At 33.4% G+C, this 71,642-nt stretch overlaps 7 protein-coding genes across 7 annotated transcripts in view; 3 read left to right on the top strand and 4 right to left on the bottom strand.

The window, feature by feature from the left end:
• LOC105346772 (uncharacterized) overlaps window positions 1–5,960 on the bottom strand; it is a 31,245-nt gene extending 25,285 nt beyond the window's left edge. Inside the window, exons 1-3 of the mRNA XM_011455481.4 lie at window positions 5,823–5,960; window positions 1,137–1,839; window positions 166–373 (exon numbers count right to left, since the gene is read on the bottom strand). Of these exons, the coding sequence (XP_011453783.3) occupies window positions 166–373; window positions 1,137–1,806 (878 nt within the window). The 5' untranslated portion in view covers window positions 1,807–1,839; window positions 5,823–5,960. The remainder of the gene's footprint in view (window positions 1–165; window positions 374–1,136; window positions 1,840–5,822) is intronic.
• Window positions 5,961–6,047: 87 nt separating this feature from the next.
• LOC105346771 (zinc finger protein 830) lies at window positions 6,048–11,490 on the top strand. Its single transcript, XM_011455479.4, has 9 exons — window positions 6,048–6,205; window positions 7,749–7,848; window positions 8,088–8,193; window positions 8,538–8,568; window positions 8,742–8,932; window positions 9,516–9,625; window positions 10,257–10,334; window positions 10,569–10,645; window positions 10,779–11,490. The coding sequence occupies exons 1-9, from the start codon at window positions 6,087–6,089 to the stop codon at window positions 10,936–10,938; spliced, it is 972 nt and encodes a 323-aa protein (XP_011453781.3). The 5' UTR covers window positions 6,048–6,086; the 3' UTR covers window positions 10,939–11,490.
• Window positions 11,491–20,454: 8,964 nt separating this feature from the next.
• LOC105346770 (sugar transporter SWEET1) lies at window positions 20,455–30,243 on the top strand. The gene is made up of 6 exons (XM_066088512.1): window positions 20,455–20,656; window positions 26,803–26,880; window positions 27,034–27,157; window positions 28,527–28,688; window positions 29,608–29,727; window positions 30,093–30,243. Exons 1-6 carry the CDS (start codon window positions 20,589–20,591, stop codon window positions 30,174–30,176), a joined length of 636 nt encoding a protein of 211 aa, XP_065944584.1. The 5' UTR covers window positions 20,455–20,588; the 3' UTR covers window positions 30,177–30,243.
• Window positions 30,244–32,981: 2,738 nt separating this feature from the next.
• On the bottom strand, window positions 32,982–38,101 carry LOC105346769 (survival motor neuron protein 1). The gene is made up of 8 exons (XM_011455476.4): window positions 37,958–38,101; window positions 37,565–37,645; window positions 37,306–37,413; window positions 36,746–36,946; window positions 35,625–35,771; window positions 35,427–35,492; window positions 34,332–34,454; window positions 32,982–33,991 (listed from the first exon to the last, which is right to left on the bottom strand). Exons 1-8 carry the CDS (start codon window positions 38,018–38,020, stop codon window positions 33,932–33,934), a joined length of 849 nt encoding a protein of 282 aa, XP_011453778.3. The 5' UTR covers window positions 38,021–38,101; the 3' UTR covers window positions 32,982–33,931.
• Window positions 38,102–38,105: 4 nt separating this feature from the next.
• LOC105346768 (bromodomain-containing protein 4) lies at window positions 38,106–51,932 on the top strand. Its single transcript, XM_011455475.4, has 14 exons — window positions 38,106–38,476; window positions 39,620–39,759; window positions 41,516–43,021; window positions 46,211–46,259; window positions 46,409–46,500; window positions 46,899–47,022; window positions 47,892–48,001; window positions 48,288–48,392; window positions 48,866–48,975; window positions 49,184–49,376; window positions 49,625–49,722; window positions 50,019–50,173; window positions 50,649–50,778; window positions 51,187–51,932. The coding sequence occupies exons 1-14, from the start codon at window positions 38,304–38,306 to the stop codon at window positions 51,211–51,213; spliced, it is 3,012 nt and encodes a 1,003-aa protein (XP_011453777.3). The 5' UTR covers window positions 38,106–38,303; the 3' UTR covers window positions 51,214–51,932.
• A 312-nt stretch (window positions 51,933–52,244) lies between these two features.
• On the bottom strand, window positions 52,245–55,152 carry LOC105346766 (proline-rich transmembrane protein 1). The gene is made up of 4 exons (XM_011455474.4): window positions 55,046–55,152; window positions 52,993–53,087; window positions 52,694–52,825; window positions 52,245–52,559 (listed from the first exon to the last, which is right to left on the bottom strand). The coding sequence occupies exons 1-4, from the start codon at window positions 55,059–55,061 to the stop codon at window positions 52,392–52,394; spliced, it is 411 nt and encodes a 136-aa protein (XP_011453776.1). The 5' UTR covers window positions 55,062–55,152; the 3' UTR covers window positions 52,245–52,391.
• A 13,054-nt stretch (window positions 55,153–68,206) lies between these two features.
• Window positions 68,207–70,154, bottom strand: LOC136276451 (uncharacterized). Its single transcript, XM_066088442.1, has 2 exons — window positions 69,539–70,154; window positions 68,207–69,399 (listed from the first exon to the last, which is right to left on the bottom strand). Exons 1-2 carry the CDS (start codon window positions 69,744–69,746, stop codon window positions 68,207–68,209), a joined length of 1,401 nt encoding a protein of 466 aa, XP_065944514.1. The 5' UTR covers window positions 69,747–70,154.
• Window positions 70,155–71,642: the final 1,488 nt, after the last annotated feature.

The following is a 71,642-nucleotide window of genomic DNA, read 5'->3' as shown; positions in this document are numbered from 1 at the left end:
GTAAAAAAAGTATCCTTTTAATTTTCAGATATAATTTCATATGCCGTATTAAAAGAAGAATAAACACTATCTAATAATCTTTAGTATGATGATAATCAATGGGATAAAGATTAAAGAACTTGAATACCACAAGACCAAAAGAGTTATTCTTCTTTAGATTCATACCTGTAAATGGCAAGGCAATCAAATATGCCCCTGTAATGTAGATATGGGTGAACCACATTATCCTCCAGGGAGTACACATGTTCTAGGGCTGGTAGGACAAGCTGAAGACTCTTCCAGTATCCCTCGATGTTTGGGGTAACCTCTAAAGGTTCCTCCAAGAGTTTCTGTTGTATGGCATAGTGCAGCTTGTGTCCTTTTTCAAAGTTTTCTGCAAAAAGAAGAATTTGTTATCTCAATACTATATACAGTGTACTAATACTAATATAGCATTTTGAACTTCAAAACATATTTTCAACTAAAGTACTGGTATATCATCTAACTATAGATTTTATGATATTTTAAACCAAGTTTTCCAGAGATATAACCTCTGGAATAAATTTAAAGAGATCTGCTATGACCTTCACCATTGACCTCAAAATGTGGTTCAAACTTAATGCACATCCTTTAGCCACAAGCAGTATGTAATATATATTACAGGTACCGGTATATGAAGTATGAGCCAGATAGGACAAAGGAAAGAGAATATTTTTAAAATGAAATGAATTATATTTTTTACAATGATTGGCAAACAAGTTCTACAACTTTTATCAATATCTCTCGTTGGCAAGGAGAGAATATTTGGTCCAGACACAGATTTTCAGAGGTCTGATAGGACCTTGGCTTTTTACCAAGAAACTTTGTTCAAGGCAACTACACATCTTTTACCAAAAGGCACCCTAGAGGTGAAGCATGAGCTAGATTGGACCAAGGGTAGATAAAATATGCAAGTCTTGGATGGACAAAGGAGTAAAGGGCACTAGCTGCTTCACCCTGAAACTTATGGGGGCCTCCTAGTGGCCTCCACACCCCCACCCCCTGCCTCTAAAAAAATCATTCTGCCTTATCAACAAGGTGATTTAGAGAACTTTAAAAGTATTAACACTTTTCTTTTCATATTAATTAACTTCAACAGACTGCATGGTATAATTAACCTTTCTGGTATTCTTCGAACCCTTGGACTCCCAATTCTTCCACCATCCTTAACTTCCACTGCTCAAGAATGAACTTCTGGTAGTCTGTCTGAGTTGCACTGATAATGCGAGTGACTGCCGGCAAGTTTCTTAAATTCATTTCCTGCACAAAGCTTGTGAACCTCTCTAGATACTCCTCCTGCTCTGGAACCAGAGGTTGTGAAAGTTTCACATTCTTTATAAAAGCAAGAGTTTCAGCTTCATCATCTGTTAAACTTCGCAAAGCCTGCATGACCTTTCTGGTCAAAAGTGGTTGATTTGCAACAGGTGCCTTCTTCCTTTGAATCACAACTGGTTCTGCGGTTTCAATTTCTAGTTCACTAGCAATATCAGAAGATGGAGCAGATTTTTTTTGTTCATTTCTATTCCTTTCACTCTCGTATTTTTTATCAGCAATGATTCCCGAGGATCCCTGTTGGGTCCTCTTTGTTGGACTAGACTTCGAACTCTTGGGGAGACTGTCATTAAGTTGGGAGTCATTATCTTTGGCATTTCTGATGATAGATGCTATAACATCTTGAACACTTTCTTGCTGACTGGAATAGTCATAATTCTGTATGAACAACAATTTGGATGAACTGCATTTAGAAAGACAACATAGCCTTCTCAATCCTAGGCCAAGGGTTAACATCTTTGAATTCTAGCTGCTAAACATCTTCAGTCTCTAGAAAAATAAAAATGTTATTAACATATACAAGAGGCCCATGGGCCACATCGCTCACCTGAGGAACAATAGGTATGATAAAATCAGCTCAATGGAGTCATAATACAAACTATCTGGACAATGTACAATAATTCATGTAAATCCTGTATAAATAAAATCCATTTTCCCCTGGATATTCTTATGTTTATAATCATTAGTCCCTTTTCTAACAGGATGATTTTATAGCCATATCATATGTTGAGTATTGCAGTTCTAAAAAAGATCCGTAACAATAGTTTATATATGGGATATAAACGTACATCAAACTCTGAACCTTCTCGTGAGGCCAAAGAATTGTCCTGGGGCCAAAGTCTTAACAATTATAAAGAATCATCTGGCTGATTAGTTTTTAAAGATTTGCCCTATATATTCCTTTGTTAAACTTTGACACCCCCCCCATTGTGGCCCCACCCTATCCCTGGGGATCATTATTTTCACAACTTTGAATCTACACTACCTGAGGATGCTTTCACACAAGTTTCAGCTTTCCTGGCTGATTAGTTTCTGAGAAGAAGATTTTTAAAGAATAACTCTGTTTATTCCTATGTAAAACATCGACCTCCCATTGTGGCCCAAACTTACCCCCAGGGGTCATGATTTTCACAAATTTGAATCAACACTACCTGAGGATGCTTCCACACAAGTGTCAGCTTTCCTGGCTGAATAGTTTCTGAGAAGAAGATTTTTAAAGATTTACTGTGGATTCCTATGTGAAACGTCGATCCCCCATTGTGGCCCCACCCTACCCCTGGGGGTCATGATTTTCACAAATTTGAATCTTCACTACCTAAGGATGCATCCACACAAGTGTCAGCTTTCCTGGCCGATTAGTTTCTGAGAAGAAGATTTTTAAAGATTTACTTTTTATATTCATATGTTAAACTTCGACCCTCCATTGTGGCCCCACCCTACCCCCAGGGGTCATGTTTTTCACATCTTTGAATCTACACTACCTGAGGATGCTTCCACACAAGTTTCAGCTTTCCTGGCCGATTAGTTTCTGAGAAGAAGATTTCTAAAGATTTAATCTATATATTCACTTGTTAAACTTCGACCCCCCCATTGTGGCCCCATCCTCAGGTGAGCTAAAAAGGTTAAGTTTACAATTCAATAAGTTGGTTTCTGGAAGAACAGATTTTGAAAATTTTCGTAATAAATATTGACAATTTTTTTTTACTTTTTTAATCTTTAGCTTTTAAGATCTGTGTACAAACATAGAATTGTGAGCTAATCTCTGTATCTTGCTTATAATTCGAAGCTTAACACTCAAATATGGTTAGTAAATAGAAATTGTAAACAATTAAATACAAGAAACATGCACTACATGTATAATGAATTATATATATACATGTATATACCTACATATTTCCGTAAGCGATATCAAACTCTATTTAAACTGAATAAACTAGAGAAAATGTCGAGCATCTCAACAAAACCTATTGCATTAATCTACCATTACGCAAACGATAATGCCGAATTACCGATAGAATGAATTGTATTTCAGTACCCCTACATCCGATTTTGCTTAATTTGTGCAGGTAAACAGTTAACGTAACTGTTTGATTTACCGAAGTCTCTGTTTGATTTGATACGTAAAAATCACGAAATACAGACGATAGTTTCCAGGTTACAAAGCATAAATAATGAAAACGAAACGAAAATCAGAACAAGCTAACACCAACGTCATGTGTGAAAACTGTCAACGCATTGAAATATTTAGCCTCAATTTACTTCACAAAATCGGCACCAATATATTTTTCATGTTTCAAAATTTCCCTTCATACGCGAACTGTTGCACAACAAGCAAATTCATCATAGTCAGATCGACCCTTTTTCGTATAATGTCATGGCTGCATTAAACAAAGAACCTCGTTTTAGAAGTATGGAATACGAGTCTTGGTAAAATGGGTATGCAAACCCGTGCCGTGGCAAAATAAATGCCGGGGCAGATCGGCAATCGTCAATTCCAAATACGCATTATTTTGCAGCAATATCTACAGTGAATACAAATATACTAGTCCATCAAATATCCTGAAATTTTAATGAGATTGGCAGATTAATAACTGCCAATCTTTTGTTTTGCCCAGGCCAAGTCTTGCCTACCCATTTTATCGGATGCCGAGCCCGATGCTATTAAACTGATTGAAACACGCCTTTCCTTTATTATTATTTTCGTAATAACTTAGATTTGAAACAAAATTACCCCTTAATTTTTGCAATTTATATTTTCCTTCCCATAAGGATAATTTATGCTAAACTACGTTGAATTTGCCTCGGTAGTTCTTGAGAAGAAGATTTTTAAAAATGCACCCCCCTTTTTCTACAGTTTCAAGGTTTTCTCCGCTTTGAATACAGATCGGACTTTTATTTTTGCAATTTATATTTGCCCTCCCATAAGGATGCTTTGTGCCAAATTTGGTTGAAATTGGATAAGCAGTTTTAGAGAAGAAGTTCAAAATGTTTACAGACGGACAGACAGACAGACGGACAGACGGACGGACAGACGGACGACGGACAAAATGTGATCAGAATAGCTCACTTGAGCTTTCAGCTCAGGTGAGCTAAAAATGTAATGTACTAACTTATACATAAAAGAGCAATTTTGTTTTTATTCTCAACATTCCGTTAATCTTCAATCATTTTTCAATTTTTTTTTCGTTTTTTTTTTTCGTTCAAATTCAGTGTCTAAGATTCATGACTATAGAAATAGCAAACCAGGATTTTTCAAACAGCATTACATTTCCCGATTTTATTATGTACTCCAATTTCTCATTATTCTATTCTGAAAATGAGTTGTTATATGGTATCTGTTTGGCTTTCTGAGACACAGTGAGTTAGCAGATAAATAGATCCTGTCTGATTATTGATATATTAATATTCTTTTCTTTTTCTACAATACTTCTGTCATCACTTAAATTGATACAAATATTTTTTCTAGTACTATTATATGCTTTAATTTTCAATGCCAAACTGAAAATTTTTCATTTAATTGCATGCACAATCAATTACTAATATCAATATACATGTAATTAATCTGTCTGTGAAATTAATGTTACTATCCATATTTAATAATAATATTGCTATATGGTTTAAATTCACTTGCACTTATTTTTGGGCATACTTCAAATTTGATCAAGATTTTAATCCACTTAAAGTGGATTAAAATAATTTAACAAAGCAAGGTTAGAAAGACCTTTAAAAAATTGGGTTACTTCAATCTAAATAAAAATCATCGAACATATTTTATCAAGCAAATAAAAGAATTAATTTATTTTTGTTGATATATATATTGCCATAAATGCAACAAAATAAAAGTATAGAATGAATCTTATCAAAACCCTGAACCTTTCATAAATGTTTGATGCATTATCGACTCCAATAACTTACATGATAGAAAGAATAAAAAAAACCTTATCATAAACATTGCAAATGAATCAATCGATCAAACCATTCAGGACTTTAAATCTCTCATGAATGTATTGCAAGCAGATAACATTCAAAAATTAAATATAAGTGATTGTTTCAACAGAAAAACTGTGTTGATTTGTTTTTAATGCATTTTTACGCTGTTCTTTATCTTTTTTTTTACATTTATAATTTAATAACAACATTTCCTCTATTTACAATGAATGCATGGTAAATGTATACTGGTGTATAAGTTATCACCGTTGTGACAAAAAACAGTGATATATTTTATCATAGATTAGTTTGACATATGAATGCATATTATTGATTGCATATTTAAAGCTATGTCATAAAATATTGTTTGAATAGGAACAAAACATGAAATGTAAACATATTATAACTTTTAAGTTTTTATGTAATTAGTGCGTGTTGAACACGTGACAATCTGTACACATGGATTGACATTGAAAAGGCATACGTATAAAAGGCAAAGTATATGAAAGTAATTTGTATATAAAGCTAACTGTAAGTAAACATACTTTATTTGTTCGGGCTTTGCTGCTGTCATCCAGTTGACATTTTCCCACCAAATTTTTCCATCTCAAGTAGAACCAACAAATGTTTAGTTCCGTATATCATTCAAAACCTCAAAAACATCTTCATTTTCAATAAAATACCTGAAATATCATCAAATAAATAATCATAAATCAAAATATTTTGTTAAATTTATCTATAAGATTTCATGTGTAGAATACCAACAAAAGTCATTTGTACGAAAATAAGCTTTCTCTAAAAATTTCAAAATGGCGTCCAAAAGTAAGACCATGAAAAAAGCAGTATCAAAAGAAGATTTGAAGCGTCTCATGAAAGAAAAACAGGCGTCTAAAGACAACAAAACTAAAGTGACACACCCCCTTGCTAAGTATGTGCAATGCTTTATAATAATTACAATGATAATTGCAACTATTGGTAAAATAGTTACACCGGTGCATGGATTGTGCTTGTTGATGTTTACAACACGTGTTATATGATATATATATATATATATGCTTTGGTTCTGAGCTCTTTTAACTTAAATGAGTTGAATATTTGCATGTTTTTTATTCAGACCAAAGGCGTGCTATAAATGATTTTAATAAATACAGACACTTGAAATGCTTACGTCACTCCAAATAAATATTTAGATTAATAGTACTGTAGTAGGAAAATAGGAATGAGCATATAAATACATTGAAAACATATGGCTGGACCGGGAAATCGAAACTCTGCCACTCTAGTCGGTAGCTCTCCTACTGAGCTATCCAGGACAATGTACCCACAGTCCATGTAGCCCCAACCACTTCATTCCTCCCCCCTCAAAAAATCTTCGACCCCATGGGTGCTCCCCAGCTAATTTTGTGTATGACAATCGATATCTATTTATATAGGTCTACCCTCTATACTATAAAATCAACATTTATAGTATAGAGGGCAGACATATAAATAGACATTGTTTGTCATTTACAAAATTAGCTGGGAAGCGCCTATGGACCAGACTTTTTTATCTAGATTGCCTGACCTAAGAAGGCCATGGCATCATCTGTGGTAGGAAAGGAATGAGCATATAAATACAGCAAAACTCGAATATAACGAATTCGGATATAGCGAATTTACGGCTATAACGAATTATTATTCATGTCCCGGCAAATTTCTTATATAAACCTTTAGAAAATTGATGTATATAACGAACACGGCTATAACGAATTTACGGCTATAACGAAGTAATTCTAAGACCCCCGCTGGCAAAATTTTAACGTATTTTATCATTTTAATAACAAATTTTTTCCATTTCAAATTTCATTTGAAGAAACATGCAATTTTAAGATGCATATATAAAATACTCAAATTCAAGTAGTATACGGAATTTTTTTAAAAATTGAAATGAAATGGTAATATTGACATTTTTTGTATATGACGGTAATACTAATTTTATAACTTACGATAGTTTAGAAAAATGTTAGCCGGATAAACCCTTAATTATTTTATAACGAATTCGCTATAATATTTTTTACGAATTCGTTATAAACGTTTAGCGATATGGCTATAACGAAGTTTTTTCTATGGTCCCTTGAAATTCGTTATAAACGAGTTTTGCTGTTTATTGAAAACATATGGCTGCTGCTGGACTGGGAATCAGTTCAGGAGATCTACTACTGAGCTATCCAGGCCAATATCCATGGTCCAACTAGTAGAATAGAAACAGAATGTTTTGAAAACTTCAGGGTTTTTACTTCATTGCTTATGCAAGAAACTTTAAAGCCCCAAAAGACAATGTATTTCTTTTATGACACTCTATTTATGATTTGAACTCTTCCCTGGTTTTTTTTTATAGATCAGCTTGCAGCTTAAACCTGATATAGAAATATAGATAAATATTGAAGTACAATTCATATCGCCTATTCTAACATTTAACACTTTTTCAATAGATACAACACCCTTGATCAATTAGTATGCGTTCTTTGCAACACAGTCATCAAATCGAACATTCTTTGGAATGCTCATATACAGGGGAGACAACACAAAGAAGTAGGTCTCTTCATATCTTTTATTTCTATAATCATCTCGAATTTATTTCCAATCGTAATGCTTCATTGAACAGATTTCCCAGTCATTCTGTCAGTAAAACAAGCAAAAGACACTAGTGTATATTTCATCATTAAAAATAAAAACCCTTTAATTTTGTGATTGCAGTCTTTGTCTCTCAGATAGGCTCTAACATTTGATATCTTTCAAACTGACTCATTCATTGATTTTTTTAAAATAAGAAATTAGCAATAAAATCACAACCTGGACCTGCTAAACCACCTGATCCTGGCATCAAAAGAAAATCTGAATTTCTTGAACCCGCAATTCCACAGAAAAAGCAAAAAGGTGACTTTTATACTGTTACAAAAGTGCATGTACACAAAGAGGTGTAGTCAAGATTTTAGTTATATATCTCTAAGTACTTTATTTTAAAGCACTTTTCACCAAAACTGAATGGTCCAAAGACCAAGGTTGAGGCAGGTCAGTTAAAATAAAAAGTCATGAAGTTATGGCTTGTATAATTTTTTTTCAATCAAACACCTCAAATGAATTTGTATTTTAATTTGTTTTAAATTATGCATATAACCATTTATTGAAACTTTAATATTCAAGTCCAACCATCTTTTAAAATTAGTTACTGTATTTTACTACCATAATAAGTTAATATATATTTTCCTTGCATTTTATAGAAAATGGAAATTCCTCAAAGAAATCAAATAGGTAAGACGAAGGATAATTTCACCAAAAGATATCACAAAATATTCAATTTTAATTAGATTTTACTGTTTAATCTCAAAAGCAGATGACAGAGTAATATATTCTGAGGCATCTCTTTAAAAATCATCAGATTTACCTCACATTATTAACCTGTTGAATATGTACCATGTTTACAGCCTTCCTTCTGACTTCTTTGACAATAAACCCAAGTCGTCTGGTGGACAACAGAACAGTCTAGGTCTGAGTTCATATTCCTCAGATGAGGAGGAGGAGGATGAAGATGAGGGGAAGGGAAGGGAGGTAACTCCAACATCTGCAGCCTCATCACTGAAGTCAGTCCAGTTGTCACATCCAGCTTTACCAGCAGGTCTGTATCTCAGTCAAATAAGTTAAAACTGTAATACATTCTACAGTTGAACTTCGATATCTCAAACACTGATATGTTGAATACATTTGATATGTCGAAGTGATTTGTAAGTCCCAACCACTTAATTTTACCCTTGATATGTTGAATACTCAGATATCTTGAAGTTTTTAAACAGTCCCATCTGGATTGAGATAACAGAGCTCAACTGTACATCGTTCATTGTATACATTCATATTTACACTACATGGCCGACCTACATTAAAATTCTTTATAAAATCCCACACACACCAAAAAAACAACAACTCTGAATTTTGGTATCATTCGCTTCCTGTCCTCTAGAAAAACATTTGCAACTTCTCAGGCCTTTCCTACAGAGTTCAGAAAAAACCCATTATCTTCTGAGCTCTGCTGAAATGCATAATAAGTTGCGATTGAATAAGAATATAATGTAAAGTTATCTCCCTTTTCCAGATATATTTGTAGGTATTAAACACATTTCAATGCTTAGCAATAAAATATATAGTTTTTAACTATTTGTAATATTATGATCATGTATGTTGTAAAACATGATTTAATCTTGTAGATTTCTTTGACCCTGGAGTGAAAAAAGAAGAAATTAAAGAAGAGAAACCTAAAACCATGGCTGACATTTTACCGGAAGGATTCTTTGACAATCCTAAGGCTGATGCTAAGGTTTGAATGTGTTTAAGTATAAGTTTACTAATATAATGATAACAATATCATGGGTGAGTAATTTTTGGAGGGTTGTTGAATCAAAGATGCTATATTACTCTAAAATATGAAAATTCATAAATAAATATAGTTATTTTAAGTGAATATTATTTATGTATTTTTATTTAATAAATTTGCTTGGGGTCTAGTTAGTTTTAAATAGTCAGCAGTTCAATTGGATACTGTTTGCAACTATTTTCTTCACACATTAATCAATCTGTAAAAAAAAATTACATTGTATGTGACTTCTGAAAATTGAATGCTGTTGATTTCTTATTTTTTGTGAGTACTTAATCCGCGATGTAACCATTTTGCATCTAATGGCAAGAATATGAAATCGCAAACACCAGATTTTTATCATAGTTTTTGCCATCTGCCAGAAAAGTTAAAACGAGATTTTAAAATCCGTGAGATGTCTCTTGCAATTTTAAGCGGATATTAATTCCTCGCGTTTAATTAGGAATTTACAGTACTTTTTCTGAATAAGTAATGATTTGAATTCAAAGTCACAGAATAAGAAATAAACAAGCATTCTATTCTAGTGTGCAATAGTTACATACACATATTTATTTTCACTGATTTCTTCTTACAGGTGCGACAAGTAGAATACAAGGATAAGTTGGATGAAGAATGGGAAATGTTTCAGAGAGCAATTAAAGAGGAGAATCATGTGAGTTACCGTAGTCACATTTAGCTTCCATTTAAATGCAGTGAACAGCCATACAGCAGAATTTAAATTGCTCTAATCTCTACATTTCAAACTTTAGGAAATCAAGATGTTGAAATATATGCATGCATGTCAATAGTTAGACTTCATTTTCTCATGTATTGGTACCTACTTGCCCATGTGATGTTTCAAAGTTTGATTTCATAAGTAAATTATAACAACCTTTACGTTCATCAGGTTTCTGAAGCCATTATGGAGGAAGAAGATGAAATTGTTAATGTGGAGAGAAATATTGATGAAATTGATGACCAAATGTAAGTTGATGTTTACCTGTTTAGCTAATACCAATACTTTTATTATAAATATTAGTAATATTTGTGGAGAACAGTTATGAAAAAGGTGAGAGCTTTTCATTTGAACTTTCTGTTTTTCTTTCAAACTTTTTAGAAATCGTTGGAAGGAAATCAATGATCTAGAAATAAAAAAGGAAGAAATAATGCAGAAGAAAACCTCTGAGGACATTGTTAAAGAACAGAGTGATGATGAAGATGTGGAAGATGAAGATTTAGAGGATTTCATGGACTGGCGATCAAAAACTCTAAAATGAATATCTTATTGCTTATGGAAGAGTTTTGAAAAATCATAGGAAAAATACTTAATAAACATGCTAGGGTTTTTTTTACCAGAAAGGGAAAATTTGAATTTTCCTTTAAAATTCAAAGAGAAATGCTCGAGTTTTGGTGTACTCAGCAAGTTTTACATATCCGGCTATTCTGTTCAAGCGCTGTTCTTGTGCATCTTTGTACCTGAAAAAGAAAATAGAAAGCCACTTTATGACTTTCTCTAAACTAGTACACATGGTAGTAATTGTCTCTGCCATTTAGTGCCAAGGGAGGCAACTTGTTGACATTCGGATTCAGTGTGCTTGTAAAGAAAGTGCTGCATTGAATGTGTATGAATGAATTATAATAGAGAACTTTGTTGACATAATGATTCATTGTGCTAGTAAACAAAGACTTTAGTGCTGAATTGAATGTGTATGAATGATTTACATCTGTATGTGTAGAATGTATATGAAAGGGTCTGAGAGGGTGAGAAATAATTGTTATCATTGTTCACTTTTGGATATAATATTAACAAATAAACTATGGAAAACTCAGCTGGTTTTCAGCTTATTCAAATGAAGAGATATTGCCCAAGGCAGAAAATGTCTATGTAATTAAGGTGGCTCACTACACCGTGAAATATTTTCTCAAATCAGCAGAAAATTACTTGATTATGATAGATATCATAATTAGGGCCCCGCAAGGATTTGCGGGTGCCCTATAGTAATCACTCTGTCCGTCCGTCCTTCTGTCCGTCCGTCTGTCTGTCACTCTTCCGTCCACAAATTTCCTGTTTTTTTCTAATAACTTTTTTTATGGTTGCCCAATCAAGTTCAAATTTGGTATGGTAGTTCAGTAGGCAGAAATACATATTTTGATGCTAAGTTTGGTTCTCTATGTCTTCTGGTTTGGAGCTGGGGTGGTGGGGTAGATTCCTAACTATGCATAAGAATGAATGGGCAAAGAGAGATAACTACTGAGAGTGAATTGGGAAAGAGAGATAACTGCTGAGAATGTTACCATTGTATACATGGAAGGCTGTGCAATATTTGTCCTTTGGGATTAATTAACCTTCCACAGGAAGAAAATCCTAAGCTTTATCTTTATCTGTCACATTGAGATTAATTACTGCACTGCCTGTGTCTGCAAATGAACTTTGTTTTGAAGTTAAGGTCAATTTTGAATGATGTGTAGTATTGTGTACATTCTTTCAAATATGGATTAAAATATAATATTCATATTTTATTTTTGTTAAAATACTGACACAATGATTTATGATAATTTTATTGAATTCTAAAATCAAGATATATATTAAAATATCCTTTTTCACTATCTTATTTTTTAATTATTTATTTCATTTTTTTTGCCTTAATGCTGTTAATTTTAACAGGTAATCAGATAATAACCCCATTCTGTCATTTCTGGAAAAAAAAATCTTTTATCTTTTATCCAACTTGTGTGATTTATCCCCTCACTAAGGCTCAAGAAAAAAGCACTTTAATTGTTGGATGAAAATCATATCCAACTACAAATCACAAGATCCTATATATTCCAGTTCTTTACATCTTCTGCCAGGCATTTATTTTTCATCATAGTGAATATAAAGATGATGGAATTCAAAGTTTTTTTCACTTCTCTATATTAATTGTCATAGCGGGGCCCTTCCTGACTGGTCAGTTTTCTAGTGGATAGGAAGTATTCAAGTCTAATAGGCAAAAAAATGTGCAATTTTGGATAAAATTTTTTACATTTTCAAAAATATGATTCAGTTAACATGAACAAAAGCTCCAAGCGGATTCGAACTCATGATCTGCGGTTCAGAAACCCAATACTTTAAACACTGAGCTACGACGATATACAAATGAATCAAACGATATAAACAGTTTAACAAAACATTTAAATCGCCATCTTGTGATGTAGTCTTTAAAAGTATAATTCTAGGTGTAGTGAGGTGCCTTAATTGTAAAGAAAGTGAATTAACAATGGAAAACAGTATATGTAGCTAAATATATTTTAAAAACAGGATGCTTTCTTTGGTATTCGAGACTAGTACCTGTATAGAGGTAGCAAACATTGCAGGAAAAATACAATATCTGTGTTGGTAGGTGATGTAAACTCATTCTGCAATGAATCATTTTAAAGCAGGTTTTCCAAAGGAAATTGATATTTCATATAGGGTACCCCTATTATACATGCAGATAACTTCTACAGTTTTCATGACAGGAAGTTTTTCTTTCGCATATCAATTGTACATATATCAGAAGTGTGCATATTGCTAGGATTTTGATTTCTGATAATTTATGGAAAAAATTTTGACAAAAAGTATTGTATATAGAGTAACATATTTCTCTGGATAGGTAGTGCACATCATTTCAGGGTTGACAAATAGATTATGGATACTAGTCACACAAAAGAAAACTCGGTTTGCTGTCACATTGACCGCTTTTCTCTTGTTCAGTTATTCTTATAAAGGGAGTTGAAAAACAGAAATTGTCATTACTGTTCATCTGTTCATCTGCACCTTGCATCAAATGAACTTTCAGTTATTCCTTTAAGTGTTAAATTTACAACTACTCTTTTAAAGTCTGATATCAACCAGTGCCGTCTATGGAGTTTGTGCCCTCTTCAGTGTATCCCCACACAATATCTTCACAAATTTTACCTCAAAAGTAAATGAAAAGACATCATTAATTGATGTAAACATTTTTATTACATGTATATTTTTAAAAATAGATTAAAGTTGTTTTTTTTTTAATTTAAATATTTTATTGTCCCGGACAACTTAAACATTTATTTGATGTCAGGGTTGGGAGGCCCTGAAGTCATCAAATTTACAATATCATTGTGAAAAAAGCTGGACATAGGACATTTTTTGCATATACACACACATTCATCCAGTGTTTATGGTTGTGTACACAGAGTAACTATATATACTAAGATTGTTCAAATTTAAAAATAAGAAAAAAAGAAAGCGGAAGTTGGAAAAAATAGAGTATCCCAAGTGTAAATTAAAACAGAGGACACTTATTGAAGGGAAGAGAAAATATCCCATCGTTTATAAAAATTGTCTTCATTGTTATTTTTTTTATACATATAAAGTTCTAAATTTCTATAATACAGTATTTCTCTTTTTAAGCCTTCGAAAGACGGTAACATTTTGTTATTTCTTTTCTTATAAATATGGCGTTTTACTAAGATGCATGATCAAAAGATTGATTATATTTTTGTGCTTTGACAGTTTACCAAACAAAATATCAACAATATTGGCATCAATCATCATATTAGTTTGATCATTAATCCACTCAAAAAAAGAATTCCATAGTTCTTCAACATAAGTACACTCCCAGAATATATGGGACAAGTTTTCAGGATAAAGGTCACAAAAAGAGCATAAATCAGATTGCACAATTCCAATTCTTTTCAAAAATACATTTGTAGTTAAAATTCTGTGAACAATTCTGTATTGAAACCATTGAATTTGTACATCTGTGGATATCTTAAAAATTGCACGGTTATGTAATTTCCACCAAAATCTGTCTACATCAAGGTTAAGTTCATTTTCCCATTTAGTTTCATATTTTGGTTTTTCCCAGGATGTAGCTGTGATTATATCATATATCTCTTTTGAACCCTTTATGTTTTTGAGAATTGGCTTTAAGAAAACTGGATAATATGGATTGTTGAACATAATTGTATTTACATCGTAGGGCAGTTTTAACATTTTAATATTGTTGACAATACCATAATAGGTTGTAAATGGAATCAGTACATCAAATTTATCACAAAAATCTTCATATTGCAGTATTTGACCATTAGTACTAAAAAAATCATATACATACAGAACACCTTTTTGAGCCAAGCATTCATAAAAAAAAAAATTGTTGTTAATTTTAAAATTTTCATTATACCAGATTGGCTGAACAACAGATTCAGACACTTCGGTTTCAACAATTTTCCTAAATTTAAATAGAGCATCAAATACATCTCTCCAAAACAAGTTTGTACAGCAACTTGACAAAACTTTTGTAAACATATTTCCATACAAAAAAATGTTTTCAATTTTTGGCAACGTACTGAGTAATAGTGATTTCCAAGAGGAAGTATAATTTAGAAATCTACGAATCCATGTGATCTTTAAGCTTGTACATAAATTGTTTAGATCTATCATTCTAAGTCCACCATCTTCATAGTTTTGTGTGATACATTTTTTTGCCACTCTTGGAGGTTTATTATTCCATATAAAATTGAAAAAAAGTTGTTCTAACTCCTTCATATAACAAGACGGAGGATTTGGAAGAGCAATAATTAAGTGGATAATTTTTGGCAAAATAATAGATTTTATTACAGTTATTTTTCCAGCTGGGCTTAACAGACGTTTCGACCAAGAAGCAACAAGTTTTTTCATTTCACATAGTTTAGGTAAAAAATTCAATTCATGCATGGCTATAGGGTTTAGGTCTATGCAGTAGGTTATACCAAGAACTGTAAACGGCTCCTGGGACCATCTTATATTAACCTCTGGGAGTATATTTTGCTTGCAATTTGATAGTGAACCTATTTTAACACATAATGTTTTATCATAATTGGGTTTTAAACCTGAGTATTTTGCAAACTGATCAATAAGAGATAAGGCATTTTTTAATGATTTTTTTGAACCATCTAATAGTAAAACAGTATCATCTGCGTATTGTAGTAGTTTATATTCCTTCCCTGTTATAACTATACCTTTAATATTGAGATTATTTCGGATCAATATACCCATTATTTCGGCACATAGAATAAACAAGTATGGTGAAATTGGATCACCCTGCCTACATCCCCTTCCAATCTCAAAAAAGTCAGAAAAAAACCCATTTTGAATAACACAAAGACTTGCTTTTGAAAATAATATTTTGACCCATTTTATAAAGATTTCCCCAAAATGAAAAAAATGAAGTACTTTAAACATAAAACTCCATGAAACTGAATCAAAAGCTTTTTCAAAATCTATAAGAAGGACAAGTCCTGGGACCTTATTCTCGTTGCAATAATGAATAACATCATATAGGAGTCTTGAGTTTTCACCAATGTATCTCCCTTTCAAAAAACCTTTTTGATTTTCATGTATAAGAGAAGAAAGGAGAGGTTTCATTCTATTAGCTAGAACAGCAGATAAAATTTTATATGTTGTATTTAGTAGTGAAATTGGTCGCCAATTTGTTAATTGTTCTCTTGGTTTATTTCCTTTTGGAATAATAGAAATAATTCCTCGGGTTTGACTTATTGATAAATATCCTTTCTTAAAACTACATTGATAGGATTTTAATATATATTTATTCAGGTCTATCCAGAAGAATTTAAAAAATTCCGTCGTGAAACCATCAGTTCCAGGGGTTTTATCATTTTTCATGTTCTTAAGAGAACACAATATTTCAGATAAGGTAATGTTATTATCAAGGAGTTGTTGTTCCATTTCATTAACTTTTGGTATATGTATTTTATATTGTGTGAAAAGGTCATTAAGATCTATGTCTTCTATTTGATCATCATAGTTTTTGTATAGAACTTGATAGAACTTTTTAATTTCAGTCAAGATTTCATTTTGCTCAACAATACATTTTCCTTTACTATTGATTAATTTTGTAACATTTTTATTTACATAATTTCTTTTTTCAAGGGCACAAAAGTATTTTGTTGGCTTTTCACCATTCTCAATCCATTTACAATGAGTACGTAGTAAAAGTCCATCCAATTCATATTTTCTAATCTTTTCTAATTCATCTTGAAAATCAGAAAGGGCTTGGGCGTAGGAAATTAGGTGATATGTATTAAATAGATCCTGTGTAAATTTAATTTGTCTTTCAAGGAGCTCCTTTTGTTTTTTCCGTTCCTTAGACTTTTTACTAGCATAATAAATAGTTATTTGTCTTATCTTCATTAATAAAATCTCTAAAAATAGGTCATCATCAATACATGTAGATATCTCGGTTTCCACTGGTTTACCTTGTTCCCTATATTCTAATTCAGTTTCTGCTATTGTATCTTTAACTTTCTGGACATAGGTGGGGTCTCTTAATAAAGAATTATTGAATCTCCAAAAACCTTTACCTTTTGTAAAATTGTTAAATTTTAATTGTAATTCAATAATAGAGTGATCTGTCCTATAACCGGGTAATATTGATACGCTATGTAAAAGTGACATTAACTCTTCAGATATTAAAAAGAAATCTAGTCTAGCTTGTTTGATAGGTGTTTTTTTACTCCAGGTATATATTCTTGCATCAGGATTATTTATTCTCCATGGGTCCACCAAGTTAAATTTTTCTTGTAGCTTAATGACTTCTAATTTATTTTTTAAATTATTTTCTTTAACATAATTATGACAGTCTAGGTTGAAGTTTTGAACCAGGTTCCAATCTCCACACATAATTATAAAATTGTCACTGAATTCTTCAATAATGTTAGAGAGTTCTCTAAAAAAATCTGGAGAAAAATAGATTAAAGTTGATATATTCAGTAAGCTTTAAAATGCATTCAGAAGTTTCTTAAATGTTGACGAAATGCATAAGTTCAGCAGTCACATACTTGATAACAAACATGTGTACATGGTGTTCATAAGGGCTAAGAAGGTAGCAGTCATTGTGGAAAAAATATGGATTGTGTTTTTATTTACCTTCAAAACCAAATAACATGCATACCAACATGAATCATTATACTTTCATGTTAAATACTGAAATCTGATTGGTTTAGATACAGTTTGTAATACGTTCTATTACCCTCAGCGTTAGCAACACACTTGACAACGGGTAACACAACGAATTGTTAAATGCGCGTAAATTATGCGCGTACGGTTCGTCGTAGAATTCACTTCATTTTTATATAAAAGCAGTAAAATTTTCTTTAAAAATAAGACATTCAGTATAATAAAATAAATAGTGCCTGTTTGGGAGGGTAACTGTTGAAATTGACAGCCCTCGAAAACCATTGTCAACCTCCGCTTCGCGTCGGTTGACAATAGTTTTCTCGGTGTGTCAATTTCAACAGTTACCCTCCCAAACAGGCACTATTTATATAATACCACAAAGCATTTTAATGTTTGATTAAAGAAAAAATTCCGCCAGCTATACCCTTTTACTTAAGTTAGTATTAAGTACTATAATACACATGCATAATGAATGACAGCGTACGCATTAAATACGCAAACTTATTTAATAATAAAAAAGGGGGTATCAAATCAAAACTTTCAGTAAATATGTACATCAATACTTTTGTCTTCAACAACGCCATAAGTCTAAGTGGAAAGAGGCGAAAATCACAGGGAGTTAGTGAACTGGAATTTCCTGGTAACGAGCACCTGTACACACGGTCCGGTAGCCAGAAGGTTCATTAAAGGGACTTGGAAACGATTTTAGACGAAACTTGTATTTTTATATATAAAATGGTGTACTTGCACATTTTGAAAGATTGACCAAAATTTGAATGTTAGAATTCAATTTATAAAAGAGATACAGAGGTACATGTAAGAGTTCATTGTTACGTAAACAAAGCTCCGGTCTTATATTTGTTTACAAATAATGTAAAGTATGGAATTACCATATCCTTGACAAAATGACCCGTGGAAAATAAGGTCAACCTATTCAATGTGTTATAAATAATATTATCAACAGAAGAAAGCAACATAAGATTGAAACTTATTCAAATAAAACAATAAAACACATATGTAAACGATATAACAAGCCTCGAGCTTTGTTTACAAAACAAAGAATTTCACAGTCTGTATCTTGCTTCTAACTCACTATTTGACTTTCAAATTTTGACAAAGCATTACAAATACCCATATTAATCATTCTAAACATTAAAAATGGAAAAATAAAATTAGAAATTTTGAGCTTAAATCGTGTCTTAGTCCCTTTAATCCGAAAGCCAACTAATCCGAAGATTCATTAGTCCAAAGGCCCTCTATTCCGAAGGGATAAAGGTCCGAAGTCAAAGTTTGATGTAGGTTTATATTCATATGGACATTTATATGAACAGTTGTTTTAGACCTTTTTTAAGAATGGCAATGCTCAATATGTGATATAACTATGAAATCATCTATATAGTTACAAAAGGGGTTCAACATAAGGACAACACAGGATTTATTCTACACATTCAATGTCCTGATATTTTGGATACGACTTCATAAAGCTGATTTTATTATTTCTAGTGTTGCTCTAGTAAGCGATGTGTCCCATGGGCCTCTTGTTATTTTTAGAATGATATAGTATACAATCTCCTATCCCTTCTTTTGCGGGAGATGATTAAACCTTCAAGCCTTGTAAACTTGTTTGTTCTTATTTTTTTCATAATAAATTTATAAAGGGTTGTTAATCTTGGTTTTCATTTACTTTGAGTTTGGTTTATTATATCTGGTTTATCTATAGTGAGAGTAAAGTCGTTTTCATACCTTATTTATAATTTCGTAAAGTTTAATTCCTAATGTAGAGGTCAAATTCAGTCTCAAAACAAAAATAAACACAACGCGAAGTACTGATAAAAACCTATACGGCACTGACCTGCTACATTATTTGTTTGTTTGTTTTTGTTTTTTGTTTTCAAAACGATCATACTCGATAAAATATCATTATAATCCCAAAGGATGTCATTTAAAAAAAATTATTGTAACTTTTCAACACATCTGTGTATCTATCATAAAATAATCGACGTGCTTACAAATAGATCATACTCAATAAAATGTCGTTCTAATTCTGAAAGATTTTATTTTGAAACATTTTTATTGCAACTTTTCAACACAGCTGTATCTATCATAAAAATTGACGTGCTTACAAAAAAGATCATACTCAGTAAAATATCGTTCTATTTCCGAAAGATATTATTTTTAAACATTTTTATTGTATATAACTTTCCAACACATCTGTATATATCATAAAAAAATTACCTGCTTTCAAATAGATCATAAAAGAAACCTAGAAGAGTTTCTAATTTTCTGTTATATTTTTTATATTATCTCTCTCTCTCTCTTTTTTTTTTTTTTTTTTTTTTTTAATTTTTTTTTTTTTTTTTGAGAGAGAGAGAGAGAGAGATAGAGAGAGAACTTGTTATTCCCATTCGAAAAACTGTAGTTCGAAAACATATTATTCCTATTTTGGAGAGTAACGTTCATGGGCAACAAAAATCAAATTCTTGTATTTGTGTTTCCCGAAATAAATTTGATGGGGGTATAAATGTACATATTTATGTATATTATGTTTATGTCAATTTAGATTAAAATTTGTTTTTGTTTTTGTTTTTGTGGTTTATGTAGACTTACCAAATATTCACATCCAATTCCAGTCCAAAATCTATCTCTCTCTTTCCACTTCAATGTGTGTAATGGTTTGGAAAAATCGATAAGAGTAAAATACAGATCTCTGCGAGCTTTGATCTGTGATAGATTGTGGAATCATAAGACCCCCCCCCCCCCCCCCCCCGTTTTGTTTAACTAAGACCCGCCCACTATGCACAGATCCACGCCTCGGCGAGTTAAAAGAACGACAACTCGCTCTGTGGGTAAGTTGTTTATTTTGACGGAAGACACGTGCGGGCAACTTCTAATCATGTTTGACAAGTAGGTCAGAGAAAGTCCATTCAGACCAGGGACAGGTGAGATCGGACAGGTATAAAGTGTACCACGATGGAGGTGTTTCAGATGGTGGAACTGGGGACCCAGGTCGTCACCTATCTAATGATGATTAGTGCAATGTAAGTCAATCATGATAATTTAAGGTCGAATGCACTACACAATCTGAAGTTACTGATGACGCGGCATGCTTTTAATTTAAGTTAAATTCAGTGTAGATAGTGTCCTTGTGAATGCAGTTGGTAATTGCATCACAGTCATGGTCTTATCAGTGTTGAAGTACGATGAGATATATAGCGACTGTCTGATAAACACTGTCCACTCTAAAGGGGGGGGGGGGGGGGGGGGTGACTGCCTTATCAGTGAGACTGAGATAAAATAAGGAAGTTAGAGTAAGAATTTCTATGGAGGAAAAGATAATGTTGGAAAGATTGTCTCATAATTGATCTACTAATGTTGATTTTAGGCACTTAATAAAAGAACAATTAAGTTTGTAAATTTGTTATAAAAAGTTGATTCATCAGCTACAGTATAGATAGAAAAAATACAATGTGCTGAATATTAGACAATATATATTATTATACTTTCATGTTAAATACTGAAATCTGATTGGTTTAGACACAGTCGATAATCCGTTCTATTACCCTCAGCATTAGCAACACACTTGGCAATGGGTAACATAACGAATTGTTACATGCGCGTAAATTATGCGCGTACGGTTCGCAGTAGAATTCCCATCATTTCTATATAAAAGCATTGTCGGTTGACAATGGTTTCCTCGGGGTGTCAATTTCAACTGTTACCCTCCCAAACAGGCACTATTTATGTAATATTATGTTTTAATTGTAAATTAAAATATGGCACAAAATGAAACGTAATGTCATACAGATTTATGCATTTATGACAAGTATTGAAGTTTCTGATTTAGGATAAAATTGAAGAGGTAAATAATAACAATTATAATACTGTAATAATAATAATATTAAATAGCTATTTTTGTGTAAAAGGACTATGTGCGGTATGGTCAAATATCTGCCCCCGATTTCAACCAATTTATAAATAGTATCGTATAAAAATGAAATCTTTACAAATCATTGTAAAGAGGATGCCTATAACTTTAATCTTGATTTTAGTCATTATGGCTCACTCACTGTTTATCTATGACGTCACTTAAATGACCTAATTCCCGCAAATTTGCAAACAAATGAAGATATTCTCATTTTTGCTTTATATTTTGCATTTGGAAGTATAGAGCGCAGGTCTGCTCAAGTGCAATTTTAACATATGTTTTTCTTCAGATAGTTATACATATTATACTAAAAAATGGTACTTGAGCAAGCCTGCGCTCGATGTTTCCCAGTCGAAAAACCATCGGAAAACACCCATATTTTGCTACAAAACATCAATTTATCAAAATAATGCAATATTCATGACGTCATTTCTACATTATGACGTCACTATGGTGATAACCTTTTACACCTTTATTTTCAATATGATTTTAACTATCTTTCACCTTATTTTAAAGCTCTTTCTGAAACTTTGATTTTGGGGGGCAAAAATTGCATAAAACCGCACTTAGTCCTTTGATAAAATGCAAAATCAATATAGATTAGAGTTTAATGGTTAAAAATGTGTGCTGATGGTTTGAAAAAGTAGTAAATTAGACAATACGTGTATGTTAATGTTTGATCTATATATATGACATAAAAATGACACAAAACATAAGAAAAACATTTTGCAGATTTCAGTTTATAAGTTAATGTTTATATGAACTGTTGTTTAAGAACTTTTTGAGAATGGCAGTACTCAATATGTGATATAACTATGAAATCAACTAGTTACAAAAGGGGCTTAGCATAAGAACATCTGTAAAAAAAAAAAAATTATTACAGGATCTATTCTACTCATTCATTGTCCTGATATTTTGGATATGACTTCATAAAGCTGGTTTTATTTTTAAGGCGTCGAGCTACTGCTCAGCAGCCTTCTAACGATCTTCTGGATTGGCAATCGTCCAAAAATTCATGCTCTGCACCGCCTTTTAAATGTGCACAAGAAATAATTTAGTTAATATATTAAACGTATTACAAGATTATTATTCCATTTATTCAACTGCATTGTGTACAAAAAATCCAATTTTGCCTCCCTGGTTATTGACAACTCATTGCATAAGTATAAATTTGCCTAATCAGGAATGGTGGATTAATATAATAAGGTGTAAACATTCACTAAATTATTGCTTATAATTGAATTGGAGACCGTGCCCGATATAAATAAAATTTGATATGTAAATTTATTTGTTATCGGGCACGGCCTCCAAAATGAATGTAAGCGATAAACGTTTATAGTGATTTTGTAGCAATGATGTACGACTATTAGTACTAAAATTCAAATTATTGATATCAATTTATAAATCTTTATAAAAGAAAATGTCAGCTCGACGCCTTTGTGGCCGTTCCGGCCTTTGATTTCTATTGGTGATCAGGTGAGCAATGTGACCATGGGCCTCTTGTTATTCTCCTATCCCTTCTTTTGGGGGAGATAAATAAACGTTCAAACCACAAACTAATGAATAAGTCCATTAGGTTTTGTTTCAATATGATTTCATTTTGCACTTAATAGGTATTTTAAATATGGCATTTAAAACTTCCATCAGTTAACTATTTTTGATATTTCTATTCCAAATTTTTCATTCGATTAAACATTAATTTTATTTTACAAGTTGATGTTTTTTGTTTTTTTTTGGCAAAAAGATTATACTTGATAAAATATCACTCTTATCCCAAAAGATGTTATTTTTAAACAGTTTGATTGTAACTTTTCAACACAGCTGTATATACCAAAAAAAATTGACGTGCTTACAAATAGATCATGCTCAATAAAATATCATTCTAATTCTGAAAGATTTTATTTTTCAACATTTTTATTGTATTTTTCCAACACATCTGTATATATCATTAAAGAAATATGTGCTTACAAATAGTTCATAAAATAAACGTAGAAAAGTTTCTAGTTTGAGAGAGAGAGAGAGAGAGAGAGAGAGAGAGAGAGAGAGAATTTGTTAAATCCTATTTTAAAACAGGAGGTGCTTTTTTCGAAGACTACATCTTTGTTGTCTGAGAATTGGATGACTCTCCTTCTTTAATCAAATGAATTATATGCAATTAACTTGTTATATTCCCATTGAACGTAGTTTTGTTCATAAATGTACATAATTCCTTTGTACAGAGGACTTGGGTTTTTTTTCTGATACACCTGAGATATGGCCTATCCTTCACCCAAAAAGAGAGATCAAGGATTATTAAAGGGTGAACAGCAATTTTGAGTTAAGATTCTAGATCTTAGGTCAAGGATGTGCAATAAATATTAGTTAAATTTTTTTTTTCTGTAGTATATTTTTTCTCCTGTTCATGCAGTCCTGTCCTGTTCAGCCCATACATCACCCAGGGGTGCTCATAATAAATGAAAAAGGATATGCAGTGACCTTGAACCAAGTTTATTGCTCGAAGGTCAAGGTTTGCCAAAGATCTCTGTGTGAAATCATTGTTTGGAGTATATTTTCTTCTCTTATAAGTCCTATTTATAGTTAGATCATCATACTTCATCCAGCAAATCAATGGTTTTTATTACAGGGTTTGAATGTTTCTGAATTAATTTCAAAGTTAAGGTCAAAGCATTAATTTTCTTTACAAGTCCCTTTCATCCTCGTTGTTTCTTGCTTATAAAACTTAGGCCCTTTGAAATGGCCACCCTTTTCAATGATCCAGCAGTATTAAATAAGTGGTAAATAATTAGAAATGGCAACTTTTGCAATGAATCTAACTTATCAAGATTTCCATCTAAACCATTATTAACCATAGCATTGTGTGAAAAAGAATACATAATTGTTCAAACCATATTTTTCCTCATTCAGGCTTTACATCCCCTGATGACACAGTTGAATGGTGATGAATACAATTAAGCTATGAGATAGGCAGTCGAACTCTGTTTATTTTGATTCGGCCTGGCATTGTATTGATCTGCATCAAGGGAATGTCTGTAATTGGAGATGGAATCATATGTACGTTGATTAATAGATTGCTCATTTCACAGGATTCTCTAATTTGTTGGTCGTTGATCATTTCCTATGGCTTCTCATAACCTTCTCACAACCCCAAGATTTAATGTAAACTCAGACCATTTCATTATCAATAGCCATAGCAGAGATGCAAGGAATGGCCTGTCTTGGTAGAAAATAAAAACTGATGGACATGATTAAATGGTATCAAACCAGAGAAATATTTACCAAGTCTTATACATGTTTGGAATTCTTGTTTTCATACATAACGTAATACAGTGAAAAGTTTTGGTTAATAAAGATGATATCAGGTAATATATTAAATAAATTTGATGAATATGTTGATTTAAATATATTACAGCTGATGTTAGATATATGAAGTAATGGTTAAAACAAGCAAAGGCTAGAAGCAGACAAGCTGCAGTTAAAAAATTCATTCCATTTCATTGGATGCTATTTGCTTTCTTCGGACATACATTTAAATTCATAATTATCGCATACCCTTAACTCATACCATAATTGAGTAAACAGCAGAAACAGTAAAATTTAAAAAAAGCAACTCGTAATATGTTTTAGTGCTCTGTTATTTTTATGGTAGGAGTTACATGTAGAGTTTCAAGCACCTCATTTGTAATTTGTAATGGATGTGCAGCTATTTCTCTAGTATGACTTCCGTTGACTATAATATAATTCAGAACTGCACTTAATTAAAACTACCGGTAAAAAAACAACAACTTAGTATTATATAAAAGCCATATTGGGATCAATGTGGCCATCCATCATTAAGATACCACTTAGTTATTAAAATTGTACTTTTCTCTCCCACTTGGCCCAATTTGGCTCTAAATTCATTCATAGAGTCCTTGTAGTTCATAAAGCATGTGCTAGTAACCTTTAATCCAAGTTTCCTAAAAGTTATGGTTAAAAAATGGTTTTAAATCGTTAAGTCCATAGCTAATGTTTTCTTACTCATTGTCACAATCTGAGGAGCATACCAACCGTTAAACCAAATTATTCTTATGGGTAAAAGGGTAAAATCAGCAGCAGAGTTAGAAAAAATTCTTGAATATTTTCCCTCTATGTCCTATTGGTTTATAAGTGTAACCAAAAATGGTCTAGCTGCAAGTAAAGTGTATTGTAATGACCTTGAAAGATGGGTTAAAGGTTAGAGGTAAAAGGCAAAACACATTCCGTTTCATGTCCTTTCTTATTAATGTTTCATATTAAAAGTGGAGACTTTGATGTTAAATTTTTCAAGCTAAGCTAGGGTTAATAAATCCAATCATCTTTTACATGTACATATATAAATAAAGAGAAGAGGAGTTGACATCACTTCTGCATGGCCAACAAATTGTTTGTTTTGGCCATTATCTGAACAGTGGTTTCTTAAATTAGAGTTTGTTATGCAGACATAAAGTTTAAAGCATATTGCAACAAAGAATGATGTCACTGCCCAGGGACCTAAAAATATTCTGTGTATCCATGAATCCCCAAGAGCCAATTTTAAGATCCAATTATTCATATAGAACTGTTAATATAATCAACTCAGACTTTTGTTCACTTACATAATTTGCTTTTATTCAGTGAGAGAATATTATGTTGTGTTTGGTTGCATGCAGTTGTTGTCAAAGAAGGACCGTTTTACATCATTTTTATAGGCTGTAAAACCTTGGAATTGAATAAAGAATGAATGAAATGTACTCGCTAATGGCTTTCTTTCTCTGCATTATGATTCACCACTTGAGGCAAGAGAGAGCAATTTTGGAATTGCAACAGATCAATGCAACTGGTGATGAATAATAAATGAAGGGCTCAGGAGGGTTCAATTTGTTTACACCTATATATTTGTGTGTGCTTTTAGCTGGAAATCAGTCTCAAAAATTGTTAGAAATGGGCAATAGTACAGTTCCCCCTAAAAATCAGTACGTGCTACATTATTATTGTCAATTATTGTGCAGTCTACAGAGACTGGGGATTGAGAAACTTTTCTCAGTCCTCTCCATTTTTGGACATAGCAATCATTGAATATTATGTATTCTTGTATATATATATTTCCTCACATGTTAAGCAAATGACACAAAATGATTGATGTAACATAGCATATGTATATAGACTTAATTGGTCAATTGGTATCTGTATCATCAATTAATGCATGTAGATTTTTGTAATGAATTAAGTGCATGTATTAATTTCAATACTTGTTTTTTGTAGCCCAGCATGTATAGCTGTGTACAAATCCAGGGACCCTAATAAGATGAACTATATATTCTGTTTATTAGGTCTCTTAAAGTAAGTACTAATTAGCCTTCTCTGCGGTACGTTTTTTTTCTGTCCATAGACCATGCATCTGCAGCACTAGCTGTGAACGGTCTAGTCTCTTACTACATTTTCTGGGGTTGCATTAATAAAAAGAGGTAATTGATGTTTGTTTTTAATTTTAAGCGCCTTTGCTGGAATAGTTTATGGACAGATCCTGAACAACGATGCTCTGATCACCATTAACTGGGTGTGTGCAGTCTTCCAGGCTGTGTTTGTGATGACAATTATACTCGTCAGTCAACCTAAGGTGCGTAGGACTAATTATCAAACACAGTAGACAATCTTTTTGCGGAGGGGAAGGAAAACAGATTTAATGAAGCTTTTGCATGAGCAGGGAGTGTTATCAACATCATTGATATTACAGCATTAATTGTAGATCTTGGGCTAGCTTTAAAATGTAAAAGAAAAATTGACAATCTTTCAAGTTTTTCTGGTACCTCCACCAGATCATCATCCTTTCTCTGTCAAGATTTTTTGTCAACCCCTCTCAACTTTGAAACTTAGCTTTATCTTTGAACCATACTAGTTGGATAGTTATTATTTGGTCATGTACCATTAAAAAATTAGATTTTGGTGAAGGGACAAGGTCATTCTGCTTGCCTCCAAAGGATTTTGATTTTATAAAATTTTACCCCTTAAAAAATCAGAAAGACCATTTTAATTTATAATTTTAACAACAGAAATAATGCTGGAAATCATTTATTAGGGCCCCACTTATTTACTGCAGGCACCCTATAATGATCAGTCTGTTCATCCGGGTTCCCTTGCCTCTCCCCTTGGCCCAATCTGGCTCATACTTCACCCACAGAGTGCCTTTTAGTAAAGGTGTGCAGTGATCTAGAACTTTGTTTATGTTAAGTCCGTGTCCGGGGCATATCTTATTTCTCCTTGGTCCAATCTGGCTCATACTTCACTCACAGAGTGTCAATGGTTAAATGGTGTGCAGTGATCTTAAACAAAATTTGAAGGTCAAGGGTCAGGGTCATGTCTAATCACACAAAAATCCTTTTTATATACTGTCCACATAGCCCTATTTAGCTCATACTTCCTATAAATAGATCTTTTGAGTAAAGGGTGTATAGTGACCTTCAACCAATTTTCAAGATTCCTTGTTGGGAGCATATCTTCTTTACCTTTGCTTCCATCTGGCTCATACTTCACCCATATGGTGTCTTTGATCAAAGGGTATGCACTGAACCAATCTACAAAGTCATAGTGGATTTCTTTATAATCAGTTTTATTCCGTAAATTAGTTTCCATTTTCTTAATCTTGCTCAGACTAAAAATAATGCCTGTATGTAAGGGCCCGGGTAATGAAATTGAATTAGAAGTTCTATGCCAGCTGGAAAATTTCTAAGTTACAGGTCAAGGTCAAAGCAAAATTATCTGAAATTCATTTTATTCTATTGTACTTAAACAGGACCTTTTGAGATGCTCACAATCTCAATGTTGTCTAGTTTTTATTAACCTGGAAAATGTGACTTTTTTCAAACACAGATATGCACTAGGTCTCTGATTGGATTGTCAACACCTAATTAATTTTAATCTGTGAATTAATGTCTACAATTCGATTTATCTATATAGATTTTTTTTCATTACTGTATATATTTTTGCAGAGCAAGCCTATGACACAAGCGACTATGGCAGGACTTGGACTCCTGACCTTCTATCAGTATCTAATACACGTTGTGGTTCACGAAAAAGCCATACTCAACATGCTTGGCATGTTCATGTTTGTTGTAGCAACAGTTACCTGGGCAACACCTGTTATGGAAATTGTAAGTGTTAAAATAAGATTTAAGAAACCACTGCAGTTTTATAACCACCCCCCCCCCTCCAAATAATTTTTTTTGGGGGGGGGGGGGTATATAGGAATCACCTTGTCAGTCTGTCCAGTCTGTCTGTCTGTTCATCATTTCCAGTTTCTATCTTTCTTATGCAGGAACATTGGAAGTTTCTACTTTACGCAAAGATTGCTAATGACCTAAGGGTGTGTCATGATATGACCCAAGGTCACTTTGGCCGGTTTAAGGTCACTTGAAGAAAAGTTCAGAATATGTGTCTAGTCTCTATCTTTCTTATGGAGAAACATTGGAAGTTCCTATTCACACAAAGATTGCTTATAGCACAAGGGTGTGTCATTATTTTGACCCAATGTCATTTGGGCAAGTTCAAGGTCATTAGAAAGAAAATTGTATAAATTTTGTGTCATATTTTTATCTTTGACAAATTAGAAGTTTCTACTTCACACAAAGATTGCTTGTGATCTGAGGGTTTGCCATGATTTTGACCCAGATCATTGTCAAAAAATGCATAAGTCCTGTCTCGGCCATATCTTGTAATGGAAAATGATTAGAAGCTTCCTATTTCAAACAGTGATTTGCTTATGACCCAACAATATGTTCTGACCTTAAGCTTTGGTCATTTGTGCAAGTTTAATGTCACATTAAGAAAATTGGTGCATTCTTTATACTTTCCAATTAGAGAAATACATAATTTATTATAGGAGTATCATTTGTGAGCTTCCTAACATTACCTCAAGTTATGTTTATAAATGCAATGTTCAAGTCAATCAAATTGAAATCAGAGTCTAAGTAAAAAGTACACTCTTTGAAAACCACTCTGTTTGAAATATTTTAATGAATTGTAGATTTTATTTGATCCTTTTAGTACAGTATGTGTATTAATTTTTTTCAGAGAGACTGTATGAGGAAGCAGAGTTCGGCCAATATATCGGTCTCCATGTTGATTGGTGGAATCGCCTGTGCCACCATGTGGCTATTCTATGGCCTTCTGTTAAATGACTTTTATATTTATGTAAGTGTGCCAGTGTCGGAAATTTAAGATGCTTGGTCCTCATTTATATTAAAAAGAATTTCTTGAATATCTCATACTGGAAAGTATGACGTTTCACTGTACTTAAATAAATGTGTACATGCTTGCCAATTTAAAAATCTACGTTACGTATAATAACATTTGGATAAAATCTAACTAAATCATATGAAATATGACAATGCTCTAAATAAATAAAAAAAATAAATAATTAGTATCAAAACTCTTTTATCTGTTAAAACGATGTATGGTATTAAAATTATTAACGGTAGGTTGTAAATATGCAGGCCTTTGTCATAACTTAGCTACCGTTTCATAATTACTATTATCATATGGTACTTTTATTTCAGTCTCCGAATATAGTGGGCTTGGCTACTAGTGCAGGCAAAGTGGTTTGTATAATGAAATATGGCTCAAAGAAGAGGACTGAATGAAAACCTGCATTAAGTAAAAGAAAAAGAGTGTTAATATATTTAATATTGAAATTCTCAAATGTGCCTTAATACACATCTTCGCTAGCCAAGGGTTTTCGGTCCACTTTGCTCCCCATGTGGAGCAAAGTGGACCGAAAACCCTTGGCTAGCGAAGATGCTTAATACAGTATGTGATATAATATATTATATCTAAAATTATAAGGATACTTAGGTAGTGAAGTTTTATTAACAAGTCACTGTTGCACTTACATGTACTGGATATATATTTATCGATCTCCAATAAACAAGCTCAACAATTGAGACAGAAGAGATTTTTGTTAGATAAATTATGGCTACTCGTTTTGAGTGCGAGCAAAGCCTGTATTGATTATGATGTGTTATGTGATTGTGTAGGGCAAATAAGTGTATGCAAAAAAACATACATGTATTTTTGAATACTTATACCATTGATTCCGATTTTCACACATTGATGATAAAGAAGGAATGAGTTTTGGGTATATATATATAGTCTGTACAAAGATGATGTTATGTATGTAACCTGATTTATTCGATTACTACCGTATATACTCGCTTATAAGTCGGTATTTTGGGAGTAGAAATTTGAATAAAAAGTAGGGGTCCGACTTATAGGCGTGACATACAATCAGATAATTTTTCCACTGAGTAAAACTTCGTTTTTGGGTGCCATTTTGCTTCCAACTTTTGACTTGCGATCCATATACCTGACATTTTTTTTTTAATTACTAAAAAGATAAACACTTAATAAATACATTGAATGTTTCAACTGTATTTCTTAAAATATGAACAAGGTTTATTTGATAGTATTTTTTATTTAAACAGGCAATTATTTACGCCTGAGGTGATAATAGCTGTAGGTATAACTGTACTTAAAACAACACAAGCCAACACTGAGTTTAGGAGGCTAATTACCAATCCTAATCAGTCAGTAGGGGATAAAATCATTGTCATTTTATTTCCAGTAGCATTTAAAATAGTTTTTGAGCTATAATCAAGTTGTAATGAGTGTTTAAAAAATATAATGGCGTCCAAAATCGTAAGTTACAAACTTCAAGAAAGATAACTCTGTTTACAGAAAACTATTAAAAAACATGGCGTCTAAAAGCGATCTAGTGGGATTACAGAACAGCAATTTCTGTTTAATACTTAAAAATTAAACACAAGAATAATTCCTGGTCTGTTTAAAAAAAAATAAAGATCGATTTATAATTATTCATAATTAATTACACATGAGGTGATAATAGCTATAATGGTGGCTGTAGGTGACATGTCACCTAAAACAACACAAGCTAACACACCACTTTTAAAAGGGGCTATACCATCTTAATCAGTCAACAGGGGATCAAAATCACTATCATTTAATTTTCAATAGTATTTTAAATATTTTTATAGCTTACACCAAGTTTTCATCAGTGTATCATTAAAAAAAAATGGCGTCCAAAATCGAAAGTTATTCATCCAGGATAGATGTGTTAACTGAACACAACACTTTTAATTAAAATGCATTGCATCTAGAAATCATAACAGAGGGGTCAAACACCAATATTTTTTATCTAAAATATAGTCATGCTTGATAAAATGTGCTTATTTTATTGGCAATCTGTAGACTGATTATCCAGAAAAAATTACCCGACTTATAAGAGGGTCAATGGCAAAATCTTGAAAATAAACTTCAAAAATGGCAACCGACTTATAGGCGAACAATACTTATAGGCGAGTATATACGGTACTCTGTAATTAGTGATAATACTCATTTTGTGGGTGCCCACTTTATTCTTCCATGAATTTCAATTTGAAAGCTCAGGCTATCCTTTTTGTTCTTTATGCACAAATCTTTGTTCATGAGTATAGATTTTTTTTGTTTTACATTCCCATAATAACTTCCAAAGTTTTACCATTGATTTGTCATGGTAGCAGTAGGTATATAAACCAACTTTTTATGACCAGTTTAATTTTGAAGAAAAGGTGTTATCAATGTTGGTTATGATGACAAATTTGCCTGTTAACCAGATCCTTCTTATTATATACTAAGAATTTTATGTATTACTTGCAGTTGTTCACAGTATCTGAGATGTGATATTGCAAATGTATTCAATGAGTTATAAAGTTAGCTTATTGTTTTGCAGTGTTTTATCATTTATGGTTGTCTTGGTAATAGTTTTTTGCTAGATTATTGTACTGTTGTAATCAAAATTGCAAGTCTGATTTTTGAGACACAATCATTAATTTTGTTTTATATATTTCTGTTTATCTTTTGTTGTTATGCAGCTAGCTTTACTTATATTTTCTTAATGTGAAATCCATATTCTATTATACAGCTCATATCTTGTTATAACATTTTCAGGGCTAGTTGTTCTCCAATTGCTTATATGATACCGGTTTATGTATATAACAAAAGTGTGATCATGAAAATGCATTTGAATGCTGTCACTTGAAGGATGCTTATGCATGAATAAGCTAATATGAATTGTTTTCAAAATTATTTCTTGTTCGAGATTTTTTTTCTTTTCCCCCTAGATAATTTGCAGTTTTAAACGTAGTAATTGGGACTACCATGACCATCAACTCTCTGTCTCATTTTCATGTTTTTCCAATTACTGTTTTTAGAAGCAAATTTACAATTTGAGCAAAGTCTAATGATTTAAAAATTAATTTCCACCATATTGATGTTATTTTTGAAACCAACTTGATATTCTTCAAAACAGGATTGATGTCAGTTAATTGTCATATGTAAGGTACAAAGAAATTGAAATGTTTGTTTAACAATAATTTGCTTGAAATGAACAATACACATTGTACACAAACTTTACTTGCTTCTAACAATGATGATGCTGATGACAAATGATCCTGACAATATCTGTCTTTTTAATTTTCTTTGTTGATTGTTCTTAACACTTGAAACTTGACACATTGTCTTGCCTATACAACTGTGATTCAAACGCTTCAAAAGCAATATAGTGAAAAGTATATTGTTTCAAAACTGAAATAAAAATAAAAAAGAAATACATGTACATGTAGTTGTGTGGCTTTTTAAGGGATGATAAACTAAACGGTACTCTCTTTCTTTTTTGGATTAACATTTGTGATAAACAAAAACATTGAATAAAATTTGGAATTATTTATTTTGTACAAAAAATTACCACTTTGTGGATTTACTTTTCAAGTAAAGTAATACAGATAAATTTTTCAAATTGCAAAAATAAATCTTACGATTAATTTACACTGAAACCAGTTCTGGCTAAATTTAAAATATCAAATTTTCTTACAAGAAATTAACTCTAAGTAATTTTACTTGCGAGTTATTTGGTAGAGTTGTTTGATCGATGCAGATATCTGTTGACAGACATATAGTAAATTAACTTAAAAGTAAATTCAGGAATCTTAATCATTTCGAAATAAAATTAAGTACTGAAAAGTGGTTATTTATGTGAGGAAGAAAATTACACTAGTTAGGCACAATGATTAACACTGCGTAAAATATGGCAAAAAAAATCAATACCGTAGTGTGGTAAATCACGCATCCATGTATTAAATACCTGCACATGTGGTTTGACTATGGAAAACATGTACTTAACTACCAGCATAAAATAACCACTTTTATAGTATGTAATATTTATGACCCCCCAAAAAATGGAAACATGGCAACACATAGCAGTAATAATGTCATAACTGACAGAGATGTTGTATCTAACTACATGTATAATTGTCAATGGACACATTTCCTATGCACTGAGTAGTTATCTGAATGAATCTGGGTGGGGTGATGTCCCTCCTTGCTGTCTTCCTTGTTTTAATCCCTGAAATAACAAAAATTTGGGCTTCAAAAGTATAAATCAATTTGTTTGAATATATTCTCTTAAAAATATCACCAATTGTGCTGTTTTACCTAGTATAGTAATGTAAATAAAAAGTGTCTTTTAATTCAGTTTTTAATCTTTGTAGCCCATTCCATCTGATTTGATTACAAAATATGTTTTAATATGTTTTAATTTCCTGCATATTAAATAGCCTCCCCAATCCTATAGCACACAAAATCTGAGACTGCATATATATATTTGCATATATATATTTGAATGTTGAAATGTTTATAAGCACATTTTGCATTATGCACATTCGAGAACTGATTGTAAACTTTACCTGATAGTATCCCGTGTGGTACCCACTCATGTACCAGGCCATCAACATAGAACACATGGCCTCATTGTCACCATCTATACCATCTTCTATTGGAGGTGGCGGTGGTGGCACAAAGGGGATACTCTGAAAATTGAAATCACTTATCAATTAATTCTATTCACTAATGAATGTCAAGTCTATATGCAATTTCTTTGAAATACTGTTAACTTATTACATTTGGCTGTGTATTACAAGTTCGCAATTTTTTATCTAAATGTCATGAATACATGTACAGTTCTGCAATGCTTACATTCATAATGCTTGATATAATTTGCTTATACATGTAGTAGGTCTTACAACATCTCATTTAAAACCTTACGATCACTCTCATTTTAAACACAAAGTTTAGCCCTATATACTGATTGCTCTTGTCTGAGCTAGCATCAATATCTGGTCTGAAATCGGTGAACTGATTCACTATCCATTCGGGCAGATCTTTTCATTCCATTTCACACTCCTTCATAACATGAATTAAATGTCAAATCTACTATGATTCATTAACATTTAATCAAATATAAAATTTAATTGTGCTTTAATTTCTAAAATTTGATTCTAACAGATTACAATAACTATTCATTACAAGCTTAGTACATGTACCGGTATATATAATGAGTATTATAATGCCATTAATTACATACCATACCGATTACACCCAACTTAACCCCACAGCAGATCCCAACTAAACCCCAGGTTTACTTTCAAAGTTTACTTGGGGTTTACTATGGGTCTGCTTTTATAAATGTTGCGTCCACTTGGGGTTTACTTTGGGTCCATTCAGGGTTTACTTGGGGTTTAATTTTGGGGTCTACTGTACACACTGAAGTGTAAAGAAGACCCGTCTTACTATCTTACTGCCTGTATTCCCTGCCCCTTGTATATTCCAAACATGCATGTACTGTAGCGACTGCTTTCGGGGTGTATTCCAATCGGGGTTTACTCTGGGACCATTCTAGTAAACCCAGGGTAAGCCCCAAAAGTAAACCCAGAGTTTAGATGGGGTTTACCTTCTGTTTGGTTGGGTCTAATCGTTACTGTACTGAATAAATATATACTTACCCTTGAATGTGGTAATGGACCAGTAAAATTAGGAAATGATGGCACTCCAGGGAATGAAAACTGTGACTGAAAAAAAAAAATGAAACCATCTTGATTCTTCTCAATATCAATGCAATAAAATTGAATCCAGTCAAGCTAAGAGACAACGATCAAATACTTGTGTGTTTGGAAATCCAACAGCAGATGAAACAAACTCACCGGAAATCCTTGCATTGGAGGCCCACCAGGCCAGGAAAACCCTCCCCTCTGGTTAGGTGTGTGCCTGTTGTGAGTGGACCCTGCAGGGTGGCTGGAAGTGTCTGACCTTTGACCACACCAGTCCATGCTGTCTGCCAAACTTCCTCCCTGAAATAAGGCATATTTTAATTAACAAGGAATTACAGCAAGGTCATTTTGAGATCACAAACACTGGTGGCTATGATCATGTACTGTAATTCCTTGTTTATGCGAGTACTTAATTCCACAATTCAATAGTTCTGCATCAAATCGCGAGAATATATAATCGTGAATTCTTATCATAATTCCAAATAGTTTACATCTGTCCAAAAAATTAAAGACGATTTTAAAATTTGTGAGATGCCTCTTGTGGTTTTACGTGGATATTAATTCCTCGCGTTTAATGAGGAATTTACATTATTTAACCTAATTTTTAAATACCATCAAGCAAAATTTCATCATAATACATTTCTTAATATTTATATTGTTTAGAAATAGATTACAGCGGGGTTGGCTGGGAAATACCAGAGCTTGAAATTACCAGTGGTATGGTAAATATGGTGTTTTTGGGAGGGTATTTTTTCGTCCGGGGACTTAACTCTTAAAACAAATTACAATAGTGTATACCATGGTATATAAATGAACCATGTTTCAATTATTCATAAGTAGATGCCAAATGTATTACTGGCTAGTATAAACTTGTTTAAATCAAAGATAATTACTATTAAATGCCATTGCTAACAAGGTATCCTACTGTCTACACCCCAATAGATATGATTAAAAGTATGAAGTATGTTATTTGTAGTTGTACTTTATTACCTAGGAAATACCAATAATTCCTAGTAAATACAAGTATTTCCAATTGACCTGGGAAATAGGAATATTTTCCAATTTTTTGCCAACCCTGGTTTAAAGAGTGCAGATCAATTTGTTTTATAATTATTATACACATATCTCTAAATCAATTCTTCATATATTAATTAGTTCTTGAGAAACTTCAAGTGGGAGAGAGAAGATTTGAGAGGGCACAAGAAATGACATTCAAATGAAACCAATTATAACAGACTAGGAAATAAAATCCCAGCAATATTCTATTACAATACCTCTGGATCAGACAGTTTCTGTGGACGGGATCTTCGACCAGGGGCATGTTTTAAGTTATCCAGTATCTGCTCCTCTTCATTCCCATAGCCCCGATACCTCACAACACACGTTCCTGCCTGCAGATCCACAGAAAGTATCTCTGCATCATACACCAAACCGTCCTCAGAGAAAACCGCTCGACATTGGTCCCCTTGCTTCCACTTCATACAGAAAAATTAAGGAACTCATTTTAAAACAGAGCAATGCAATTACATCCGCTCTTATGAACCTATTCAATTACATACTGTATTGATATGAAATCTTTCTAAGAAAACTGAATTGTTTTGCAATATAGGTGATAATTATTCATATTTTTGTCTTTTTGGTCTGGTAAATTATCGGGTAATCATATAGAGTTATATTCCAAATCATAACCAAAAAAATTTTTTTAGGAGTAAGAATAATTCACAGAATATGTTTTTACCTGTGTAAGGTTATCAAACCAACAACATGAGTATTTTAATTGATAATTCAAGCATGAACTTTTACACACTGTGACTGGAGTGTCATGGCTATTCACCTGTTTCTTTTTCCGATGCCTTTTTTTCCTCTTTCCACTCTTACGTTTTTTATCAGTAGTTTCTGGTTTCTCTTCATCTGTTAATCCCTGATCTTTTTTAATTTGAGCCTTATGGGAAAAAAAATACAAGATCTTAGTTTAACAACAATTAAGTTTGATATTTAAAAGTTAACATTTTTTTCAGATTTTTTCTTAATGTTTATATAGGTCAAAATCACATACAATTCAAAAGCCTAAGTCAATATGTAATGAATCTCACCTTGACTAGACTGATTGCATTGTCATATGCCTTTATCAGAGCTGTATCATCCCAGAGATCATTTTCACTGTCACTTCCATGCTGTAAAAAAGAAAAAGCAACACATATACTTTAAAACACATTTTTATCAATATCTGATTCTCTGTAACATGTGCAATTTTGAACTTTTTGAAATCAAGACAGACACAATCATTATCAAGTTAAATCATAATTTAATATTAAACAAAAATCTCCAAAACGTTGGAGCAACGATGCATTTGTAATACATTTAAAAGTCTTTTTAAAAGTCATATGCATTCTGTATAAACTAAAAATATTAAACGTTACGTAAAAAAATAGTATAGACGTCCAACTGCTGTCAAATTTATGTTTAGTTTCTGTCATTTCTCTTACCCCTCCGCGTTGAAAAAGCAATGTACCAGAGGCAGCCATATTAGAGATACTACCGAAATACATTTAAAAGAGGTCTTTTCATTGGATCAACGTTTTGTGAGATCCAATCAAATTTGGGATTTCGGGATTGCAGGCTTTGGAAATCTTTTGTAAAAGGAGGTTTATAAAAACTATTGACCACGCTCAGTAGGTAGAGACTACCGTACTCACTACCCTACTTCTTCAATAATTGTGTTTACCAAGTAACTCTAAACAGTTATTCAATTTGATAAAATGGTGTCTGCATAGATAAACTTGTTTTTATATTGGACAACTAAGATCTACCGCGAATCAGAGAACAGAAGTCATGTCAAAGAAACGGCCGGCAAACGACCCATCATGGAGTGGAAGCAACACAACTTACAAGGACAAGATGGAGCAGATGACCCAGCAAGAGCGATTGATAGAGGAAAAGAAGAAACTGATTATGGAAAAACTGCAGGCGCACCCCCCACAACCTGACATACCCAAAAGTTCCACGTATGTACAGTATCTATGAAGAATTGTATTGTTATGTCATTGTTGAGTGAATTTATATTTTTTGATTGTACAAGTGTGATATTCAGGTAAGAAATGGAATGTTGAGTAAATGTCAGATTTACTGTGAATAGACTTTAATTCACAATGATTTTATATCATGATATCAGATATACTGATAATCTGGTTCAGGGCTACTTTTTGCAACATATATGGCCAGAAATTAGTCCTGACTTTTACCCCTTTCTATTTGTAACCAGTAACATTGATTACATCGGTAACAATGTTTGATTATGAATGATTTTCAAGAACTAATTTCTGGTCATATCTATTTTTGCGAACATGATGTAAACGATCTCAATATTAATATACCAGAGGCATTAAAAGACTTAATAGCAACAAAAACTGTTTGCGGCAACAAGGCTCTCACAAGCCTCGCTAAAATTTACCGGGGTTGTATAAAAGTTTGTTTATAGTATAAATATGTTTATAATTAATACATTTTGCACTTAAAAATATGTGAATGAAAAAGAATTGAGCATTGCAAAAAAGATTGTAATGGTATGCATCCTATTAAATAATATGTAGCTCTATTACTTAGAACTATTTTAACAAGAGCTTGGACTTTGGTTAGTTGTGTCGAACAGCAATGTGACGTACGTCTGACCATTTCATTGCTGGCCACTCAGCCATGGCTCTTTGAAATCAACAAGATTTGTCTGGCTTTTGAGCTAAGACTACGCAATCGGTGCATTTTCGCTTGAAAACGCGTCATTTTTAACTTGTTTTGACCCAAGATAAAAGATAGCTACGTTCAACTGAAAGTCCAAGGACTTGTTAAAATGGTTCTATAAGTGAAATTTGGCGTTGTGCATTAAATAATGATGAAGAGCTATAGTTCTTCACATCTTACAATCTTGAAATTTATTGCACAAAATATGTACAAACTTTTCGAAAGATTAACCTAATTTCCTAACACAATCTTTAGAAATATTCAATACCAAAACAATAAGCTTTTGTTAGAATGTCGCTGTAATTGCAACAGACATTTTCTTAGACATGCTCATGTCTTCAAAAAGAGAAATATGTTAAATTCATTTGCAGATCCTCATTAGAATTCTTCACTTCTGATAATCAATTTTGTAGGGTTGTAAAGAAAGCAGGATTACCTTCATGGATGAAAAAACCAAAGGCTGCTAAAGAAGCTGAAAAAGAGAAAGCAACCCCCAGTCCAGAGTTTTTCTCCAATGATGGCAGTTTCATGGATAGGTTTTTAGCAATGCAAGGTGAAAATAGATGCACTTTACAGCCATAATTTTGTTCTGAAATTGAACTTAAAAATCATTTTGAAGGTTTTTTTATCTTGTTTTGCAACATATATAATATGTATTTAAATGATAATAAATTTTCGAGATGTAATAAGCATTTTGTGGTAAAAAATATTTAAGTTTCAAAAAATGAAATGCTAAGACAGTGAGGAATACTAAAAGGTGAAAATCAGATTAAAACCCAATAACTTCTTCTGCGTGTATCCAATTTCTGCTTTGTTCACGTCGATTTCCGACACACGGAAAATAAATCAGCGCATATTAAATACAAAGTTTTGGTCTTGTAAAAGAGTGACCTCTTTGCCTATAAAACAAAGAGGTAAGCAAAATTACAGTAAACTATGTTCAGCTAACAGGTCTTCATTGTTTATTAAATAATCCATTAACAAGCTAATTAAATTTGGTCACGTTCCTTGCATTAACTGTTGTTTAATTATACCTGTGCTACAAGTATATGTAGATTTACATGATTTTTTGATCTATGATTGTATCTCTGAAAATAATTATCAGTTATTATTTCACATTACAGAAATCATGTCAATTGTTTTATCGTTTGAAATTTTTATTAAGATTTAAGAGTTAAAATTTAGATAAAAACAATCTTTCATGAATTATTTTTCACTTTGACTTTGAAATAGTGAAAATTTGATTCGCATACAGAGGCATAGCGCACTTAATATACGATTTGGCCTCAAATATAGCCTTTTGCAAACATCAGACATTTTCAATACATGTATTAAACAATATTTAGTTTAAATATATTCAAAGATATGCAAATTACACAATCACCATGCTCTAAGAGTCTTAATTATCTTACACTACATCATTTATTAAAGATATTCAGGTTTTGTTAGGGATATATAGGAAAGTAGTTAGTATATGATAGATAATTGGATATTTCATTTGACTATTTGAACCACTCTAAACCAAAGACATCCGATTAAAATTATGTTCTACAGGTATTGTAGTACACGTTTACATTGAATAAGTTTTGGTTTAAATTGGTATTCATACTGAAAATTAGACAAGTATTTTAATGAGAGTCTTTTCTAATACAATGATCATGTTTATAGCCATATATATATAAAATGCATCTGTTGAAAATGTTAGATGCGTGGCCAAGTGGTAACACGGAGGTCTTTTTGATTTTGTGGTCGCTGGATCGAATTCACTAAGTAGTAATTTTTTTCACTTAAATTGAAACATGAACAGAATAGAGAGATTAAGTTACACGCATCTAATCTTCTTTTTTTTAAAATTATCTTGTTTAATTCAGTCTGAGTATGAGTACACCCAGCATTTACAGTTCTCTTCATTAACACTGCACATGTACTATATTCACACTTAGATCCATTGCACTTTGCTTGAACTTATCACGGTTCAGAATATCAACTACTGTTATACACAGAGTTTCCTGAATTTATGACAAATCAGTTGTTACAGACACCATTATAAAATCAGAACAGCATATCCAGGTTTCAAAAATCATATTGCGACAGCTAGGTACCTGATCAAAGGTATTTTAGTAACAGGTACTTTCTGTCCAAACACAGGTGTGGGCGAAATAATGGGAAAAGGCACTATACCTCTTTTTATATACTATTTTAAGTTATAATTTGTGGAAAAAACATGACACAGAATAAACCTGATATAAGGTATATTGATATTTTTTTAAAATAACATCATTAGAAGAATGAATCTGTTTCTATTACAGCCGCTGCAGCAGCTGGAAAATCAAGCTCTGGTTCAGATAAAAGTGAGAAGAAAACTGAGAAGGACAACAAATCTGACAGCAAGCCTATGAATATCAAAGATCTCAAAAAAGATCCTCAAACAGTACAAACTCTTACTAGACCAGAAGCTAAAGTGTACAACCCTTCCAGAGAAAATGATGATAAATCATCAAAGGACCCTGAAAATAAGTCTGGGTTTTCAAGGCAAAATAGTTCCTCATCTGTAAGCCAATCCCCAGCAAACAGTCAAAGGATGTTTCCATCTGGACCAGCGAGGACCCAAGCTCCTCAAACAAGAGGTCCTGCTCCTCAGCAGCCACAAGTTGCTCCGAGGCCCCCACCTCAGCAGTCTCTCCAGCCTCCCTCTCCCAAGCAGCAACAGCAGCCTCCTGGCCCTCCACAATTTCATGCAGGACCACAACAGGCTCCAGCTAGGCCTCCACCTCAACAGATTCATCCTGGTGGGCCTCCATCCTCACAGATGCCTCCGAGTGTGCAGAATCCTAATTTTCCCCCAAATCCCCAACAGACTCTGCCGAATGTGAGCCTGCCACCACAGTCTGTGGCCTTCTCTCAAGCTCCTGTCTTGCAGGAAAATCCTCCTTTTATGCATCCCCATCCAAATGCACCTCCAGCTCAGCAAACTAGATTTGGAGGACCCCCTCCCCCAGGGCCAAATCCTGGAATGTTTCCTCAGGGGCAACCTTCCATGCCTCCTATTTCTCAGGCTCCTCCCTTTGGACCACCAAATTCTTTTGGTGCCCCTCCACCTCCCCCACAGTCTCAAAGACCTCCTGCTCCAGGATCTTTTGCTCCGCTAAATCCTCCACACCCACAGGGTAATTTCAATGGACCCCCACCCTCCAATTCCCCACCAGCTCAATTTGGTGGATTTAATCAACAGCCTCCCCCTCATCAAAATCCTGGCAACTTCCCACAAGTTCGGCCCCCAGTTTCCAGTTATGGAGGACCTCCACCCCCTCCTCAAGTAGCACCATTTGGTCAGCCCCCAAACCAGCAACCACAAATGAATTCTGGACCATTTGGCAGCATGCCTAATTCACAAGTACCAAGCAGGCCACCTGCTCCACCTACTTCTTTTGGAGGACCACCCCCACCTCCAGGAATGGCAAATTTTGGAAATCCTGGCCAACCTCCTCATCCAGGTGCCCCTCAAGGGCCCCCTCCCCCACCTGGAAACTTCCCTGGGCAGCCGCAAATTATGCCTCCCCAGTCGTCGGCTGCATTTGGAATGCCTCCTAGGATCCCTCCTCCCCAAATGACACAGCCAAACACAATATTTGGAATGCCCCCACAACAGTCAGGATCACTGTTGCCACATCCTCAAGTCCAGAGGGGAGAGAATACCGAGGTTGTATATGGAGAATATGGACCAGTGGTCATCAAAAAAGAAAAGATCGAAATAAAAAAGGAACCTTCCTCATCAGACTATGATCCATCCATGCCAACAGAAGAAGATTCACCAGGTATTTACCAACACTGTTTCAGGTGGCAACATAAAACAGAACTGGTAGACTAATTGTTCTCCAACAATTAGAGGTCTTTCCACCTCATTGTTTTTTATGTTTGAAATAAGATTGCTTCAATAGAATAAAGTATTTTTTCTGAGTTACTTCATAAAAAAAAGTTTGCAATTTTTTATTGCTTGACCTTGACCTTTGACCTTTATGTCATTTTCATCTGACAAGGTAGATGCTTCAATACCAAGTGGTCCGATGTATCTATGATTATTGATTCAAAAGTTATTTGTGTTTTTTATTGAATGTTCGAAACTTTCGAACTGCTAGAAAGGGACTTTGGACCCTGTCGGTATGAATAGATTGAAGAAGCGTCTAAGTGTACTGAATACATTAGTAAAGGTTTTAAGTCTCTATCTCTAACGGTTAATGAGGAGTAGCGATAACAAGAATTTTGTACAATAGGGGCAATAACTCTATAATTGTTACATGGTAAGGGGCAAAGGGTTATATTTTGAAATGTCTTAAGATGTCCTACTACATCCATGAAAAAGTTTTTCTCTACCATCCTAAACATAAGATATCTAAAAACTCATGAATTAAGAGCTTTCCAAATGACCTTGACATTTGACTTTTATGTCATTTTGTTCGGCCAAGATAGACGCTTGCATCCCAAGTGGTTCGAAGTCTCTGTGATAGGTAATAAAAAAGTTGGAAGTGATTTTATAGAAATGTAAATACTTTCAGAGGCAATAACTACTAGAACGGAGGCTCAGATCCTTTCGGTATGAATAAACTGAAGAACCCTCTAAGTGAACTGAAGACATTGGTAAAAGTTCCAAGTATCTATCTCTTTTGGTTTCAGAGGAGTAGCGATAACAAGCTTTTCGTGCAAAATGGGCAATAACTCTGAAACTATTTAAAAGAAGGAGCCAAGGGGATATATTTTAAAATGTCTTAAGATGTCCTATTTCATCCATGAAAAAGTTTTTCTTGACTACACTAAACAAAAGAGATCTAAAAACTCATTAATTAAGGGAGATTTCCAGATGACCTTGACCTTTGACCTTTATGTCATTTTGTTCGGCCAAGATAGACACTTCCATCCCAAGTGGTCCGAAGTCTCTATGACAAATAATAAAATATTTTTTTTTTTTTTTTTTATAAAAATGTAAATACTTTCAGGGGCAATATCTACTAGAAGGGGGGCTCAGATCCTTTCGGTATGAATAGATTGAAGAACCCTCTAAGTGTACTGAAGACATTGGTAAAAGTTCCAAGTTTCTATCTCTTATGGTTTCAGAGGAGTAGCGATAACAACCTTTTCGTACAGAGGGGCAATAACTTTGTAAGTTTTGGGAGTTATCACGCAAAGGGTCATTTGGTACCATAACTTTTAATGGCCAATAACATAAAGAAAAAATTGTTTCAATATGCCTAATAATAAAAAAGCTGTCCCTTGGAAAATAGAGAAAAATAGACTAATTGTTCTCGAACAATTAGAGGTCTTTCCCCCTCGTTGTTTATGTTTAAAATAGGATTGCTTTAATAGAATAAAGTATTTTTTCTGTGTTACTTCATAATAAAGTGTTAAACAATTAAGATTGCAATTTTTTATTGCTTGACCTTGACCTTTGACCTTTATGTCATTTTGATCTGACAAGGTAGACACTTCAATACCAAGTGGTCCGATGTATCTATGATTATTGATTCAAAAGTTATTTGTGTTTTTTATTGAATGTCGAAACTTTCAGAGGCAATAACTGCTAGAAAGGGACTTTGGACCCTGTCGGTATGAATAGATTGAAGAAGCGTCTAAGTGTACTGAATACATTAGTAAAGGTTTTAAGTCTCTATCTCTAACGGTTAATGAGGAGTAGCGATAACAAGCATTTTGTACAATAGGGGCAATAACTCTATAATTGTTACATGGTAAGGGGCAAAGGGTTATATTTTGAAATGTCTTAAGATGTCCTACTACATCCATGAAAAAGTTTTTCTCTACCATCCTTAACATAAGATATCTAAAAACTCATTAAAAAATATATTTCCAAATGACCTTGACCTTTGACTTTTATGTCATTTTGTTTGACCAAGGTAGACGCTTGCATCCCAAGTAGTGCGAAGTCTCTATGATAAGTAATAAAAAAGTTGGAAGTGATTTTATAGAAATGTAAATACTTTCAGGGGCAATAACTACTATAAGGGCGGCTCAGATCCTTTCAGTATGAATAGATTGAAGAACCCTCTAAGTGTACTGAAGACATTGGTAAAAGTTCCAAGTTTCTATCTCTTATGAGGAGTAGCGATAACAAGCGATAACAAGCTTTTCATACAATAGGGGCAATAACTCTGTAATTATTTAAAGGTAGGAGCCAAGGGGCTACATTTCAAAATGTCTTAAGATGTCCTACTATATCCATGAACAAGTTTTTCTCTACCACCCTAAACAAAAGAGATCTAAAAACTCATTAATTAACGGATTTCTTAATGACCTTGACCTTTGACCTTTATGTCATTTTGTTTGGTCAAGGTAGACGCTTCTATTCCAATTTGTCCTAGATCTCTATGACAAATAATAAAAAAGTTGGAAATGATTTTATAGAAATTTAAAAACTTTCAGGGGCTATAACTGATAGAAGGGGGGCTCAGATCCTTTCGGTATGATTAGAATAAAGAACCTTCTAAGTGTTATGAAGACATTGGTAAAAGTTTCAAGTATCTATCTCTAATGGTTTCAGAGGAGTAGCAATAACAAGCTTTTTTTACACAAGGGCAATAACTTTGTAAGTCCTGGGAGGTATCAAGCAAAGGGTCATTTGGTACCATGACTTTTAATGCTCAATAACATAAAGAAAATATATTTCAATATCTCTTGAAACAAAAAAGCTGTCCCTGGAAAAAAAGAGAAGAAAAAAAATAAAAAACATAAGAAATACAAAAGGTCTTTCACCTGACTGAAAGGTGGAAAGACCTAATAAAAAACATAAAGAAAACAAAAGGTCTTTCACCTGAAAGATGGAAAGACCTAATAAAATGTAAAGAAAACAAAAGGTCTTTCACCTGAAAGGTGGAAAGACCTTATAAAAAACATAAGAAATACAAAAGGTCTTTCACCTGAAAGGTGGAAAGACCTAGTTATACATATGCACACATACCTGTATTGAATATCGGAACTGATTTACTTCTTTTTTTCAGTTAAAGTTGCCCCTGACGATGACATCAAGCAAGAGAGAGACCAAAAATCGTAAGTTTTTGAGGAGAAAAAATTATGATTATTTACAACTACCTGAGTTTAAGCTAATATCAATCACACCTTTTGTTGAGATACGAAGAATATTCTAACAGTTTCCGACTTTATCTTTTTTCACTTGTTCATACCATATTTGATTGCAGAATGGTGGCCATGCAAATGAGAGGAAGTGGTAGCAGGTTTGACAGGAAGAGGCCATCTGTGTTTGATGACAATGAAGAAGATTTAAAACCAGGTAAGTGGAAGTGGGTTTGAGTACATTACGTAATGAAAGGGCTGGCACAACCATAGCTGAGTTTACAGCCACTGGGTACCTTATCAAAACAGTCATTTCTAAAAAAAAGGAAGAAAGAAACATTGAAAAAATGATTTTCTTCCAAATCTCAGGGTCAATGGATGGAAATTCATGACATTGATTTTTAATGAAAGATAATTATGATGGATATTTTGGGCATTCATCCCCATGTTATGCCCCATTATCCCCAGGATGATGTTTAATGTCGAAAGGGAGCACTCATTTTGGAGCAAATTTTAGAAATTGGGGTTAAAAAAGCTCTCAAGTTAGTTGTCAAATTTTGGTCAGATCAAGCCTGTTGGCCCCGGGAGCTTTCGATACTGATAGGCTGCTTCTAGTTTCTCCCCCAGAGGACCCCGACACAGTGATACTGGCGGAACAGATGGCGGCCTTCTTTGCCCAGTGCTCTCCTGACAAAGAATTCCAGGCCCTTGAAGACTATAAAGACAACCCGGTTTTCTGGTGAGTATATTTGCAACTTGTGGTTATTTTGATTTTTTGTAGAATGTCCAATACAAAGTGTTTATTATAATCTGTCAATGTCAAATTAAGTATAACTCCGCTTCAAAGGAGAAGGGGATATAATATTATACCGTTGTATGTCTCTGTCTGTCTTTCCATAGAAAGTCTCTGTCTCATTTTGTTTCACAATAATCTCGACAACTATTAAATGCAGATGAAATTTTAACACACCCTTTGTATAGGCATGCCATATGGTGGGATTTATTTTTTAACAAATGCGATGTCAACTATCTGTTAAATGCCGACTTTGCCTATTTTGTGTACCGGTATTCACATCAGAGCAGGGGTATCACTAGCAAGCTTTGGCTCACAGATATGTTTTTTGATCAGTGTGCATGCCCATGATGCCTTTTAACTTCATGTCATGAATTAGTAATTTGCTTCATGATATATATTTGTTGTGGTGGCTAAGAGAAAAATTCTTTAAAAACTTGTATTATGGTTGCCAAAAAAAAAATCTAGCCCACATAATTATACTGGCAAGTTCAGATACTGGTACCAAAAAAAAAGTTCTGCATGAAAGAAAAAAAATGTGTGAAAGCTTGTATTGTGGAATCATTAGATTTCGCGGTGGCTCAATTTTCGTGGAATTCGTGGGTACCTCTCATCCACGAATTAACATCCTCCCTGAATTAATAAATAACTGTTATAAAGTCATGTTTCCTAGTAAGTCTAACAGAATATACGAAATTACGTCCCTACAAACTTGTAAAATTTAAGCGATCCACGAAAATTGGCCCCCACCAAATTTAATGATTCCACAGTATTCTTTATCTCTGTCTGATATATTTTTTTCTATTTTATTGTAGGTTTTTGTATGATGAGGCTAGTCATGCACACAGATACTTCAAATATAAAGTTGCTGAACTGAGGGGACGGAATGTGGATGGCAACGAAGCGGATTCAGAGGAAATGGATGGTATGTGAATTTGTCAGATCATAATTAAAGGATTTACAGTCTCACATAATTAAAGGATTTACAGTCTTACAAATTTACATCAGAACAAAAAAAGGACACACTTTATACTGTTAACATACTTAAATCACCTGATCACCGTTTTCCTTTATTATTGTATGCTTATTCAAGTACATCATAAAGATATATTTTAGGTAGCTTAGATTCCTAATGGAAGAAAAATGGAACATTGTTATTATTATTTTTTTTACTAGAAGATATTCTATCACATGTGATTGTTTTTGAACAGGTAAATCTGCTTCTGGATCAAAAATGAAAAGGAAGAAGAGGAGCAGGTGGGGTCCCCAGGACGACCAGCCACAGGTCCCTCCAGTGGGTGTGGCCATACCTCATGGTAAACTGAAATGCTTTCGAAAACATTTGGGGGGGGGGGGGGTGAGCAATCGGTGTTAGCATGCCGTTATACTTAATTGCTATGATATCTTGTTGGTTCATTTCATTGAGTTAAAGTATTTGAATGCTACCAGTATTCATATCAGAACTACCCAATGGGTATTATACATGTATTGGTATTATTTGTCTACTATAAAGCCTTTTATACCACAAGTTTAATATTTGCATGGATTTATTATAAACTAAGGCTTCTAATTTCTGATTTAAAAACTAGTTTTTTTTTCCAAAACACTGAATGATTGCATACAGGAGTTTTCTAGCCCTGAGTACATAAAATTTAGAACAACTTACCAGTACTTTTGATCTTAGCTGCAAGTTAAAGTAAGATTGAGATCAAAACTGAGGTTGTCTGTGTTTATTATTGCAATCATGCCTTGTTGATAAGATTGTGACTTGCTTGGACTCTTTACTCAGTCGTCCAGTCCAGGCCACCACAGGTTACATTACAAGACTTTGCACGAAAAATGGTGGGCAGTGATACTCTGAGCGAGGACCAGATCAAACAGATCCGCCACCAGCAAGAGGTACAAAAAAGTGAAGTCTAGGGGTTTGATGGTGGTTTAGAAACTTGAATGCGTAGCATTAGGCTGTTTGAAATATGATTTATGCCAAGTGCAAGTTTTTGATAGGAAAAATGAACTGTCAAGCCTTTTGGCAAAATATTCTGAGTTTGAGATTTGATTTGATCCTCAATCATCTTAATGTGCAAAATTTTTTTCAATTTTTGTACAGATGAACATGATGTATGAGTTGATCCTTGCCAAAAAGAAGGTGGAGGAAGCCGCCCTGATGGAGGAACAGATGGCCTCGATGTCTGCTGCCTCATTTAAAAAAGTCAATAAGTACGAGTATGATTCGGATGAAGACGTAGAGGGTGGGACATGGGAACACAAGAACAGAACTGCAGAAATGGAGGCCACCAGAGGTAAAGAGCAAGTTTTCTCTCTTGAGATGATGCAGTTGTGAAATATTTATCACTGAAGTGGATTTGATGTTTTTGTGTCTTAGTTTGATGAGTTTATCATCTGCAGGCCATTTGCAAAAGTTAAGGCATTTGAAGTACAAGTATCTGAAGAGAATTTAAATTACATTTTGTTATTGAAAAAAGGAATTACAGTACTTGGTAATGTAAAGGTTTCTATTCTCAGAGAATTGTTTACATTTTCGTGGCAGACTGGGCAGAAGCCCTTACAGAAGCAAACAAAGGAAAGCACTTCATTGGAGACTTCCTTCCTCCCGATGAGCTGGAGCGATTCATGGAAACATTCAGGGTAAGCCAGTCCTACAGAAATCCTTTCTTCTGGTTTCTTGAGATTTATGACTTTGGTTTTCATTTTAGTGCAGGTTATACACTCTAACACTTGTATTATGATGAATCTTTAATTACTTTCGAATTATGATATAATCCAATGGTTTTTTTTGTTTTTGCATTTTTGAAAACTTTTGTTACAATGTTTTATATAAATACATCTTCTGCATAGGTACTTTGCAGACATCAAACCTTTTGAAACCTCTATATACATTTATCGTACTTGGAAACTTTTTAATTGTTGAAATGGTTCCACAGGCATTGAAGGAAGGCAGGGAGCCAGATCTGTCAGACTACAAAGATTTCAAGCTGACTTGTGATAACTTGGGCTACCAGATGCTGCAGAAGCTGGGATGGAAAGAGGGAGAGGGGCTTGGCTCTGAGGGCCAGGGAATTAAAAACCCAGTCAACAAGTAAGTCTAACAAGTCATAGAAGCAGCAAACATTTTCATCAGAACTGTTAAAGGTCCTCCACACCTTTGAAAATTCTTTCGGATATAGACACCTACATTTGGCATTATAAACAGTTTTACAATCGCTATATTGTGACATGCTGTCATTAAAAGTAAAAATCACAGGGTAGCGAAGAACCTTAACTTCTCTTTAGGCTAGGTTTAAAAGTTCTCTAATGCAACAAATTTTACCTAAAATTGTGGAAATTATATTTCTTGTACAGTAAAATATTATTATTCTTTGATTGAATGTATTAACAGAGAAACAATTTCAAAAAAGTGTGTTTTGACATTTTGTTTCGCTATTCAAACCTCTCGTAACAGTTTTAAAATAGGCTATCATAGTCTACTAGTAAGAAATGAATTATTGAAAATTGAAAGAACAGATACTGGTATTGAAGTAAAAATATATGATGAATGTTTTGGCATGTTTCAGGGGCTCTGTTTCGGTAGAGGGTAGGGGAGTGGGGACGGAACGGCCAGCAGCCCTGGAGAAGGATGATGATGAATTCGATGCTTACAGAAAAAGAATGATGCTGGCTTACCGATTCCGACCAAACCCATTGGTGAGTCTCTTTTGTTGTATTGTTCTGATTAATCGGTATATTTGTTTCTCCATGTTTATATAGAACTTGATCATTTCCTTTTCTGTTCTTTCTTTCATTTTCTTTTTTTTTTCTTTTTATAAAAATCACCATCAATACCTAAATGTACTGTGGAATCATAAAATTTCGTCGTGGCTCAATTTTCGTGGAATTGGTGGGTACCTCTCATCCACGAATTTACATCCTCCACGAATTAATAAATTAGTGTTATAAAACCATATGTCCTTATGTTGGTATAAAAGAATACACGAAATTACGTCCCCACGAACCTGTAAAAGTTAACCAATCCACGAAAATTGGCCCCCACGAATTATAAGGATTTCACAGTATTTGTTTAATGCTTATTTACCTGTCTTTTTTCCCCCCCAGAATAATCCAAGGAGACCTTATTATTGATGTGAAGAAATGGAAATGTGTGCAAGGAATTACGAACAAGTGCATTAGAATTTTATTGAAAATGACAATAGATATATCATACACTTTCACCAGACATGCATGATCTTGCTAAGTGTACTAGGTAATGCACATAGACTGGAGTAGTGTCTGCTATTTCTGAACGAAACAGAAATTAAATTTTTTTTCTTAGTAAATTGTCAAGTTTAATCATTTCATTAGTTTGTTGTCAAACAATATTGTAAAAATGATTTGTGTCTCGTAAAAATCAAATATGAAAATCTGGCGAGAGAAGAAAATATTTATGTACTGATGTAAGAATTCTTTTGAATGATTTTTTTTTTTGAAGGCTTTTTTTAATTTATGAGTTTTGATAAATTTTTTGTTAGAAAACCATCAAAAGAAACAGTGTGCATGTTTTAAGTAAGAGGCAGAGTTTATGAAAATTCATTTAATTCTGTGGGCATTTCTTATTTATATCCTAGCAATTATGTGGTTCATGGAAATGCATCAGTTACATATGCTGCATTACAAGATGCAAACATTGTATAGAAGCCTCTGTATACCTGTTTTCTGTAATACAATTATACATGTAGTTCATTGTTTTTTTTATACATGTATGATTTTCTGATTTGATTTTCCTCTTTGTTCTATTATGACCTAAGCTGTTATATGTTAAAAACATTTCATTTGATGTAATAAAATCGCTGCTAATTGTTGCATTTTGCCTGTTGAACTTTTGTTGCTATAAAAAAGGGGAGGGAGAGTTGGAGTATGATATCTAAACAGTTTTCTGTCCTAGCAACAGAATCCTAAAGCCAAAAATCATGGATTTTGCAATTTATTTCCACTCGCTTTTGTATATTACTTGCCAAATTTAGCCAAGATTGACAAGAAATTATGGAGAAGAATGATGAAATTTCTAAACCTTGGTGCAGATAGCCCCCTCCCTCCCCCTCTCCAAAAAAAAGTTAGGTCACCTGCAGGTAACCTAACATTTAATTACAAAAATAAAAATACACTATAAAAATGTTTTTTTACGCTTTATTATTTTATTTTTATTAATACAAAAATTTAATCTTTATTTCGAAATCCATAAACATAATGGAACATTTTTTTATGACGCCACATTTCCGTATGTATTGGTCCTCCGTCAGAGTAACCTCTTCTCCTCCTCCTCTCTAATAGCCATTCAATGACGTCGCCACGGACCACACCCATATGTACAATGCTATGACAACGCCAATCCACGCGACTCCAAACCCTATCGAGGCGAAGGTCAGACCCCTGGCCCAGGCGTTACTAGACCTTGCCCCCTCAGTGTCACCCGCGAGAAACTGGCTCCTTGCCTGTAAAATATAACGTCAATCAGAAAGTACGAAGCATGGTTAACTTCAAATTATAACGTACTTTCTATCAAATCATTAATTTCCTCTGTGTAACATTTTTTGCGAGTTCTGATTTCGGCTAAGATAGCACTTACGTTGACAGCAGCAATGATGGCGCAGATTCCTGTCGGGAAGAAGCAGCAGAGAGTGACCATAACTGCGGGAACCGTCCAGTCACGCTCTGGAGGAGTAACGATAACTGGTGCTGGCTGGAATCCACCGGCTGTCTATAAAAAAATAAATAATCTGTATAATTTTATCATCTATCATAATTCAGTTGTCTCGTGGTCTTTTGACAGTGAACTGAAAGTGTGGACGTTGCTGAAAGTTTGTGCATGTTTTTTTTTCATTTCTAAACAATATATTTTTACATTTTCTGTGAACGAGCACTTACTACGACGGTCACGTTTGACGAGCTTTGATGCATCTGCTGTGGGTACTGAGGCGCATACCCCGGGGGTGGGGCATTCTGGCCGTAAGGGTGTTTGTCTGAAATAAAAAAAAAAGGCGAGCAGGACATAAATTGATGTGTGGATTGTAAATTACATGTATCAAGAGCAGATGACCCGTAATTTGGTTCTTTTGAATTTTTGTGTCTTTGCCGTATTGGTGACAATGGTCTCTGAGCTACATGTACGAGAATTAGTGTTTAGTGGCACACGATTTGATGACATCACTGAGAAACATATAATCGGCCTTACTTCATATTTGCATTTAATGCCATTAAAATGACCTACTCCTCTCGTCCTTTAAAGGAGCATAATCACGATTTGAGGACAAGATCCCACTACTATATACTGTCAGTAGCCCTTTTTTTGCGCTGAATTCCAAAACAAAATATGTACACCATTATTTTTTAAAAAGTATCCAGGGTTAAGACTCTTCTTTTTTAGTTTGACGATTACAGAATAACAGGTGGTTTTAGATAATAGACCTTTCAAAAGCACAAAGTTATAGCTGGTTTGTAACCCGGTTTGTTTTTAATTAATAAAATTGAATATGGATTTGCCTTTAAAATTACAATATTCGATATGCATGTCTCGTTTACATATCACATGACAAAATCAATGTTTATCTCACAAATCACCCAAGTCTAGAAAAAAACAATTAGCCATCAACTAATACCGGTATATACATGTAAATGTAGATCTAATTTACTCAGTATCAGCATATTAAGTTGCGTTAAATGAAGGAAAATGTCATAAACTTGTCGAACACGTTTGCCGGAATGTACATCACGTGACATGCATAATACAGTAATGTAATGAAAGGTCAACTGAGATTTACTGGACCGTTTTTCACACCATCTTTTATTATTTTTAAAGTTTTAATATACATGCCAAGATAAAAATGTCAGTTGTCGATCTGGAAGCAAGATACACATCTGGCGCGCAATTCCTTATATGTTATATAATCAAGACAGCTGTGTTTTTGTTTACTTATAGATAACCGAATTATTTTTTTATCAATTATTGCATCAAATTACTGAAGCATATTAATAATATAACTTAAACAGAATAAAATGTGTTAAAAAAATCCCCACAGAAACTGTGTTCGTGGTTCATAACCAATCTGCAACAAGTAGAGGACAAATCTTTCGTAATTAAATATCATTTTACAAGTCATGTATTTACATTTTCCAGTCATTGTCTGTGAAAACATTACGAATCGGTTTTGTAATATAAAGTCCAAAATATTTAATCAGTGTTTTAAATATTTTTTGTACAATTGCACAAATTTTTTACAAATACATGTATAATTAGATCTTCAAATATTATGAGGTGATCAAATACGTTCGAGAGTGATAAAATCAATCAACAACTTATAAGTTACAACTTGCAAAAATAAAGTCAAGCGAAGCGATAAGAATGTCAATTTTTATCTAGCGTAGTCTAAGGGGGACGTCAGTAGGTTGCTTTATTGACGGACACATTATTTGTTTGAAAAAAAAAATAGATAAGATGAAAGATTAATACAAAATATCATGCATATATATATGTGTCGATAAAACTGGTGGCTTTTTAATGACAGGCAAATAGATAGTGCGTACTTGTTCATGACATGCATAAATTCACATAAATCTGTTTAAAAAGTGGAAATCGCATGCATGATCTTTGTACATGCTGAAGCAAAAGACTGAAAAAAAATAGATCAGATTTTGATGATTGACTTGATTTATTTACGTATCTACTTACTAACCTACCTAAAATTAATGATTGTTGTAGGCCTATCTGATAAGTAAAGCTAAATATTGTTTTTACAAAAATACGGCGTTGACGAACTAGAAATTACTGGAAACACCCAAAGCGTTTGTGCTTACAGAGAGAGAGAGAGAGAGAGAGAGAGAGAGAGAGAGAGGAGAGAGAGAGAGAGAGTCAGTCATTTCCAATTAACACAAAACCTAGTTAATTTGAAGAAAAAAAAACCCTAGTAAGATCTATACGTACAAGCTTGGTTGTCCATATTGAATTTGTTCGGGTTTGAGATAATGGGTACAGTAAGTCACGAGGGGGTCTGCAGATAACGCAACTCTTTTATAAACAAGTATGGTGGCATATCTCTACCCCTTGTGTGCAAGTTATTTTTCTATCAAATATGTCGACATGCAAGGTAACTATGTTGACATGCAAGATAATTATGTCAACATGCAACATAACTATGTTGACATGCAAGAAAATTGCAATCAGATAAGAATTATACAAAATCTCAAATATCACCCACATGTGACATCTAAGATGCTAAATTCTACCTTTCTATGTCGACATGCAACTTATTTATGTTAACATGCAAGATAAATATGCTGACATGCAACTTTTTTATGTTTACATGCAACTTATTAATGTCGACATGCAACTTATTTATGTCAACATGCAAGTTACGTATGTTGACATGCGAGATAAATATGTTGACATGCAACTTAGATATGTTTACATGCGAGATAAATATGTTGACATGCAACTTATAAGTTGTATGTCAACATAACTTAGTTGTGAGTCGACATAAATATGTTGCATGTTAACATATTTATCTTGCATGTTAACATATCTAAGTTGCATGTCGACATAAATAAGTTGCATGTCGACATAAAGAAGTTGCATGTTAACATAGATAAGTTGCATGTTGACATCAATAGATAGCGTATCTAGCATCTTTGATGTCACTTGTTGGCGATATTCTAAATTTTTTCTAACTCTTATTTGATTGCAGTTTCTTGCATGTCAACATAGTCATGTTGCATGTTGACATAACTATCTCGCATGTCAACATCTTTATCTTGCATGTCGACATAATTAATAGAAAAATAACTTGCACACAAGGGGCAGAGATATGCCACCATAAACAAACTACCTTGTTTGAGTAAATATTGTGAGGTAATCGTGATGTTTTAGAATCAACAACAAAAATAAAAAATCATACAGGTGAAAAAATTAATGTAAAACTAGATAGAAGCCGTATCACCTAAGAAAAAATGGCAAAATGTCTGATTATCAGCATCACTAACTATAAAACCGCAGATTAACAAGCACATTTAAGTCATTTCATTTACATAGCTTAAAATGTGTAAAACACAAGTACAAATCAAGAAATATTGGCAAAACCATGCATCACATAACACTAGTCTTATAACCGATAACGGTAAAATATTCCGGAATGCTCACGACGACGTCTTGCAACAATCAAAAGACCTTAATGCATTTACTGGCATGGCTGTCCTTTGTATTTTAAGTCAGAGAGATGCTTTTGAAAAATAATTTAACTAGAGCAAAGCTTGTTCCACAGCAACGAGTGGGTATTCCGTTAGTGTCGAAACTTCCAGTGGGCGAGGCAATTCTAATTTGAATGATCACTATATCATCCCTCCGAATGTATTCAGAACGTTTCTTTTATCGTGGCTAAGTCTGTAATAAATCCAGAGGTGCTCGAATGTAAGTTCACGAGACTTTCCTCGAGGCGAGTCCGAGATTTGTGCAGTTCCTGTGGAATTTCGAGCAGATAATTTTCTCAAAATGCGGAAGTATTGATAGTTTTTAATATTCTACCTTACTCTGATCAGGGATGGGGTCAATTACAATGGAAAGTAATTAATTAAATTACAATTACTTGCTTAAATTCTTCAATTAAATTACCATTACCATTACAAGAGTTTTCAAATGTAATTAATTAAATTACAATTACTTTGCAAATGTAATTAATTAAATTACAAATTACATTTTGAAATTCATAAAAATTTAATAAAACTATGATTTATCTACAACACATAAACATTTAAGGAGGTATGTCTATAATGTGAATAAAATTTCGTCATAATCAAAATACTTTCACTTTTTGAGAATTTGATAACTACTTTGATAAGTAACAATTTTTGGAAAGAAAAAATATAAATTTGGTTTTATTGTTTATTTCAATACGCAGGTACCGGTAGTCACAATATGAAGGTGTTCCCTACCACCTTAATATTCAATAAACATTTGAAAGTCATATCCGCTAACCTACACCTATCATGTCAACTCAAGTATTTCCTGCCTGCAAAACTATTAAATGAAAACTTTCTCCTTTGCATTTTTATACACTATTTTTTTTCTTTATAAATACAATGCCAAATTACAGGTTAATCTCAGGTAGAGGGCAGACTATAATTGTTATCAAAACACAATTCACACCTGTTGTTCTCTACCTAATTATCAAATGTTTGCAATAAGGGACACACCCTGTGGACAAGTTAGGCATCAAAAACTTAAAACCCATTTGAAGCCATGCATTTTAGCTCCATGTATTTTAGGCTGCATGATAGTTTATATAACACTGTTTGTTTATAAATTAAACAGTGAAGTTTTAATCTAACTCAATGATAATTGACACACTAATTTCTCTAATAAGAAGGGAAATAAGTATTTTTTAAGAAAAAAGAGATCAAGCAAATCATCAAACACGTGTACTTAATTAAATTTGGGAAACTTATGATTAAATATTGAATCACTGAAAAAATTCATTCTGAAAAATATTTGTATGATATATATAATAATAGTTCAATACTTTTTAACTACTCTTCCTAACTTGATCTTGTACCATTGATAGTGTGGGGAACAATGGGTAGTGGACAGCTTCATATTTATATGTACATCAGTGTGTAATTGAAAGTAATTGAAAAGTAATTGGAATTACATGCCTTTTTTTGAAGTAATTAATTAAATTATCATTACATGTAATTGAAAATTTGGTCAATTACACATTACTTTCAATTACATCAAAATTTGTAATTAATTACACTCAATTACCATTACAAATTACCATTACCCCATCCCTGACTCTGATATATGTTAAAACAAAAGAATAAGTATCATTTAAATATCTAACGGTTATTTTAACTAAAACAATGATATTCTTAACAAGGTTTTCGTTCTTGTTTAATCACCCTATACGTGGTTTAAAAGATAACATTGGGTTGTTGATAAAAAATTGCTTTGTTTAGTGCTCTTGGTGTGCAATACAATAGGTGCATTCAGAGTACTACCGGTGGCAGACAAAAGTTACCACTGTTGGAATTTCTTACCATTGGTATGTATGCCAAAACATTTACCATAGATAGACATTTCTGCAGACGATCTAGATCTCTGTTAGCGATAGTAACTTTTTGTGAGGTCACGAAAAATGACGTATTGAACTTTTCCCGTTGAATCTTGTCGTGGCTAAGAAGACCTTCCAAATTTCAACAAATGCAACAAATATTCAGTTTATGTCCGACACTGAGTATGAATTCTTTCTACTTTATAGTCTATAAAACAAATGTATTTCTACAGGTAAAGTGAAACATTTTGGAACATTTTTTGCGTGTCTTTATTTGGTTCATAGAATATGTATGACTTACCGTAATTTCGTGTGTTGTACAGATTTTAATTAGCATAGTTACTGTAGATTCCTTATTAAACGCGAGGAATTAATATCCGCGAGAGGCACCCTTCGCGGAATTTAAAATCTCGCCATTATTTTCTAAGAGTTTGGAACCGTAAGAAATAGAGAAAAAAGTTCCACGTTCCCGATTTTATCTTCTCGCAATTTGATACAAACAAGCGGGATCGTGGAATTCAGTACTCGCGTAATATAAGGAATTTACAGTATCCTGATTATGCTGCAAATTATTCCAAGTACCTGCACAAGATTGTATTTATTTCTGATATCATTTAAAGCATATATTCAGTTCTGTTAGTAGAATTTTGACAATAAGTATAAAAGCTTTATTAAAGCTATACACGCTATAATTTGCGTCAATTTTGAATAAAGTGGAAAATGTATGTGTTTGATTACTAATAAAAGTTACCATTATGCTGTTAATTATAATGCTCAATTCGATCACGTAACAAATATATCAAATATTAAACAATAAAAAATATTTATTTTCCTGCCAGGAAAGTAATGCCTCCTCGTGAATATCAATCTATCACGTGATATCGACAGCTAAATTTAGCCTATCATACCAAAACTTGTGAAGGGTCAACATCTTCATAATTGTGATAGTTTCACAAAGGAAAGGATATTTTCAGTAAAGCATAAATTTGTCCGATATACGGGTACAAACAGAAGAAAAAATTACAAGCCTGTGAGTAGATATAAATACTGCCTTAAAAAAAATGACGTAGACCTGTGTTTTTCCCCTATGTGCTATTTATAGATACTGTAAGTGTTAATGCAGAAGTAAGGGTATCGTGAATGACAAACGTATTTTACTCATTATACATGTATGTATTTCAAATTAACAACTGTTCAGCATATTAAAAATCAAGTTGGATATTTAATTAGGCAAACAATAACGACTACCTAGTTCTCCGCGGACATGCGCAATGAGGTCGGTTTGCTCTTCCTTTATCAATATTCATGAAAAGGTATATTTTCCTGGCAGGAAAATAAACAATTAAAAATCTATATCTTTGTAACGAGATGGAATTCACCATTGTAATTTACAGATTAAGGATAACTTTTATAAATAGACAAACACATGCGTTTTCACTGTCATTCAAAATTGACGTAAATTATAGCGTGTATAGCTTTAAAATATTGAAACATTTTCTTAGATTTATGCAAACTTCATTTCAAATTAATTTGTGTTTTTAATTTTGTTGGATTTGTGTTCCCTAATATGGTAACCATAAAGAAGATGATGCATGCAATATTCGATTAATAATTGTTGAGAACCTTCAGCTTCTGAACAAACTACAAGAACTGATGATAAATAGGTTCGTTTAACTAGTGAAAATGTATGTACTAAATTTGTTTTTCTTTTCCTTTACTGATCTAGACGTAGTACCTAAACAGTTAGAAAAGATCTTCCGAAAGATCCGATATCTATTGATACTTTTAATGGAGAAATAGTTATTCCGCAAGTATTATTTCAACATGAAGAAGCACATGAAACCACACAACAAGTAGGCCTATATAAATGCAACTCTGTATCCTGTGATGTATTGAGTAAAGCTAGCACCTCAGCCTCAGATAAAACTGTTTCTCAAAGTCAAGCCAGTACTTCAGCCTCAGATATAGTCAAGCACCTCAGCCTCAGATAATTATGTCCTTCATAGTCAAGCCAGCACTCAGATAATACTTTCTCCCAGAGTCAAACCCTAGACAACAGTGATTGTGAAGATTCAGGCATGTGGAGTACAAGGTACATGAATGAGTGAAAGTTATCCACAAGTCGAAAGCTTCTGAATATTTTAGAGGAAGGAAAATGGCTGCACCGGAGTCATTCTGTATCAACGCAAAGTTGTGGTCTGAAATATCGAAGGATCGAGATATCAATATTTGAAGCTAAATTTTTATATGAATGTAAAAGAGGAAATAAAACCATATCTATACAAATGTAAAATGTGGAGAATTCTTCATTGGGATCCATCCATTAAACCATCCACTGGTGCTATGCAGCCCCTTTGGTATGAACAAAGATGAAAGTGATTCAGAAGACACAATGGAACAGAAAGATGATGCAAGCACCAGCAGTGCCTCAAGACCACCCACCCCTGTACTACCCACATCCACGACAAAGAAAAAGCTAGTTTGATGAGATGAAATTATAGTATTTTGAGGAGAGAGACAAATTTTTTTCGAGCTGATAAGGGAAATGCAAAACATCAACAACGAATTTTTAAACAAACTCATTGAAAAATTAGGCAACTGAGGTGCATAGATGCTTTTAAATTGTCCTCTTAATACTTTTAAAGTCACATTCTTTGAATAAGATCGTTCTCATAATATCACACAGTTGGTGCTTATAATTTTTACAAATGCTCAAGTAAGCTTGTCTTTTTTAATTATGATTACCATTGACATGTTGTCAGTTACCGGTATTTACATGGTGAAACATATGATCTATTTGTATGTTTTTTTTTTGTTTATCGCACAATTCAATCCATTATTATTTGATATTATTTTTAGCTATAGAGAGAAATTTATACTTTACAACAATAATAAAGTTGTTAAAATACATGTTTATTGTTCTTAACATTTGCAATAAACACAGTAATTTTGAACAACGATATTATTTATATTTTCCGCGCTACGAAGATTAGTGGGAAAAAATGTCTTGTTGATTCGAGTAAAACATTTTATCCGATGAAATTCACAGTCACGTGATGACAAGTGTATGATGGAGTTCGATTAGCACGAGAAATCAGTTCTAGCTTGTCTTCTGACAAAACGCGTTAAATTTCATCAATAAAACTTTTTATTTTTTATTATACTATGATTTAAATGTTCATATCTGTATTGCAAAGTCTCTGCACTACCCTGGAGACGGCGCGCATTTTGCGATTTTTACATGGTATGGAACACTGGTTTCCAGGGATTTTTCAATTTAATAGCTATATATTTTTGTTTTTTTTTCTGGCCGGTCGATGAAAGGATCAAACAGTTGGTTTAAAAAAAACCCAGTGAAACAGTGATTTTTACATGTATGTACATAATACATTTTTGTATTGTTTACAGTTTAAAATAAACTTTCGACTCCCCTATATGCATTCTGGGCTAGTCGACAAATATATATTTGCTTGTCATTTTTGTAAGAATAGATAAGACACATTATTAATTGAATATAGTTAACAGTCTATTAATTGAAATGATTACGAAAGTTCATCATCTGTTGTCTGGTTTGAAATCCTTAAAGTTGGTGACCATCACGGGCTTATGGCATAAAGTCCGTGTCTGATTTACATAAATATTGTAAAAACATAACCAGCAAGAATAGACTCCACTGGAATTTTTGTATTGGAAAAATTAAATTGCAAACGTCTCCTAAACCGACACTTTAACAAGCCAAACGATATATCGATGACTTGTCTGCTACCACTGTGCTCCCTATTAAATTTTCGTTGTTGTTCAGCTAGGTGGCCACATTATCGAAAGGTTGTTTAACGGTACTGCAATAAAGGAAGGGCTGAATCACCCAATATGACAAAGCCAACAGGTATCTTTGCATCACTGTTTTGTGACAGATAAGACATACGCAGAACAGTGGCGTCGTGTGTGCTTCCGGGATTTCCAGTCCAAACTTAGGTACATTTTGTAAATTCCATATTAGTATTGCAAAACACCGAAAGTTGAACAGATTAAAATTTCTTACTGTTGAAGCAGACTTGTGACTGGTGTTTTGGGACATTTATTGGAATGTGACTGCCATCCAAAGCACCCAAAAATGATTTTAATAAATCATAATACTTCCAACTATGACATCGTTTATCATAAAAGATAAGGGTTATAACTTTGATCCATCTTGGGGACTCCCATTTTTACTTGCCAATAATACTTTTACATGCATTCCAAATGATGGGTGTTTCTAAAACGCGGAACGGAAAACGGAACGGAAAGCGGAACGGAACGGAAAACGGAAAATCTTATCTAATGTTATTTACTTCATAGATTTGTTAATCATGCTAAAAACGATATTTTTATTTTTTTTGAAAGATAAGCAATATAAGATTATCTATTCAAGAATAATTATTTCACTCGATATTCATATATACCTCGGGGTTCAAGCGATTCTCTTTCAGAAGCATTCACAATTCTCATTATTCTTGATTAAAAACGTCCTCTTCTAGCTTATCAGCTGATTTCAATACACGGCTGAAAATAAAGAAGTCTACGGTGTTTTGAATTTCAACGAACCCGGGTGATAACGTTGAAAAATTGTGCAAGGTCTTCCGAGTAACTTACAAATGGAGAAAACTTATCAACATTTTCCATTATAAATCTCCGTAAGAAATTTGTTTTCGATCCTGTGAATTTTCTAATTAAAAAAATGATAATGTGTCAATGAGGTTTTGTTGGATATTTCCCGTTTGATCAATTTCAATTGCATCTTTTACAGTTATGTGGTTTTTTTTTAAATCGTACAAATGTGCTGCATGAATATTTTGGGATCGATAGACTATAGTCCCAGTTTATAATCGGAAAATTAAACCAGGCAACGTTTAGAGCTCTCTATTCGGATCATATGTATATAGCTGCAGGAATAAACAACTGCCAAGAAATGCAAACGTTAACAAAATTACATTGCTAAAAATAATAGTTTCAGTAAGTACCGGGTATTTTAATTTTTAATGTATTTTAAATGTATCGTCTGTATGATTTAAGATCGTATAGAGCACCGAAAATTCAATGTTGATGTAAGTATAAATATAAAAATACTCATTAAACTCTTTCACTAACTGCGTACGTTACGTGGATGTGCCAGCAATACCATATATGAAAAATAAGTAAAAAGTTGTCGCTATTTTACTTGTTCAATCATTTTAATGTTTCACAATTCGTATAAATTTGATTTTTTTTTGTTTCGTACTAATACAATGCTATATTTGATAGACATTCATAAGAATATCAATAAGGCAGCAACATGTTGATAATCATTCATTAGATATGAATAAATGATACAAAGTAAATCGTTCTTGGCCAGTCTATACCCTTTTAGAGCGATAAACGTGATATGTTATTTTCCGTTTTCCTTTCCGTTCCGCTTTCCGTTCCGCGTTTTAGCAACACCCCCAAATGATTGCATATTAAATATTCTGAATTACTGAGAAAAACAAATTCAATTTGATGATTATAAAAAGCACACTTACTAATATATTATTTAAATATGCAAACACACTAATGAAAATGTTTTACTGTCCTTCTTATATGACATCATTTGCTTTTATTATGGCTAATCATTTGAATGCATTGCTGCATTTGCATAAACCTACTGTTGCGATCTCTTGTAAGAAAAGTGATTTTTACATTGAAATTTTCACCTTATGACGAGGAATAAATATCATTTTTGCAATTATTGTAATCTTTGTATAAATATGAAACATTTAACGATCGGAAAATTGTATTCTTGAATAATTTCCCATTAAGGATTCAACACATATCTTTAGCTACCGCAAACGTTTCGAGAACTGTGGCTCTGGCTTAGCAAACCAGGCCCCGAGGTTATAAAATTTTTTTCATACTCGTACTCAAATTAGTTCTCCGTACTCCGAGTATGTGATCCATTGAGTACGACATTAAAACCCGAGGTCATAAAAGTTTTGGAGTGCGTTTTCCGCTGAGTACTATTTGGAGTATGCTCAACTACTCGGTGAATGAAAGAACAAGGGCGTACAAGGCATTGTATATCCCCCATTCGGAGCATTGAAGACGAAAGAATTTCAATTCAAGTTAGAATATTAATTTTATTTTGACTTGTATACATTGTTTTCATTATAAATTTTACGATGGAAGTCAATGTCTTAAAAAAATAGGTATATGTTTCCAAATTAAGCCGCACACCGTTTTTTGCCTAAATCTTGTTCACTGTTCTTGATTGCAAAATTAGGTATGAATGGGTCCTGACTCCATCCTAAAAGTACTTTAATTGAAAGAATAAGTCTATATTAATTTTTATTATTGATTTAATAAAATGGGGTCTAGACCCATAATTAGTGAAATTTGTGATTTTCACCGAAAACGCTTTACTTTATCAATTATTGTCAAAAAGTTGAATTTATTCACATGTACTCTAATGTGTCAACGTTGCTCACTGTGATAGGCGGAGACTCGAAGTCCATCCTTCTTCATGGAGAGGGTGTTTGAATCGTATAGACGGCGTTTTAATTTTAAATTTTATTTCGTTTGCTTTCAAGTAAAACATGTTTTGCTTTTTTTATTGGATTTTTATGAAAAAAATATATAATAACATTTATGTAATGACAACAATAACGTAATGATCATAATCTCTACACACAATGTCGGATAAAAATAGCGCTAGCACAGATATGAGATCATGCTGTAATGCTTAGAAAGCATCAAATAAACCAAAGGAGGCGAGCAGCAAGTGTATGTATTATTGTATTTGTAAGAGAATGCAGTTCTATATTATACATGTACAGGAACTGATGCACAGCTTCAAATATAAAGATTTTTATATGTTCACATGCCATTTCAAAATCCTGGGTACGGGGAATTTGTCAGGCCTTGTACGCTCTTGTCCTTTTACGCATTTGGAGTAAGATAGAGCACGGCAACTCATGTAAAAAGTCCTGGTTTGTGGACAAACTGTACTTGTATTCAGATAAACTATTTTAAAACAAATTGAAATACATTATGTGCATGTACATATTCCTTTTTTTTTTATCTGCAAGCAATATGAGAGAATCTACAATGCTTGAACTTTTGAACAACAAAGACGATAAATTCAGGATTTTAAACCGGGTTTCCCAAAAGAAAAATTAGATCATTGAAATGGTGAAAATGGCGTGTGGCTGTCAAAAGGGCACCCTTATGGTATGGATAACTCCTACTACATTTTCTAAGATAGGTAGTTGTTCTTTTGCAGATCAATTTAACATATATAAGAGGTGTACATATTGCTAGGATTTTGATTTCGGATGCAAATTTATGGAAAAATTCCAGCTGTCGAACTTAGTCATTTTTTGGCAAACTATTGCATATAGGGTACCCCTATTGTACGGATAACTTCCCCTATAGTTATTCAAGATAGGAAGCTGTTCTGTTGCAGATCAATTGTACATATATCAGCGGTTAGCATATTGCTAGGATTTTCATTTCTGATAAATTATGGAAAAATACCAGCTGTTAATATTAGTCATTTTGCGCAAAATATTGCATATGGGTACCCCAATTGTACAGATTTTCAAGAAAGGAAGTTGATGTTTTGCAGATCAATTGTACATATAACAGAGGAGGCATATTACTAGGATTTTAATTTCTGATAATTTATGAAAAAATACTAGCTAGCTGGCGAACTTGAGGGAGAGAAACGTTATGTGGAGGCCCACTATTATAATAAGTATCACGCCGCATTAGATTCAGTACCATTTTACTGCAGCCTGTGCCATTTTATGGGGGAAAACAGAGAGGGAAGTGCTTGGCACACCAAAGGATATCGCCCCCACAGACCTTCAAGGAAAAAAGGCGGAGGACATATTAAAGTATGTGCATAAAAAGGAGGATCCTCTCCAGTTGACAGAATTACATGTAAAGAAGTTAACCTGGGAGGAGAGCCAGCGGATCTGGATGAAGAGAGCAAAGAAGTCCAATGAGGAGGGGAGTACAACAGCCGGAGACAATCTGTGGGTCCAAACCGAAGCAGTAGTACCAGAGCCCTTGACAATCATCCCAGAGCCGCTGATAGAGGATGAGCCAGTGGTGCCAGCACCAATCCTTCCGGAAATTCCATTGCCAATCAACACGGATGATGCGAAGGAATCCAACGTTCTCGATGAGATTCTTCAACAAGAAGGAATTGACCAATTTGCAGTAGAAAGCATAGAGAACGAAAAGATGGAACTTATGAGAGACACTTTAAGCGTGCTGAGAGAGCTGTTAGAAGCCACAAAGCAAAATGGTCAGCTCTTAAGTTAACTATGGTAAACACTGGACTACGTAAGAACACAATAGTATTAGAAGAAATAGCGCAAAACACCAGAGAACAGAGGAGAGAAGAGAGACCACTTCTTTCAGATCTAGCACCCAACGACGACCGGCAGTGAGATCTATAGTAAAGAAAGTTGATTGAAACTTTATAATGGACCTTGTGTATTGTGTTTAAGTACGTGTTATTATGTGATTTGAATTGTATTGATTTTGTGACAACTATGTTCTGATATGTTAATGTATATACAGTGAAATGTGATCCTTTTTTATAACATGTATAGTACATATATGGAGCATATGAATTGATTGAATTGAGGAATTATAAGTATTGTATGTATATTGGGGATCTTGTTTGTCATACTTAAACCTAATTATATAATTCTTTGTATTAGAATTACTAGTATTACCTAAAGCTTTGGTGAGGACACCAAACAATTTTAAGAGGGGGACAATGTGACGATTGTGACTAAAGGTAGAATTGTATTTTTATAATGTAATGCTTTATGACATGTTCCCCTGATTTATCGATTGAATTTAACAGCAAGATATCTTAATTTGTACTATTATTACTTACTACATCAGATGAACTTGATTATTTGATTGTATTTCAATCTTCTAGGTCTTTTATTTTCGTTGGCAAACTCTAGTTTAAACGTGTTCATGGTTTTTCCAAGCCTGAATCTTTTCGTTTTGGCAAAATATTGCATATTGGGTACCCCTATTGTACGATAAACTCCTTATACAGTTTTTCAATATAGGAAGTTGTTCTGTTGCAGATCAATTGTACATATATCAGAGGTGTACATATTACTAGGATTATGATTTCTAATAATCTATGGAAAAAACCCAGCTGTTGAAATTAGTCATTTTTGGGCAAAATATTGCATATACATGTAGTCTATTGTACGGATAACTCCTACTACAGTTTTCAAGATAGGAAGTTGTTCTTTTGCAGATCAATTGTACATATATCAGATGTGTACATATCGCTAGGATTTTGATTTCCGATTATTTATGAAAAAAATATCAGCTGTTGAACATTGAACTTAAATATGTTTTTGGCAAAAATATTGCATATAGAGTATCTCATTTCTATTGATGAGTAGTGTTCATCAATTCAGGGTTGACAAATTATTAAAATACATTCGAGTTGTTTTTCCAAATCTTCCGGAAAGGCCCGAGAAGTTGCGATTGTAATTGTCCCGTATTATATAAGGAATAAGGAATCATTCTTTGAGTATTATGAGGTGATGATTTCGGTCGGGGCGTGGTCAAATCAAATAAAGCCCGAAGGGCTTCATGATAGATTTGACCACGCTCCGACCGAAATGATCACCTCATAATATTCAAAGAATGATTCCTTACTACTTATATTTATATTATTTCTAATGTGCACGATTAAAGATCTGATAATTATAACATTTTTACCGTTGTTTTAATTCGTATAATTATGCAAACCCCACTGGCGCCCCAGGAATACGTCATTTGACACTTGCATCACACGTGTGTTGTACATGAAAACTCACAGACATGTATTGAAGAGTCAAATTAGCAAATTTATTAAGTCGATACAACAAATTATCAAATCAAATATCATTTGATTTTTAAAAAAAATGTGTGTAATTGCAAAATAGTAAATAACTAGAGTGTTTATTTCGTGATAGCGGAAGGTACTTTCCTCCTGCGCGGTAAGGCGGTCGATCTACACCTCAGTCGAGATTGTACTTGATGGTAATGGAACAGTTCTCAAAGCGGGAGTTATTCAAAACTCCAGATTTAATGCTCGAGTCGGACATGGTGGAACAATTAAGTTCATTTTTGACAGGTAAGTTGGAATTTACAGAATTATAGGGAACGATTTGAAGATTCTGTGATTGTTGGCCGGAAATTACACATGAATCTTCAGATGGATCATTTATTTTGACACTTGCGGTGGTTATTGTGGATAAAGTTGCTCTCGCACTTTTTTGGGGGGTAGAAGACAGTTCACGATTATAGCTACGTATGGAAGCTTCGTTGCGATGCCCGGAGAAGTACATGATGTGTCTTGCTTCAAATCCAGCGTCGTTCATGACCTGAATTGCTGTCGCTCTTAGACAGTGAGCTGTGTAACGTTTGCACCCGGCGGCCTTGCAAATATCCGGAAGGAAATTAACATATGATCGCTTTTTCATGGGATCGGCTGTGTACCATGTGTTGCAATCTTTCGGGTAAGAAATGGCATCTTTAACGCATTTATTGAAAAGAGGAGACGCATTTGGGTCCGTTTTAGACAAGAAGAACTTCAATATCTTCACAGGACAAGTTTCGTTTCCAGTTTCATACATTCTTTTGTCGTTCAGTGCTTCAAGTTTGTGAATGCCACCTTGATAGTTTTTTTGTTTTGTTTCATGCTTCAAACAAGCATATATGGAGCCTTCTTCGTCAACTTTGAAATCGAAGGAATCTACCCGAAGCTGATGATGGAATTCAAGACCCCGAGACACAAAATGTATTGCGATGATGTACCACATTGCAAGTCGCAGATTGACTGGAGAAGAATATGCACTCTCCAGGTAAGCAGAAATTTTCTGTAAATCTGATTTGTGAATGATCTCCTTATGAGTTGTAGGGTGAGAAGTTCCAGTGACCATTCTATGCTTCATGAGACCGGTCAAACTTTTATTTGCAGTTTTGAACGCCTTATCGTTTACAATGTCTATATTTCGACCGATTTCGGATAAATGCCTGTTTATGGCGGCTCTGATTGCTTTCATTGTATTTTTATGATATTCGGAGGTATGCTCCTTTTTCGGGTTTTGGGGTTTTGCTTCACAGTAAAAGCGACTGAGTTTTTTCGCCAGATCCTCCTCGCAAATCTCAGCCAGATCTAGAGGGACCCCAAACGTTTCAATATGCCAATCTGTAATAGAAAACGCACAATGATATCCATGTTTTGACAGTTATTTGAGAAAAAACTGTAACTGCATAATATCGGCTGTTTTTGTTTGCGTTTAATTGCTGCTTACTAATATTTACTTTTTTAGAAAAAAGAAGCGTACCTGTAAGAATCTTTATACCCCATTTGGTGCTATGTTTTGTAGCATTTGATTGTGTGAGTTCCTGAAATCCTTTAATTTCGTCGTCGGAAAGCTTGGCAAAACGAGTACTTGTTGGCGTTTCTGGGGCTGGCAACCCGGGATTATCGGATTTTTTCAAATCGGCAAATGCCTGTTGGGTTAAAGTTATATCGATGTCCGAAACGACCATTTCGGATAGAAAATTGTCAAAATCAGAATCAAAACCTTCTAATTTTAATTCTGACAGGAGGGCTTCATAATTATCCCCACTAAATACTTCAAAATCGCCATATTTTACCGCATCTGATATATCGTCGTTCAAGGTGGCTGCATTCGATCGAAATAAAAAATGAAGTGATCAGCAGACGATCATTATAAAAAATCTATTCATCAGCAGACGGCTCGTTTATATAAAATGTTTAAATTGCATATTAAGATATTTTTCTATAAATTTTATTTAAAATGGTAACCTTTACATGCTCATTTTAATTTTCATTTATTTTGTGTGCGAAAAGAAAACATTTCAAAACCACTACTTTTTTTATTTAGCACATGCAATGTATTATTACGCGCGCCGTGCAGCCAATACCGTTTTCGGTGTTGCTATAAGACACGCCCATTTTGTGTCACTCATATTTTTTGATGTTATTCGTTTTTAGGGTTCAAAATTGATTTGTAATGTTATCACAGAAAAAGACAGTTGAAAATGTAAATATATTTGTGTACAAACAAAGAGAAATAACTTTGATTGTGCATTGCAATGAATACCCATATTCAATAAAAAAAAATACTGTATGTGTTTGCGTAATTTAATTTTCATATATTATACATATTAACGCAGTATAGATACATAAATGCAACTTCAAATAAATCAGTTCAATTGCAAATAATTTAATATATGAACACTCTCACGATCACTTTATCTAATTATATCCCAGCTTTGTCGAATCCCCGAGTGATCAATTCCTTGTCTACCAAGCTGGCCAGTTGCTTTAACGAGCCATTTCGCATGGATGGGTTTTATTTTAGACAAGCACATTCTCAATGTTGACACCTTTTTCCAGAGAACATTTTACTTCGTTGGCGTAGACAACTGAAATTCGGATTTCAAATCGGCCATTTATTTAGATACCCAGGAGTTTTAATGTGTCGGTACACACCGCTGGTACCAGCTCAACTTTAAAACCCCTTTCATCCCATGAAATTCAGAAGGGATTTGTCTTGGTATGCCTTATAAACATAAAAAATGCACTGTCCTTTTTGCCTCAACGGTAAATCAATTCGTCACGCAAGCGCTCTATGTAAGGAATAATGATTTTATCGACGTACCCCTGTTTCTACATCACTCCAGTGATTTTCGCTATGAAATATGTCCCAACCTTTTGGGAAATTTCAGTTCGGATGACATTTGTCTGTAAGGCCTTCATACAATAGTTGGGAGGGTAGTCAAGCACCGGCTTTTGTAACCGCTAATACGACAGTGATTTGTCGCTTGTCCTCAACACCTTTAATTTGCACTTGTTTTTTATTCTTGTTAACTGTAAATTTTATTTACTTTTTAGAATTAATTTATTAATTTTTAGCTCACCTGAACCGAAGGTTCAAGTGAACCGTTGTCCGTCTCGAAACGTTTCACATTTTAAACCCCTTCTCTAAAACCACTGAGCCAATTTTAACCAAATTTCACACAACACATCTTTACAGAATGTTGAATATAAATTGGTAAAATAAAAGGTCGATTCTTTTTCAATGCGAAAAAAAACCTTGAAACTTTATAAAATAGGAGGAGGTGCATCATCAAAATTCTTCTTCTCGAGAACTTCTGAGCCAAATTTAACCTGTTTTCGTACAAATCATCCTCATGGAAAGAAGAATGTAATTTGTAAAATTCAAAGCAAATTGTTTGGTCAAATGTGAGATAATTACGGAATCGGTAAAATAAATGGGGAGGGGAGTGACAACATGGAAACAGAAGAGGGACTTTTTAAAAAAAAATTATCTTCTCAGAAAATTACATTGCTACAATTTTTCAAAATTTTTAATGCTTGTTTTGATCCAATGAGAATTTATATTGTTCAAATCAGGA

Source organism: Magallana gigas, chromosome 6 (assembly GCF_963853765.1).
Source record: "Magallana gigas chromosome 6, xbMagGiga1.1, whole genome shotgun sequence".
Classification (NCBI taxonomy): domain Eukaryota; kingdom Metazoa; phylum Mollusca; class Bivalvia; order Ostreida; family Ostreidae; genus Magallana; species Magallana gigas.
Note: the sequence above shows the minus strand (reverse complement) of the source record. Positions and strands in the feature narration are given on the sequence as shown.

What these genes read in the sequence shown, in the direction of transcription:
- LOC105346770 (XM_066088512.1), top strand. Translation starts at nt 20,589, where the DNA reads ATGGAGGTGTTTCAGATGGTGGAACTGGGGACCCAGGTCGTCACCTAT. An exon ending in CTAATGATGATTAGTGCAAT is followed by an intron (nt 20,657 to 26,802) that starts GTAAGTCAATCA and finishes TGTTTTTTGTAG; the next exon opens with CCCAGCATGTATAGCTGTGT. An exon ending in TGTTTATTAGGTCTCTTAAA is followed by an intron (nt 26,881 to 27,033) that starts GTAAGTACTAAT and finishes TTTAATTTTAAG; the next exon opens with CGCCTTTGCTGGAATAGTTT.
- LOC105346768 (XM_011455475.4), top strand. Translation starts at nt 38,304, where the DNA reads ATGTCAAAGAAACGGCCGGCAAACGACCCATCATGGAGTGGAAGCAAC. An exon ending in CAAGAGAGAGACCAAAAATC is followed by an intron (nt 46,260 to 46,408) that starts GTAAGTTTTTGA and finishes ATTTGATTGCAG; the next exon opens with AATGGTGGCCATGCAAATGA. An exon ending in GGATTCAGAGGAAATGGATG is followed by an intron (nt 48,002 to 48,287) that starts GTATGTGAATTT and finishes GTTTTTGAACAG; the next exon opens with GTAAATCTGCTTCTGGATCA.
- LOC105346769 (XM_011455476.4), bottom strand. Translation starts at nt 38,020, where the DNA reads ATGTATTTCGGTAGTATCTCTAATATGGCTGCCTCTGGTACATTGCTT. An exon ending in TGCTTTTTCAACGCGGAGGG is followed by an intron (nt 37,646 to 37,957) that starts GTAAGAGAAATG and finishes TCTTTTTTACAG; the next exon opens with CATGGAAGTGACAGTGAAAA. An exon ending in GGCATCGGAAAAAGAAACAG is followed by an intron (nt 36,947 to 37,305) that starts GTGAATAGCCAT and finishes TTCTGTATGAAG; the next exon opens with TGGAAGCAAGGGGACCAATG.
- LOC105346766 (XM_011455474.4), bottom strand. An exon ending in CGTCAAACGTGACCGTCGTA is followed by an intron (nt 52,826 to 52,992) that starts GTAAGTGCTCGT and finishes ATTTTTTTATAG; the next exon opens with ACAGCCGGTGGATTCCAGCC. An exon ending in CCATCATTGCTGCTGTCAAC is followed by an intron (nt 52,560 to 52,693) that starts GTAAGTGCTATC and finishes TATATTTTACAG; the next exon opens with GCAAGGAGCCAGTTTCTCGC.
- LOC136276451 (XM_066088442.1), bottom strand. Translation starts at nt 69,746, where the DNA reads ATGGTCGTTTCGGACATCGATATAACTTTAACCCAACAGGCATTTGCC. An exon ending in GGGTATAAAGATTCTTACAG is followed by an intron (nt 69,400 to 69,538) that starts GTACGCTTCTTT and finishes TTTCTATTACAG; the next exon opens with ATTGGCATATTGAAACGTTT.
- LOC105346771 (XM_011455479.4), top strand. Translation starts at nt 6,087, where the DNA reads ATGGCGTCCAAAAGTAAGACCATGAAAAAAGCAGTATCAAAAGAAGAT. An exon ending in ATCCTAAGGCTGATGCTAAG is followed by an intron (nt 9,626 to 10,256) that starts GTTTGAATGTGT and finishes TTCTTCTTACAG; the next exon opens with GTGCGACAAGTAGAATACAA. An exon ending in CAATTAAAGAGGAGAATCAT is followed by an intron (nt 10,335 to 10,568) that starts GTGAGTTACCGT and finishes TACGTTCATCAG; the next exon opens with GTTTCTGAAGCCATTATGGA.